Genomic DNA, 72,089 nt, shown 5'->3' with positions numbered 1-72,089 from the left:
AAAGCTACAGTCATCAAGATGGTATGGTACTGGCACAAAAACAGAAAGATAGATCAATGGAACAGGATAGAAAGCCCAGAGATAAACCCATGCACATATGGACACCTTATCTTTGATAAAGGTGGCAGTAATGTACAATGGAGAAAGGACAGCCTCTTCAATAAGTGGTGCTGGGAAAACTGGACAGGTACATGTAAAAGTATGAGATTAGATCACTCCCTAACACCATACACAAAAATAAGCTCAAAATGGATTAAAGACCTAAATGTAAGGCCAGAAACTATCAAACTCTTAGAGGAAAACATAGGCAGAACACTCTATGACATAAATCAAAGCAAGATCCTTTCTGACCCACCTCCTAGCGTAATGGAAATAAAAACAAAAATAAACAAATGGGACCTAATGAAACTTCAAAGCTTTTGCACAGCAAAGGAAACCATAAACAAGACCAAAAGACAACCCTCAGAATGGGAGAAAATATTTGCAAATGAAGCAACCGACAAAGGATTAATCTCCAAAATTTACAAGCAGCTCACGCAGCTCAATAACAAGAAAACAAGCAACCCAATCCAAAAATGGGCAGAAGACCTAAATAGACATTTCTCCAAAGAAGATATACAGACTGCCAACAAACACATGAAAGAATGCTCAACATCATTACTCATTAGAGAAATGCAAATCAAAACTACAATGAGATATCATCTCACACCAGTCAGAATGGCCATCATCAAAAAATCTAGAAACAATAAATGCTGGAGAGGGTGTGGAGAAAAGGGAACACTCTTGCACTGCTGGTGGGAATGTGAATTGGTTCAGCCACTATGGAGAACAGTATGGAGGTTCCTTAAAAAACTACAAATAGAACTACCATATGACCCAGCAATCCCACTACTGGGCATATACCCTGAGAAAACCAAAATTCAAAAAGAGTCATGTACCAAAATGTTCATTGCAGCTCTATTTACAATAGCCCGGAGATGGAAACAACCTAAGTGCCCGTCATCGGATGAATGGATAAAGAAGATGTGGCACATATATACAATAGAATATTACTCAGCCATAAAAAGAAACAAAATTGAGTTATTTGTAATGAGGTGGATAGACCTAGAGTCTGTCATACAGAGTGAAGTAAGTCAGAAAGAAAAAGACAAATACCATATGCTAACACATATATATGGAATTTAAGAAAAAAAATGTCATGAAGAACCTAGGGGTAAAGCAGGAATAAAGACGCAGACCTCCTAGAGAACGGACTTGAGGTTATGGGGAGGGGGAAGGGTGAGCTGTGACAGGGCGAGAGAGAGTCATGGGCATATACACACTAACAAAGGCAGTAAGGTAGATAGCTAGTGGGAAGCAGCCGCATGGCACAGGGATATTGGCTCGGTGCTTTGTGACAGCCTGGAGGGGTGGGATAGGGAGGGTGGGAGGGAGGGAGACGCAAGAGGGAAGACATATGGGAACATATGTTTATGTATGACTGATTCACTTTGTTATAAAGCAGAAACTAATACACCATTGTAAAGCAATTATACCCCAATAAAGATGTTAAAAAAAAAAACAAACTAAGGATGCTGACAATTAAGTTATGATACTCCATCAATTATAAGATACATCTAGATTTCAGAGGTGTAAAAAAATGTATGTCTAAGAATCAAAGCATTATGAAATTTATTTACATATAATAATCATACATATTTATTGTCTGTCTTTTCCACTAGACTTTAAGATTCAGGAGTCCAGGAACCATGTCTATATTTTCATCATTACATACTCAGAGAAATTACTATAATATTTGTATAAAACCAGTGCTAAGTAAAAATTTATTAAAGGAATGAATGACATAGGTGGGCTTTTAAAATACTTCCTATGGCTCAATGCTATACTGAATACTGTGTGAGTTTATTTTGTGTGTGGCAGGGTAGGATGGTGAGCATTTATTTACGACCTGCAGAAAGAGATCTAAGAATTATCAAGAATCACAGCACTGGAAGGCTGACTGAGTATACAATCTAACCCTTGACACTAAAGAAGGATCCAAATAGGGGAGTACACAAGAATTTCCACTCAGTATTGTGTCTGAACATGCTTCCCTGGAAAAGTGCCACCTGACCCTTTGGCATATGGCTATTCTAAGAGGAGAGATAAGGAGCTGTTAAAAGCTGAATGCCCATCAAAGGAATTTTGGTCTGGATTTCTAAAAGACTAATAGCATCAAAGTAAGGATGCATTTGTTTAGGTTAAAAAATGCAGAACAACTATTTATGTACAAGACTTGATCTATTCTTATTTCACCACGTGGAGTAGTTTTTCATGCACATAAATTATGAAAAATTCTCAAACTTTGTTGAGCAATTGCAAAATGTAGGTTCCTTTTTCCTACCTCCAGATATTTTCTGCATTTGGTTTTCTTATTCAAATATAACTTCTGGAAATTCTTCAAAGAAAGCTGGTATAGAACTGATGAATTTTTTTTAATGTGTGCAGAAGATTCTATTTTGAAGCTGTAGCATGATTTATTCACTAGTGCACCTATTGAAAGACATTCACCTATTTTTCATTTTTTGTCATTATGAACAATGCTGTAATACACACACACACATATATATATATTTATACATATACACACACACACGTATATAATCCTTATATATTGGTGTTTTTATTTTTGTGTTTATATTTCCTAAAATTGAGATTTCTAGATTGAAGAGGATATCAACAATGCTTCCAGAAAAGCTTCATCAATTAATGCATAATTTCTCTAGCAACCTATGAGAACAGCTTTTCCCCCATATCTAAATTATAGATATATGTTATTGCTGTCTTTCCATGGCATTACATTTTTTTTATTCAAACAGAAAGTCACAAAAATTATAATCATCCTCATCAGTTCACTCAATCCCATGTAATTAATTTTTTTTTCTTCTTGATCTTTTGTTAGCACTTTTATGAATTCATCAGTTTTCCATTAGAGTTCTGAAAATGCTTATTCATTCAGTTCAGCAGTATAGTCAGTTACCAGAAAGCTGTGCTTGTCAGAGTCTTTTCCATGAATTCCTTGAAGATGAAATCCTTTTATAGGAACATTTTTGCAAAAGCATCAGAGTACACCCAGAACTGTCTGTAAATGACAAAAGACTTAAAACTGACCATGGTTAAATATTTGATGAAAGTTCATAATAATACAATTGACAAGGAAATTTAGTTATTTCTGAGACATACATTTTAAAATAATAACTAGAATTATGACTTATAACATTATACCAGAGCATATAAGACTTTTAGGAATTTCATGTAATGTCTGAAACATTTATATTAATATATTTCTGTACAAATAACCCAAAGAAAGTTTAGTATTAGTTGTTGTTTTGTTTTTAAAATTTTTAAATTTTATTTAATTTATTTTTTTATACAGCAGGTTCTTATTAGTCATCAATTTTATACACATCAGTGTATACTTGTCAATCCCAATCACCCAATTCATCACACCACCTCCCCCCCCCCCGCCGCTTTCCCCCCTTGGTGGCCATACATTTGTTCTCTACATCTGTGTCTAAATTTCTGCTCTGCAAACCGGTTCATCTGTACCATTTTTCTAGGTTCCACATATATGCGTTAATATACGATATTTATTTTTCTCTTTCTGACTTACTTCACTTTATATGACAGTCTCTAGATCCATCCACGTCTCAACAAATGACCCAATTTCGTTCCTTTCTATGGCTGAGTAATATTCCATTGTATATATGTACCACCACTTCTTTATCCATTCGTCCGTCGATGGGCATTTAGGTTGCTTCCATAACCTTGCTACTGTAAATAGTGCTGCAATGAATATTGGGGTGCATGTGTCTTTTAGAATTATGGTTTTCTCTGGTATATTCACAGTAGTGGGATTGCTGGATCATATGGTAATTCTATTTTTAGTTTTTTAAGGAACTTCCATATTGTTCTCCATAGTGGCTGTATCAATTTACATTCCCAACAACAGTGCAAGAGGGTTCCCTTTTCTCCACACCTTCTACAGCATTTGTTGTTTGTAGATTTTCTGATGATGCCCATTCTAACTGGTGTGAGGTGATACCTCATTGTAGTTTTGATTTGCATTTGTCGAATAATTAGTGATGTTGACCAGGTTTTCATGTGCTTCTTGACCATCTGTATGTCTTCTTTGGAGAAATATCTATTTAGGTCTTCTGCCCACTTTTGGATTGGTTTGTTTCCTTAATATGGAACTGCATGAACTGTTTATATATTTTGGAGATTAATCCTTTGTCCATTTATTCATTTGCAAAATTTTTCTCCCATTCTGAGGGTTGTCTTTCAGCCCTGTTTATGGTTTCCATTGCTGTGCCAAAGCTTTGAAGTTTCATTAAGTCCCATTTGTTTATTTTTGTTTTTATATCCATTACTCTAAGAGGTGGATCAAAAAAGATCTTGCTGTGATTTATGTCAAGGAGTGTTCTTCCTTTGTTTTCCTCTAAGAGTTTTATAGTGTCTGGTCTTACATTTAGGTTTCTAATGCATTTTGAGTTTATTTTTGTGTATGATGTTAGGGAGTGTTCTAAATTCATTCTTTTACATGTAACTGTCCAGTTTTCCCAGCACCATTTATTGAAGACATGGTCTTTTCTCCATTGTGTATCCTCGCCTCCTTTGTCATAGATTAGTTGACCATAGGTGCATGGGTTTATCTCTGGGCTTTCTATCTCGTTCCATTGATCTATGTTTCTGTTTTTGTGCCAGTACCATATTGTCTTGATTACCATAGCTTTGTAGAGTAGTCTGAAGTCAGGGAGTCTGATTCCTCCAGCTCTGTTTTTTTCCCTAAAGACTGCTTTGGGTATTCCGGGACTTTTGTGGCTCCATACAAATTTTAAGATTTTTTGTTCTAGTTCTGTAAAAATTGCCATTGGTAATCTGATCGGTATTTCATTGAATCTGTAGATGCTTTGGGTAGAATAGGCATTTTCACAATATTGATTCTTCCAATCCAAGAACATGGTATATCTCGCCATCTGTTGGTATCATCTTTAATTCATTTCATCAGTGTCTTATACTTTTCTGCATACAGGTCTTTTGTCTCCCTAGGTAGCTTTATTCCTAGGTAGTTTATTCTTTTCATTGTAGTGGTAAATGGGAGTGTTTCCTTAACTCCCATTTAAGTGTATAGGAATGCAAGAGATTTCTGTGCAAGAGAATGTAGAGGAATGCAAGAGATTTCTGAGCATTAATTTTGCATCCTGCTACTTTACCAAATTCATTGATTAGCTCTAGTAGTTTTCTGGTTGCATTTTTTAGGATTCTCTACGTATAGTGTCATGTCATCTGCAAACAGTGACAGTTTTACTTCTTCTTTTCCAATTTGTATTCCTTTTATTTCTTTTTCTTCTCTGATTGCCATGGCTAAGACTTCAAAAATTGTGTTGAATAATAGTGGTGAGAGTGGACATCCTTGTCTTGTTCCTGATCTTAGAGGAAATGCTTTCAAGTTTTCACCTTTGAGAATGATGTTTGCTGTGGGTTTGTCATATATTGCCTTCATTATGTTGAGGTAGGTTCCTCTATGCACACTTTCTGGAGAGTTTTTATCATAAATGAGTGTTGAATTTTGTCAAAAGTTTTTCTACATCTATTGAGATGATCACATGGTTTTTATTCTTCAATTTATTAATATGGTGTATCACATTGATTGATTTGTGTATATTCAAGAATGCTTGCATCCCTGGGATAAATCCCACTTGATCATGGTGTATGATCCTTTTAATGTGTTGTTGGATTCTGTTTGCTAGTATTTTGTTGAGGATTTTTGCATCTATATTCCTCAGTGATATTGGTCTGGAATTTTCTTTTTTTGTAGTATCTTTGTCTGGTATTGGTATCAGAGTGATGGTGGCCTTGTAGAATGAGTTTGGGAGTGTTCTTTCTTCTGCAATTTTTTGGAAGAGTTTGAGAATGATGGGTGTTAGCTCTTCTCTAAATGTTTGATAGAATTCACCTGTGAAGCCATCTGGTCCTGGACTTTTGTTTGGTGGAAGCTTTTTAATCACAGTTTCAATTTCATTTCTTGTGATTGCTCTGTTCATATTTTCTGTTTCTTCCTGGTTCAGTCTTGGAAGGTTATACTTTTCTACAAATTTGTCCATTTCTTCCAGTTTGTCCATTTTAATGGCATAGAGTTGCTTGTAGTAGTCTCTTAGGATGCTTTGTATTTCTGTGGTGTCTGTTGTAACTTCTCCTTTTTCATTCTAATTTTATTGATTTGGGTCCTCTCCCTCTTTTTCTTGATGCGTCTAGCTAATGGTTTATCAATTTTGTTTATCTTCTCAAAGAACCAGCTTTTAGTTTTATTGATCTTTGCTATTGTTTTCTTTGTTTCTATTTCATTTATTTCTGCTCTGATCTTTATGATTTCTTTCCTTCTGCTAATTTTGGATTTTGTTTGTTCTTCTTTCTCTATTTCCTTTAGGTGTAAGGTTAGATATTTTATTTGAGGTTTTTCTTGTTTCTTGAGGTAGGCTTGTATAGCTATAAACTTCCCTCTTAGAACTACTTTTGCTGCATCCCATAGGTTTTTGGATCGTCATGTTTTCATTTTCATTTGTCTTTAGGTATTTTCTGATTTCCTCTTTGATTTCTTCAGTGATCTCTTTGTTATTTAGTAACATATTGTTTATCCTCTATGTGTTTGTGTTTTTTACATTTTTTCCCCTGTAATTGATTTCTAATCTCATAGCATTGTGGTCAGAAAAGATGTTTGACATGATTGCAATTTTGTTAAATTTACTGAGGCTTTATTTGTGACCCGAGATGTGATCTGTCCTGGAGAATGTTCTGTGCACACTTGAGAAGAAAGTGTAATCTGCTGTTTTTGGATGGAATGTCCTATAAATATCAATTAAATCTCTCTGGTCTATTGTATCATTTTAAGCTTGTGTTTCCATATTGATTGTCTGTTTGGATGATTTGTCCTTTGGTGTAAGTGAGGTGTTACGTCCCCCACTATTATTGTGTTACTGTCGATTTCCTCATTTTTAGCTGTTAGCATTTGCCTTATGTATTGAGGTGCTCCTATGTTGGGTGCATGTACATTTATAATTGTTATATCTTCTTCTTGGATTGATCTCTTGATCATTATATACTGTCCTTCCTTGTCTCTTGTAACACTCTTTATTTTAAAGTCTATTTTATCTGATATGAGTATTGCTACTCCAGCTTTCTTTTGATTTCCATTTGCATGGAATATTTTTTTCCATCCCCTCACTTTCAGTCTGTATGTGTCTTAGGTCTGAAGTGGGTCTCTTGTAGACAGCATATATATGGGTCTTGTTTTTGTATCCATTCAGCGAGCCTGTGTCTTTTGGTTGGAGCATTTAATCCATTTACGTTTAAGGTAATTATTGATATGTATGTTCCTATGACCATATTCTTAATTGTTTTGGGGGTGTTTTTATAGGTCGTTTTCTTCTCTTGTGATTCCGAATAACTTAGAGAAGTTACTTTAGCATTTGTTGTACAGTTGGTTTAGTGGTGCTGAGTTCTCTTAGCTTTTGGTTGTCTGTAAAGTTTTGATTTCTGCATCGAATCTGCCTGAGATCCTTGCCAGGTAGAGTAATCTTGGTTGTAGGTTCTTCCCTTTCAACACTTTAAGTATATCATGCCACTGCCTTCTGGCTTGTAGGGTGTCTGCTGAGAAATCAGCTGTTAACCTTATGGGAGTTCCCTTGTATGTTGTTTGTCATTTTCCCCTTTCTGCTTTTAATAATTTTTCTTTGTCTTTAATTTTTGTCAGTTTGATTACTCTGTGTCTTTGTGTGTTTCTCCTTGGGTTTATCCTGTAAGGGACTCTCTGCACTTCCTGGACTTGGGTGGCTATTTCCTTTCCCATGTTAGGGAACTTTTAGACTATAATCTCTTCAAATAATTTTTTGGGTCCTTTCTCTCTCTCTTCTCCTTTTGCAACCCCTATAATATGAATGTTGTTATGTTTAATGTTGTCCCACATGTCTCTTAGGCTGTCTTCATTTCTTTTCATTCTTTTTTCTTTATTTTGTTCCACAGCAGTGAATTCCACTATTCTGTCTTCCAGGTCACTTATTCGTTTGTCTGCCTCAGTTATTCTGCTATTGATTCCTTCTAGTGTATTTTTCATCTCAGTTATTATATTGTTCATCTCTGTTTGTTTGTTCTTTAATTCTTCTATATCTTTGTAGAAAAGTTCTTGCATCTTCTCAGTCTTTGCATCCATTATTTTTCTGAGGTCCTGGATCATCTTCACTATCATTATTCTGGATTCTTTTTCTGGAAGGTTGCCTCTCTCCACTTCATTTATTTGTTTTTCTGGGGTTTTATCTTGTTCCTTCATCTGGTACATAGCCTTCTGCCTTTTCATTTTTTCTATCTTTCTGTGAAAGTGGTTTTTGTTCCACAGGCTGCAGGATTGTATTATTTCTTGCTTCTGCTGTCTGCCCTCTGGTGGATGAGGCTATCTAAGAGGCTTGTGTAAGTTTCCTGATGGGAGGGACTGGTGGTGGGTAGAGCTGACTCTTGCTCTGGTGGGCAGAGCTCAGTAAAACTTTAATCTGCTTGACTGCTGATTGGTGGGGCTGGGTTCCCTCCCTGTTGGTTGTTTGGCCTGAGGCAACCCAACACTGGAGCCTACCTGGGCTCTTTGGTGGGGCTAATGACGGACTCTTGGAGGGCTCCTGCCAAGGAGTATTTCCTGAACTTCTGCTACCAGTGTCCTTGTCCCCACAGTGAGCCACAGCCACCCCCAACCTCTGCAGGAGACCCTCCAACACTAGCAGGTAGGTCTGGTTCTGTCTCCCCTGGGGTCACTGCTCCTTCCCCTGGGTCCCGATGTGCACACTACTTTGTGTGTGCCCTCCCAGAGTGAAGTCTCTGTTTCCCCCAGTCCTGTTGAAGTCTGGCAATCAAATCCCAGTAGGCTGCAAAGTCTGATTCTCTAGGAATTCCTCCTCCCGTTGCCGGAACCCCAGGTTGGGAAGCCTGACGTGGGGCTCAGAACCTTCAATCCAGTGGGTGGACTTCTGTGGTACGTGTTCTTCAGTCTGTGAGTCACCCACCCAGCAGTTATGGGATTTGATTTTACTGTGATTGCACCCCTCTTACTGTCTCACTGTGGCTTCTCCTTTGTCTTTGGATGTGGCGTATCTTTCTTGGTGAGTTCCAGTGTCTTCCTGTTGATGATTGTCAGCAGCTAGTTGTGATTTTGGTGTTCTCACAAGAGGGAGTGAGAGCATTTCCTTCTACTCCGCCATCTTGGTTCCTCCTAGCTCAGCATTACAATTTTATATAGTCTAATATGTGTACTTTTTTTTTCATTTAAAACTCCTGAGTTTCCAGTTTGGGTTAAGAAGCTGATCATTTCTCTGGGCCCCAGATTTTATATATAAACTCCTGTGTGTTCTTACATGACTTTTATTGTTTTATCCACATTTAAACCTTGAATCAATCTGAAGCTCATTAATGTTTTTGTTCATGTCTTAACTGAAGGTTTAAGTTCATTTACTTTTAGATTTTTTTATGCCAGTGACATTTATGGAAAAGAATCCAGCCTTTGCTCAAAGGATTAAAATATTACTTTTGTCATATTTACATTCTTGTATATATTGGAATCTATTTCAGTTTTCTCCATTGTGTTTTATTGATCTACTTGCATATGACTATACCAATACCATACTGATTTTATTAAAGAGGATTTACAGTATATTTATAAAGCAAGGATCAACCAACCTATTTTTTCATATTTTTTGACTATACTTTGTCATTTAATCTTCAATATAAATTTTAAGATAGTTTAATGCAATTAGGAAACAACAACATTCTTGGGATTCTAATTGGAATTGTATTGATTTGAGACATTAGTTTTGGGATAACTGATAGTTTTATCATATTCGTTCAGACCTTGTTTTAAATTCTTCTGTTTATCATTTTCTCCATATAGGTTCTTTGACTTTGCTTTTTTTTTAAATTTTTATTTATTTATTTATTTATTTTTGGCTGTGTTGGGTCTTCGTTTCTATGCGAGGGCTTTCTCTAGTTGCGGCGAGCAGGGCCCACCCTTCATTGCGGTGTGCGGGCCTCCCACTGTTGCGGCCTCTCGTTGCGGAGCGCAGGCTCCAGACGTGCAGGCTCAGTAGTTGTGGCTCACGGGCCCAGTTGCCCCGTGGCATGTGGGATCCTCCCGGACCAGGGCTCGAACCCGTGTCCCCTGCATTGGCAGGCGGACTCTCAACCACTGCGCCACCAGGGAAGCCCTGACTTTGCTTTTATTTCCATTTATTTAGTTTTTCACTCTAGTGAGTAAAATATTTTTTCCATTGACTCTTCTACATTCTTACTGCTAGAATCACAAACAGCAGTTAATATTTGTATATTTATGTATTACTCAAGCAACTCATCAAATTCTCTTCTTAGTTTCTTTTTCTATAGAGTATATGTAGTTTTATAGATAAACTATCATGCAATCATTTTATCTATTTTCTGATATTTATACCAGTTATTTGTCTTATCCAAGAATATCCAAAACAATGCTGAAAATAATGATAAAAACTTACTGATTTTAACTGTATTGGTTTTAAGATCTGACTCTTTGAGACAATATTCATTTGAGGGTTTTGATAGTATTTATTATATGTAAATAGTTTTCTTCAATTACTATCTTATTTAGATAACTTACTAGAAATGGCTACTGAACTTTTTTGAATAAGTTTTTAACATTTGTTGATAAAATACTACTGCTTTTCTCCTTTAATTTATTTATTAAATGTATTATGTAGATAGATTTCCTGATTAAAAAAAAACACTTTGCATCTGTGGAACATTAATTGGCTACAGTGTATTATAATATGATATATCAATTATATTTTCTAATATGTTATAATATTTAGAATGTTTTCATCTATATTCATATTGGTTTATAAGGTTTATTTTAATACCATTTTCATAGTCATGGTAATAAACTTATGCTGTCTACATAAAATGAATTGGAAATTTTTTCATTTTTTTCTCTGGAAATAGTTTAAATAAATTTGAAATTATCTGTACATTAAAGATTTGACAAATTCAACTTTGAATCAATCTGCTCCTGCTTTTACAATGATCGTTCTTGAACCACATTTTCAATCACTTTATCATAATTAGGTTATTAAGGTTTCCAATACTTTTGGGTTAATTTTTAGAAATTATGTTTTGTTAGAAGATCATCAATTTTTCTCTAGGTTTGAAAATTTGTTGTCTTGGAACTGTGTGTTGAATTCTCTTCAGAGGATAATTTTAATATATTAATCTCTTCAATATCTGTGGTTAAGTTTCATTTATAATTCTAATATTGTGCATTTGCTCTCTTTCTTCCTTAACTATGTGTTTGAGATAGATAGCTATTTAATTCATTTTTTCTAAAAAAGATTTTATATTTATTTGTTCATATATTTTACTTTCTAACTTATTGATTTCAGCTTGTCTATTAATTCCTACTTCCTACAAGGTTGATCTTGTAGTTCTCTCAAATAATATAATGAGAAAGAAGATCATATATTTTCATATTTCCTTTTTAATATAAAAACATTTAAGTCTGTTTATTTTCTTCTAAGTATAGAGATCTCGGTATCCTATAGGTTTTGATAGAAATGTTTTCTGTTTCAGTTTATTCCATATGGGTTTAATTTCAATTTTGATGGCCTTTGTGAACCAAATATCATTTAGAGTTGATTTTTCTAATTCCTATATATTTAACATTTTTTGTTTTTGGCAATCATTTTATAACTTTTTTTAACATCTTTATTGGAGTATAATTGCTTTACAACAGTGTGTTAGTTTCTGCTTAATAACAAAGTAAAACAGCTATACATCTACAGATATCACCATATCCCCTCCCTCTTGCGTCTCCCTCCCATCCTCCATATCCCACCCTTCTAGGTGGTCACAAAGCACTGAACTGAACTCCCTGTGCTATGCAGCTTCTTCTCACTAGCTATATATTTTACGTTTGGTAGTGTGCATATGTCCATGTCTCTCTCTCACTTCGTCCCAGCTTACCCTTCCCCCTCCCTGTGTCCTCAAGTCCATTCTGTATGTCTATGTCTTTATTTCTGTCCTGCCGATAGGTTCCACAGAACCATTTTTTTTTTTTAGATTCAATATATATGTGTTAGCATATGGTATTTGTTTTCTCATTCTGAGTTTCTTCACTCTGTATGACAGACTCTACGTCCATCCACCTCACTACAAATAACTTAATTTTGTTTCTTTTTATGGCTGAATAATATTCCATTGTATATATGTGACATATCTTCTTTACCCACTCATCTGTCGATGGACACTTATGTTGCTACAATGTCCTGGCTACTGTAAATAGAGCTGCAATGAACATTGTGGTACATGGCTCTTTTTGAATTATGGTTTTCCCAGGGTAAATGCCCAGTAGTGGGATTGCTAGGTCATATGGCAGTTCTGTTTTTAGTTTTTTAAGGAAACTCCTTACTGTTCTCCATAGTGTCTGTATTAATGTACATTTCCACCAACAGTCCAAGAGTGTTCCCTTTTCTCCACACCCTCTCCAGCATTTATTGTTTCTAGATTTTTAGATGATGGCCATTCTGACTGGTGTGATGTGATAGATACCCCATTGTAGTTTTTTTTTTTTTTTGGCGATACACAGGCCTCTCACTGTTGTGGCCTCTCCCACTGCGGAGCACAGGCTCCAGATGCGCAGGCTCAGCAGCCATGACTCATGGGCCTAGCCGCTCCACAGCATGTGGGATCTTCCCGGACTGGGGCATGAACCCGTGTCCCCTGCATCGGCAGGCAGACTCTCAACCACTGCGCCGCCAGGGAAGACCCCATTGTAGTTTTGATTTGCATTTCTCTAATCATTAGTAACGTTGAGCATTCTTTCATGTTTGTTGGCAATCTATATATTTTCTTTGGAGAATGTCTATTTAGGTTTTCTACCGATTTTTGGATTTTTTTTTTTTTTTGATATTGAGCTGCATCAGCTGCTTGTAAATTTTGGAGATTAATCCTTTGTCAGTTGCTTCATTTGCAAATATTTTCTCCCATTCTGAGGGTTGTCTTTTCGTCTTTTTTATGGTTTCATTTGCTGTGCAAAGGCTTTTAAGTTTCATTAGGTCCCATTTGTTTATTTTTGCTTTTATTTCCATTTCTCTAGGGGGTGGGTCAAAAAGGGTCTTGCTGTGATTTATGTCATAGAGTGTTCTGCCTATGTTTTCCTCTAAGAGTTTGATAGTGTCTGGCCTTCCATTTACATCTTTAATCCATTTTGAGTTTATTTTTGTGTATGGTGTTTGGGAGTGTTCTAATTTCATTCTCTTACATGTAGCTGTCCAGTTTTCCCCAAACCACTTATTAAAGAGGCTGTCTTTTCTCCATTGTATATTCTTCCCTCCTTTATAAAAAAATAAGGTGAGCATATTTGCCTGGGTTTATCTCTGGGCTTTCTATCTGGTTCCATTGATCTATATTTCTGTTTTTTGTGCCTGAACAATACTGTCTTGATTACTGTAGATTTTTAGTATAGTCTGAAGTCAGGGAGCCTGATTCTTCCAGCTCTGTTTTTCTTTCTCAAGATTGCTTTGCTATTCAGGGTATTTGTGTTTCCATACAAATTGTGAACTTTTTTGTTCTACTTCTGTGAAACATGCCATTGGTAGTTTGATAGAGATTGCACTGAATCTGTAGATTGCTTTGGTAGTATAGTCATTTTCACAATGTTGAGTCTTCCAATCCAAGAACATGGTATATCTCTCCTTCTGTTTGTATCAACTTTAATTTCTTTCAGCAGTGGCTTATAGTTTTCTGTATACAGGTATTTTTTCTCCTTAGGTAGGTTTATTCCTAGGTATTTTATTCTTTTTGTTGCAATGGTATATGGGAGTGTTTTCTTAATTTCTCTTTCAGATTTTTCATCATTAGTGTATAGGAATGCAAGCGATTTCTGTGCATTAATTTTGTATCCTGCTTCTTTACCAAATTCATTGATTAGCTCTAGTAGTTTTCTGGTAGCATCTTTAGGATTCTCTGTATATAGTATCTTGTCATCTGCAAACAGTGACAGTTTCACTTCTTTTCCAATTTGGATACCTTTTATTTCTTTTACTTCTCTGATTGCTGTGGATAAAAATTCCAAAACTATGTTGAATAATAGTGGTGAGAATGGGCAACCTTGTCTTGTTCCTGATCTTAGAGGAAATTGTTTTATTTTTTCACAATCAAGAATGATGTTGGCCATAGGTTTCTCATGTATGTCCTTTATTATGTTGAGGTAAGTTCCCTCTGTGCCTATTCTCTGGAGAGTTTTATCATAAATTGGCATTGAATTTTGCTGAAAGATTTTCTGCCTCTATTGAGATGATCATATAGTTTTCTCCTTCAATTTATTAATATGGTTTATCACAATGATTGATTTGCACATATTGTAGAATCCTTGCATTCCTGGGATAAACCCCACTTGATCATTGTGTATGATTCTTTTAATGTGCTGTTGGATTCTCTTTGCTAGTAATTTATTGAGGAGGTTTGCATCTATGTTCATCAATAATATTGCCCTGTAGTTTTCTTTCTTTGTGATATCTTTGTCTGGTTTTTGTATCAAGTTGATGGTGGCCTTGTAGAATGAGTTTGGGAGTGTTTCTCCCTCTGCTATATTTTTGAAGAGTTTGAGAAGGGTAGTTGTTAGCGCTTCTCTAAATATTTAGTAAAAGCCACCTGTGAAGCCTTCTGGTCCTGGGCTCTTCTTTGTTGGAAGATTTTTAATCACAGTCTCAATTTCAGTGCTTGTAATTGGTCTGTTTATATTTTCTATTTATTCCTGGTTCAGTCTCAGAATGTTCTGCTTTTCCAAGAATTTGTCCATTTCTTCCAGGTTGTCCAATTTATAGGCATATAGTTGCTTGTAGTAATCTCTCATGATCCTTTGTATTTTTGCAGTGTCAGTTATTACTTCTTTTTCATTTCTAACTGTATTAATTTGATTCTTCTCCCTTTTTTTCTTGATGAATCTGGCTAATGATTTATCAATTTTGTTTATCTTCTCAAAGAAACAGCTTTTAGTTTGTTGATCTTTGCTGTCGTTTCCTGCATTTGTTTTTCATTTACTTCTAATCGGATCGTTATGATTTCTTTCCTTCTGCTAACTTTGGGGATTTTTTGTTCTTCTTTCTCTAATTGCTTTAGGTGCAAGGTTAGGTTGTTTATTTGAGATGTTTCTTGTTTCTTGAGGTAGGATTGTATTGCTATAAAGTTCCCTCTTAGAACTGCTTTTGCTGCATCCCATAGGTTTTCAGTCATCATGTTTTCATTGTCATTTCTTTCTAGATATTTTTTTTTTTATTTCCAGTTTTATTTCTCCAGTGATCTCTTGGTTATATATTAGTTTAGTCTTTACCCTCCATGTATTTGAAATTTTTACAGATTTTTTTCCTGTAATTGATATCTTGTCTCATAGTGTTGTGTTCAGAAAAGATACTTGATGTGATTTCAATTTTCTGAAATTTACCAGGGCTTGATTTGTGACCCAAGATACGATCTATCCTGGAGAATGTTCCATGAGCATTTGAGAAGAATGTTTATTCTGTTGTTTTTGGATGGAATGTCCTATAAATATCAATTAAGTCCATCTTGTTTAATGTGTCATTTAAAGCTTGTGTTTCCTTATTTATTTTCATTTTGGATGACCTGTCCATTGGTGAAAGTGGGGTGTTAAAGTTCCCTACTATGAATGTGTTACTGTTGATTTCCCCTTTTATGGCTGTTAGTGTTTGCCTTATGTATTGTGGTGCTCCTATGTTGGGTGCCTAAATATTTACAATTGTTATATATTCTTGTTGGATTGATCCCTTGATCATTATGTAGTCTTCTTCTTTGTCTGTTTTTATATTCTTTGTTTTAAAGTCTCTTTTTTCTGATATGAGAATTGCTACTCCAGCTTTCTTTTGGTTTCCATTTGCATGGAATAAATTTTTCCATCCCCTCACTATCAGTGTGTATGTGTCCCTAGGTCTGAAGTGGGTGTCTTGTAGACAGCATATATACCGGTCTTGTTTTTGTATCCATTCAGCCAGTCTATGTCTTTTGGTGGGAGAATTTTATACTTTTACATTTAAAGTAGCTATTGATATGTATGTTCCTATTACCATTTTCTTAATTGTTTTGGGTTTGTTACTGTAGTTCTTTTCTTTCTGTTGTGTTTCCTGCCTATATAAGTTCCTTTAACGTTTTTTGTAAAGCTGATTTAGTGGTGCTTAATTCCCTTAGCTTTTGCTTGTCTGTAAGGTTTTTAGTTTCCCCATCGAATGTCAATGAGATCCTTGCTGGGTAGAATAAATTTGGTTGTAGATATTTCCCTTTCATCACTTTAAATATGTCTTGCCACTCTCTTTTGTTTTGCAGAGTTTCTGGTGAAACGTTAGCTGTTAACCTTATGGGGATCCCCTTGTATGTTATTTGTTGTTTTTCCCTCGCTGCTTTTAATATTTTTTCTTTGAATTTAATTTTTGATAGTTTGATTAATATTTGTCTTGGCACGTTTCTCCTTCGATTTATCTTGTATGGGACTCTCTGGGCTTCCTGGACTTGTTTGAGTCTTTCCTTTCCCATGTTAGGAAGTTTTCAACTGTAATCTCTTGAAATATTTTCTCAGTCCTTTCTTTTTCTCTTCTTGTTCTGGGACACCAATAATTTGAATGTTGGTGCATTTAGTGTTGTCCCAGTGGTCTCCGAGACTGTCTTCAATCTTTTCATTCTTTTTTCTTTATTCTTCTCTGCAGTAGTGATTTCCACCATTGTGTTTTCCAGGTCACTTATCCGTTCTTCTGCCTCAGTTATTCTGCTATTGATTCCTTCTATAGAATTTTTAATTTCATATATTTTGTTTTTCCTCATTGTTTGTTTGCTCTTTAGTTCTTCTAGCTTCCTGTTAAACGTTTCTTGTATTTTCTCCATTATATTTCCAAGAATTTGGATCATCTTTGCTATCATTACTCTGAATTCTTTTTCAGGTAGACTGCCTATTTCCTCTTCATTTGTTTGCTCTGGTGGGCTTTTACATTGCTCCTTTCATCTGCTGTGTGTTTCCCTGTCTTCTCATTTTGCTTAACTTACTGTGTTTGTGGTCTCCTTTTCGCACGCTTCAGGTTCGTAGTTCCCATTGTTTTTGGTGTCTGCCCCTAGTGGGTAGTTTGGTTCAGTTGGCTGTGCCCCTCCTGGTGGAGGGGACTGGTGCCTGTGTTCTGTTGGATGAGGCTGGATCTTGTCTTTCTGGTAGGCAGAACCACATTCGGTAGTGTGTTTTTCAGTGTCTGGGACCTTATTATGATTTTAGACAGCCTCTCTGTTAATGGGTGGGTTTATGTTCCAGTCTTTTTTTTTTTTCCTGTGATACGTGGGCCTCCCACTGCTGTGGCCTCTTCCGCTGTGGAGCACAAGCTCTGGAAGTGCAGGTTCAGTGGCCATGGCTCACGGGTCCAGCCGCTCCGTGGCATGTGGGATTTTCCTGGACCGGGGCACGAACCCACGTCCCCTGCATCAGCAGGCAGACTCTCAACCACTGTGCCACCAACGAAGCTCTGTGTTCCAGTCTTGTTAGTTGTTTGGCATAGGGTGTCCAGCACTGTAGTGTACTTGTCTTTGAGTGGAGCTGGGTCTTAGTGTTGAGATGGAGATCTCTTAGGGAGTTTTTGCTGTTTGATATTATGTGGAGCCAGGAGGTCTCTAGTAGACCACTGTCACCAACTCGGTTTTCCCACCTCAGAGGCACAGGTCTGACATCCGGCCAGGGCACGAAGACCCTGTTAGCCACATAGCTCAGAAGAAAAGGGAAAAAGAAAGAAAGAAAGAAAGAAAAAGATAAAATAAAATAAAGTTATTAGACTAAAAATTATTAAAAATAAAAAAATTGAAAAGTATTAAAAAAATCCACCGATGATAACACACAGTAAAACTATACTAAAGAACAAACAAAAGAGAAAATGGACAGACATAACTCTAGGACAAATGGTAAAAGCAAAGCTATACAGACAAAATCCCACAAAGAAGCATACATCTACACACTCACAAAAAGTTAAAAAGGAAAAAAAAATATCTCTCTATATACAAAAAAAAGAAGAGAGCAACCAATTCAATAAAGAAATCTACCAATGATAATAAGCTCTAAATACTAAACTAAGATAAACATAAAACCAGAAACAAATTAGATGCAGAGAGCAAACCCCAAGTGTACAGTTGCTCCCAAAGATCACTGCCTCTATTTTGGGATGATTCATTATCTATTCAGGTATTCCAGATATGCAAGGTATGTCAAGTTTATTGTGGAGATATTTAATCCACTGCCTCTGATGCTGCTGGGAGAAATTTCCCTTTCTCTTCTTTTATCGCACAGCTCCTGGGGTTCAGCTTTGGATTTGGTCCTGCTTCTGTGTATAGGTTGCCTTAGGGCATCTGTTGTTTGCTCAGACAGAATGGGGTTAAATGAGCAGCCAATTAGGGGGGCTATGGCTCACTCAGGCTGGGGGGAGGGAAGGGTATGGAATGCGGGGCGAGCCTGTGGCAGCAGAGGCCGGTGTGATGTTGCAACTGCTTGAGGCACACTGTGTGTTCTCCCAGAGAAGTTGTCCTTGTATCACGGGATCTTGGCAGTGGTGGGCTGCACAGGCCCCTGGGAGGGGAGGTGTGGATAGTGACTTGTGCTTGCACACAGGCTTTTTGGTGGCTGCAGCTGCATCCTTAGTGTTTCATGCCCATCTCTGGTGTCTGCACTGATAGCCGTGGCTTGCACCCATCTCTAGAACTCGTTTAAGTGGTGCTCTTAAATCCCTCTCCTTACACACACCAAAACAACAGTCTCTTGCCTCTTAAGTAGTTCCAGACTTTTTTCCTGGACTCCCTCCCTGCTAGTGGCACACTAGCCCCCTTCAGGCTGTGTTCACGCAGCCAACCCCAGTCCTCTCCCTGGGCTCTGCCCTCCAAAGCCAGAGCCTCAGCTCCCAGGCCTCACCTGCCCTACCGGGTGAGCAGATCAACATCTCAGGCTCGTGAATGCTGGTCGGCACTGATCCTCTGTGTGGGAATCTCTCCACTTAGCCCTCTGCACCCCTGTTGCTATGCTCTCTTCTGTGGCTCTGAAGCTTCTCCCCTGCCACACCCCCCCATCTCCACCAGTGAAGGGGCTTCCTGTAATTTGTTTTAAAATTTGTTTCTAATTTGTTGGATTATGACAGAAAATGTGGCTTGCACATAGTATCTTTTGAAGGACTTACATTTTGTATTTTGGGGAAAATACATGATTTTAAAAAATATTCAATGGACATGTGGAAAGAAGCTCTCTATTTGAGGGAGATGAAGTTCTATATATGCTATATATAGTGAAAGGCATTATAATATTATGATATAGAATTAAATTATTTTTGGCCTTTTAATATGTCTACCTCTGAAAGAGATATATTGATGTCTCTTACTATAGTCATATTTTAAAAATAATTTCTTATTGAATTTATAGCAAGTGTTGTTTAATACATTTATATTTTTCATTGCAAAGAATTATATGACTGATATATCTTTTTTGTAAATTTCACCTTTTATATTAACTATGCTTTTTACTTTACTTGATGATTTTAAAGTTAAATTCTACTTTTAATTTTTTAATAATGTTACTCTTGGTTATTTTAGCATTTTTCTGACATCCTCTTGCCCATTCCTTTATTTTCACCCTTTCATTATTACTTTGTTTTAAGAATGTTTTCTGTAGAAACATCTTAGTGAGATGTGTGTTTTTAATTCATTCCAATCCACCAGTTTGAGTCTTTCAAGGGGAGAAGTCACTCTATTCACACTTAATATAGTGACTGATATACTTGATTCTATTGCAATCATCTTTATTTAAAAAAATATATTTTAGGGCTTCCCTGGTGGTGCAGTGGTTGAGAGTCCGCCTACCAGTGCAGGGGATACAGGTTCGTGTCCTGGTCCGGGAAGATCCCACATGCCACGCAGAAGCTGGGCCTGTGAGCCATGGCTGCTGAACCTGCACGTCCAGAGCCTGTGCTCCACAGTGGGAGAGGCTGCAGCAGTGAGAAGCCCACATACCGCAAACAAATAAAAAAAAATATTTTATATTATTGTTTTATATTTTTTATTTTCCTCATTTTTCCTGGTTAGAGAAAGTTGACAAAATTTGGAGATCTTCAATGTCTAGGTTCTATTAAAGCCATGAGACATGCTGAGACCATCCAGGCAGTGATGGTAGATCAAAAAGATAAGCAATCTGAGGACTGAGCCCTCTGGTCACCCAATATTTAACTGTCATGAAGATTAGAATTAGTAAACCAAGAAGACTGATAAGGAATAACCAGTGATGCAAGTGAATTTTCAAAGAGAAGACTGTTGCTCAAGAGATCAAATAAAGTGTTTCAAGAAGGGGAAAGTGACTAATGATGTCAAATACTGCTTATGGGTCAAGAAAGATTTGGACTGAAAATTGGATTTAGCAATGTGGTGACTATTGGTGACTTAGACAAATTTTGATGGAGTATTGAGGGCAAAATCTAAATAAAGTTGTCAAAGAGAATGTTAGAGGGACATCTGGTTATGGAGGTGTGAAGAAGTTGGTGATTTCTCTCTGCAAAATAAAAGACTGAAAATATAGTAAAAACAAACATTTTAAGGCACTGGAAATTGAGCAATGTCTAACAAGAAATTGAGAAATGTGTATTCTTGAAAAACTGCAAGAGCTTTTAGTAAAAGCAGAGATAAGTTTATGGTCTCCTTGCCTGGGGAAGATCTCCTCCCCACTTCTCCACCAATTTGTTTGGTCAGCAAGAATAATAGTATCTTAACATTCAGGGACTACTCATGAAAACCAGAAAATTTGCTGCCAAAAAGGGGAACTTAATTATGGGGGAGAGGGAGTAAAAACTCAATAGCTTTTCTGGCAAATATAGGTTTCTTAGGTTTGGAAAAATAAAAGGAACCCACAGCTTTGGTCTAAACCCACAGAATTGGGATAATTAATGGGCCAGCCAGAAATTTAATGGGAAGATTCTAGAAATGAGAGATCAAGAGAAGTGAAAATGTGTTTCAATCACATCCCTGGTTGAAAGGAAAATTACACATGTATAAGGAAGTCTCCAGAGAGCCCAGCCGCAAATGAAAGCCAAGGGAGATTTGATAATTGACAGCAAATTTAAATGAACTCATGAACCCACTCACAGATTTGTTGGCATTGGGTGGATGCCTTTCAGGCTCAAAATGTGTAAATGAAACCTTTACCCAAACTAGCTGACCACTAAGCTATGCAGATAAAGGGTTGATGCGTTGAAAGCTAGACTAAATATAAAAGGAAAATAATTGAAAACATCAGTAGCTACAGTGAGGGAGACAGAGTCCACAATTTAAGTCCATGTAGTTACTAAAACAAAAACAGCCCTGAGAAAAATAAAAAAGAATATTAAGTTGCTATATTATTTAAATACCCAATTTTTGCAAAAATATTACTAGATGTGCAAGGAAATAGCAAAGTACAACCCATGCTCAGGAAAAAAAATAGTCAATAGAAACTGACTCTGCGTGGGCCCAGATGTTGTATTTAATAATTGAGGACCTTGAAGCAGCTGCTTTAAATATGTCCAAAAAATTAACTAAAAGAGGGCACAAATGAACTATCTATGAAGCAAAAACAGACTCACAGACATAGAGAACAAACCTGTGGTTGCCAAGGGTGAGGGGGGATGGGGGGAGGGATGGATTAGGAGTTTGGGATTAGCAGATGCAAACTATTATATATAGAATGGATAAACAAAAATGTCCTACTGTATAGCACAGGGAACTATATTCAATATTCTGTGATAATGGAAAAGAATATAAAAAAGTATATATTTGTATAACTGAATCACTTTGCTGTACAGCAGAAATTAACACATTGTAAATCAACAATACTTCAATAAAATAAATTTTAAAAAGTCCAAAACATTAACAAAAATTTTGAAGAAAAATGGTTCAACATAGAAATCTTAACAGAGAAGTAGAAACTATGAAAAAAAATTAAATGTATCTTCTAGAACTCAATATGAAGCATCCATAATGCAAAAGAAATCTGAAACACAGAGTGAAAAATATAGGAAAAACATGGAAGAATTCAGACACCTATAGGACAACGTATCCCAAATTGTGCATAATAAGAATCCTAGGGGCTTCCCTGGTGGCGCAGTGGTTGAGAGTCCGCCTGCCAATGCAGGGGACACGGGTTCGTGCCCCGGTCCAGGAGGATCCCACATGCCGTGGTGCGGCTGGGCCCGTGAGCCATGACCACTGAGCCTGTGCGTCTGGAGCCTGTGCTCCGCAACAGGAGAGGCCACAACAGTGAGAGGCCCACGTACCGCATTAAAAAAAAAAAAAAAGACAAAGAATCCTAGAAGGAGAGATAAGAAGAAAAAGACTAAAAAAAATATTTAATAAAATAATGGCCAAAATTTTGCCATATGATTACAGAAAAACAGGGCAATGAACCTCAAGTAATATAAATATATTATATATATTATATATATAAACACAAAAATAACCACACCTACAAATCACAAACTGCTGACATTCAAAAAACCTTGAAAGCAGTAAGAGCAAACAACTTATCTTGTATAGGGAAACAACAAATTGCAGACTTCTCATCAGAAACAATGGAAGCCAGTAGGCAGTAAATTATTCAAAGAACTGAAAAAAAAATTAAAGCTATCAAACAAGAATTCTATACCCAGAGAAATTATTCTGCAAAATTGAAAGTAAAATAAAGACTTTCTAGATGGAAATATAAATTGAGAGAATTAATTACTAAAAGATCTACCCTATAAGAAATACTGAGGGGAGTCCTGCAGAGTAAAAGAAAATGACACCTGATGCTAATCTGGATCTACAGGAATGAATGAAAAGAGTTAGAGCTATATGGGAGCAAAGTGGCTATATTTTACCAAAATTATGTCAGTATTAACCTAAAGTTAAATCTACCTAAAATAGATTGAGATAAATTAAAGATGTATGTTGTAATCCCTACAGCAACCACTAAAATTTTTAAAAATTTCTTTAAATATATATTTTTTAAAATACATACTACAGAGGACTTAAAATGGCATAGTAAAAAGTATTTCACATAAGGTTTGGCAAGCTATGGCCTGTGGGCCACATATTATAAATAAAATTTTATTAAAACACAGCCATGCTCATTGATTTATGTATTATCTATGGCTGTTTTCATATTACAATGGTAGAGTTGAGTAGTTTCAACAGAGAACATATGATCCTCAAAGCCTAAAACATTTACTATTTGTCCCTTCATAGAAAAATTTGCCCAAGAAAGCAATAAAAAAGAAATAGAGGAACAACAACAAAAGATAAACATGAAACACATAGAAGGCAAATGGCACATGTAAATTTCACCATATCAATCATTATATTAAATGTAAGTGGACTAAACACACCAATCAAAAGAGACTATCTGGCTGGATATAAAAAAAGCAATATTCAATGATATATTGCTTTCAAGAGACACTTTATAATCAAAGAAACAAATAAAATGTGAAAAGATTTACTCTGAAAACAATAACCATCGTGAGCTGGAGTAGTTATATTAACATCAGACTTTAAGACAAGTTAAATTACTAGAGACAAAAAGAGATATTTCATAATAATAAAGGGATCACTACATCAAGAAGATGCAACACAAAAAGAATGGGAAGAGATAAATTGGAGATAAGTATAGATAGCTCTATGAAGAGTTTTGATGTAAGGATGACCTAAAATAAAATGTGAAGTCAATACAGGTTGTTTTTTTAATTGAAAAAATACAGTAGTTTTGTTATTCTGATGGTGGGAAGCCAGAGGTGCAGAAAATAATTTATGATTCAGGAGAGGAATAAAGCCCTTGGGTAAATAAACGAATATTGAGGATGGGGTTGCTGGCCTTATATAAGAGCATGAATAGTTCACCTCAGCCTATGGAGTAAAGGGAGAATATATAGGCACAGATGTAGGATGTAGATGTAGGTGGTATAATATGTGTTTTGATGCATTAGCTGAGACTATTCAGTTCTGCTACAGAGGATGAAAAGAACAAACAGGATCAATAAAACTCATAAAAATTGTTTTGAGGGAGATAATTCTCCATGAGTCTCTTTTGTTTTTGCCTATTTTGAGAATAGATACATTTTTTTCAAGGTTGGTTTTATAGCACACAATCTTGAAATAGAGATAATGCTCTCTGTCCAGAAAAAAAGGACAGATTTATTTCTTCTTCAGTACGATAAAGATAATGTCTTCCTATGGAGCAAAGATAGATCTGCTTGTAGCCCATTATAAAAGATTCTGGTTCTCCAAACTTGAGTTTCCTCTCCTAATACAATCCACTATGTGTGTAGGCTTCACCTGGCTCTTGTTGCATTGCCCTGCTGGAACTGCAGCTCAAGAAACTGGTGTAAGGAAATTATGATATCTGGCTACTGCCATTGTTGTGGAAATAAACTCTCCTTTATCACTGACCAGAAATCTCACATCTTCTGCCACAACAAATTACAGAAAACTAACTGAGTTTGAATATTGTGTGGAATCTCATACTCTTGACAGTTTTGACAGTTTTAATTATGAAATAATAAGGAAGCAATTAACTTACAGGATGCAAACAAATTCCATGAGGTATGGTAAGTATAAGTTATGAGTAAGTAAATAGCTTGTTAAATACAGATAGAATTTCTAAGATGTGTTAAACATAGGCACTATGTTAGTAAGACAAATTAAAGATAAATAGATATGTTAAAGATAGAATAAATGGAATATATGATGGATCAAACAAGAGTGTTACTTTTTGGTAGAAAAGAATGGAAAGATCACATCATAAGGTACCATAATGCACCATCTGGATTAACAGCTATGTCATCCCTAAAGTAGCCATTCACTGATAGTGCTCAGTATAGTTCCTCTCTGACCCCATATGTGCTGTGCCCAAGAAGCAAAGATAAAACCATAGTTGTTCAGCAAGGTAATTGGTGAGCTACAGCTATTGGCCAAGCCAAACACAATTACTTCTGCATCTTTCTTGTAAAGCAAGCCATAGATGCTTTCTGTTCATGCCTCCTCCCTCCCTTTTCTCCAACCTCATCTCTGGTCCTCATAACCATGGGGAAAGTTGATGCAACAGAGGGACAGGACATATGAACATTATGTAACCAAGGATTCAGCTAGTGTGGTTCATCCAATCACTTACATCCTATCCTAGGTGTGCTGACATGCCAGATTTCTTTTCCTGTGCTTCTTGTTTTGTTTTAAATCAATTTAATAGATCATATGATTAAAAAATCTTAATTTTTTTTTCATGTGAGCTGTTCTGTTCTGTGATCTCTTGGAGAGTTTTCCTGGTAGTGTGCTTGGTAGACACCACTGCATCAAGGTAATTATCACATAACAATATAAAGAGCAATTATCTTCTGATTGCTTACATTTTCCTAATTAATGAGGAAGAAGGTGATCAGCTGAGAGTGAAGGAAGGAAGGAAGGTGGTTGGAAGTTTGAAAAAATTGGAAGTGTGAAATAGTCATCTGGGAGAGATGTAAACTAAATTGGAAAAAATGTGGTAGAATTATTGGGAAGCATTAGGGACCCACTCAAGGTTAGTGGTCATGAATTTTAAGTGAAATTTGTCAGCATGGTCTTACTTTTTTTTCCAGCCACATTCAACTGTATGGGTAACTGTAGGAAATTGATGGAGATGTAAATGTCCAGTTTTAGGGCTTTTCCTTGAGGGTGTGACAGAGAAAGAGGAGGACAATGGATTTGAATATATCAAGTCCATGAAGGAAGAACTGTTCTCCAATTCGTGGAGCAGTGACTGACACAGTAGATGTTTAATAAATATTTCTTGAATGAACGGAAACTTGTTAGATTTTTCTCTTTATACTCAAAGTTCAGTAATTTTATATGTGTGTCTTCTATTACCAATTCTGGCTAGAATTTTATGAGCCCTTTTAGTCTGTGAGCTTAGATATTTCTCCAGCTCAGGGAAATTTTCCTCTATGTATTATTGGCTTGATTATTGCCACATTTCCATCTATTCCTGATATCCTTCTGGAACACTTATTATTTGTATATTAAATCACCTTGTATCTACCTTCAGAGGTTCTTACCTTTTTCCCATAATTTCTTTCTCTTTATATATTGGCTTTGAGCTTTAGGTATTTTTTTTTTTTTTAGATATTTGTTCTTTTGATTTCTAGTTTCCTAATTAGGGTCTCAATAGATGTTATCCTCTCCTTAAATGTGTCTACTCAATTGTTTAGTTGGCAAATTACCCAGTGGTTTTCTTTTGATGGGCATGTGTTCTCCTTGTTCTGAGTGACATTCATCTCCCTGGTGCTAGGTCCTTTGGATTTGCTGTTTTCCAATTTTAGCTCATTAGGGTGAGGCACATTTGTTGGTGTTCTCTACATAATGGCAGTCTCATAAGTCTTGAATGGTGAAGTGTTGTTTATTTCTTGAGGCTAGTGATTTTAAAGCAGGTAGGCTGTAAGTACTGCACATTCCTGGCTTCACAGCTGGGGAAGACTCACCTACTATTTCAACTTCTTCCCGGCCTCTTGTAGACCAGAAGATCAGTCACACTCACAACTAGGGATCAGTTTGTCCCACTCTCCCCTTTCCCCAACCACAGGCCTACTGATCTCTGTAGACCAAATTCTGTCTGGGGTCACAGTTGTATGATCCTCTAATTTCTAATGTTATTCTACAGCATGCCTTTTAACCATTCTACCCTCACAAACTTGTTTATGACCTGAACAAAGAATCCTATATTTTAAAAATCTTCTTGGAGTAATCCTACTTCTGACAAGTGTCTTTGTGCCCACTCAGCACTTAGGTTTCGATTTTTAATGTATACTTGTACCTCACTTGAAGCAAGACCAATTTGTGAAAATATGGATTAATGCACAAGACAAATCAAGGAGTAACTTTACTTTATCAAACTTTTCAAAATAGTATTGCTTTAATTAAGTCTCTGGTTTTCTTCTAAAAGTAATTTAATTTGAGGAAATTTAATTTATGTATACATTTTCCAGAATATATCAACTGCTGAAAGTCAGGCATTTCAGTATAATTTTATACCTGTTAATGCATTTATTAATTACTCTCAAGCCACAGAATAAAAATATGTTGTATGTCTAGACCATAAACTATTAAGAGTAGAAACTGTCTCTTCAATCATTTTTAGCCTCTCCATAGTGCCTGATACTGTGTTCTGTACACTGAAGATTTTCAATAAATATTTAATTAATTGGATTGTAGATTAAGCCCAAATTGTGGTAATTATTTAGATAATAGTAATGTTACAATAGTAAAACATATTCTACAGTGAATCATAACATTGTAGTACAATGATCACAAAGTTGCTCCCTTCTTTCAGAATCCCTAGTCTCATTAAGATGTTGGCATTGGAAGTATGGAAAAAGCATGAATAGAAAATTGATGACATCTGGAAATGTTAGCTGCAGCATACATTTCATATCATTCTTACCTATTTAATCTACTTTTCCTGTCTCTCTTTTTTTCAATATATTCTTTAATCTACTGCATATTTTTTTTCTGGGATCTTTGTAATTGTTTTCTGAAAATCCAAATAGTCACATATATTTTCATTATCAAGTGAAAAACAGAGTGATTCTATAAAAACTGTCTATTCTCTTAATTGCCAGATTACTGCACTCATTAAATCCCTATGAGCAAGTATACACTCTGTTGGTCTCTTCATTATTAAAGAGCTTACAAAAGTGTCAATTCACCTTAATCTCTTTAGTGAGGGGTGACTGCTATTTTAACTTTGAATAGAAAATGATAAAATTTAATATCTTGGACAAAAACATGCTTAGTTCTTACAAGTGTTGAATGAGAAGTGCTCAGACTACAAGTAAATTTATTTGCAGAATCTAAATATTTCAGAGGTATTGTGTTTCAGGAGAGTAAAAAAAAAATCCATATTAAAAGAAAGAAATTCTGTCATATGTGACAACATGGATGAATCTTGAGGACAGTATGTTAAGTGAAATAAGCCAGTCACAGAAGGACAAGTACTGTATGATACCACTTATAAGAGGTATCTATAGTAGTCAGTCTCATAGAAATAGAAAGCAAATGGTGTTGCTTGAAGGGAGGGATTTCAGTTAAGCGAGATGAAAAAGTTCTGGAGATCTGTTGTATATCACTGTGCTTATAGCTAACAATACTGTACTATACACTTAACTGTTTGTTTAGAGGGTAAATCTCATGTTATATGTTTTTTAACCATAATTTTAAAAATCCATATTAATTTCAGACCTCCTCTTTTTATGGCCTCTTGTATAAGGACACGTTCATTTTAAAAATAGAAATTTGGCAAATTCTAATGCTACAATCTGTACTAGGGCCTTTTAATATTCCAAAAATTATATTTTTTTCTGTTCAGTTACAGAAGAAGGGAAATAAAATTTGAAAGTAGCTGCTGAGCTTCCCCATAACATTTTGAGATCAAAAGTTCATTGATATCAATGTTTGTGATTCCAGGGCTTTTTACTGTTTCTAAGAGGTGGTTGCAAGCCCCAAGCAGTCAATATGTTTCTAATGGTATTTGCCTCTTTGTAGTATGGTTTGGGGAAGGTTTATTTTCCAAATTCTTCCCAAGTACATTTCTTTGAGATTGGAATGGTTTAAAAATGGGCAACAGCTATTAGGTATCTCACTGTCCTTTACGTTCAAAGATGATATTGCTGACATCATTTCTTCCTGCAATGTGTTGTTGCTCATAAGAACATTACAAAGTCTGTGTTGCCTCCCCTACTGATGATATCTCCTTGTGTCCTTTGCCTAAAACCTACAGTTGCTTTAAAGACTTGTCACTGACAGTCACTATAGTTAGCTCAATTCGAGACATCCCATCTCTAATTGTGTATCTCTGTGTTTTCCATTTGTATTGGCTGCTTTGTTAGAAGTTGATAACCCCCAATATATTATTCATCCAAAGTGTGACTTTTTTATTGTTGGAGGCTGTATCTGGGCGTGGGGCAAAGATTCAATACTCTGAATCAGTGGATGGCTTGCCTTTTACCATACTGAGCTTGCTCCCTCCTGAGTTTTTGTCGTTGTCGTTGGTTGCTTTATTTTGTTTTCTTCTTTAGTGCCTACAGTATTAGGTAAGATGACTGTTCCTCCCCACAGGTCAATCTCTGGTGAGAATCCCTTCAGTGTACTCATTAGTTGTGTCTGTACTCACACTCCCCAGGTGGACAATCTGTTTGTGGAGATACATGTGTGTCAGGCTGCCCAGATGAAAGAGAATGTCATTGGCCCAGAAAGCCTGCTGATTTTCGTTTGTTTTTATAAAGTTAGATGGCATAAGAAGAGTGTTCTTCTCCACTGCACCCCTGCTAGTATCATTATTTAGAGTGTAATTCAACAGCCAAAATATGTAGGTTTATGGAGGTCTTTGAAACCTGACTTATCTGTTCCCTGAAAGCAAAATATACATCTTATTGAATTCCCTTGCATAACAAATATTATTCAAGATATTTGACCTTACCTCCAAGCAATCTTAAAAAAAACAAAACCAAATATTTTTTACCCTGGGAAAATGGTACAATAAGAGGCACACATTACTATGCCTTTGGAGTAAAACCATATATTGGACAAAATCCTTTAAAGTGAAAGTGGGAATGAAGAGAAAATAAAATCTTGAACAACTAGGCAAACACAGCTCAACAAACTGTAAAACACAAAGAGATGCAAATGATCTTGCTTAAATCAACCATTGAGGCCTTGACCTCAATAGTGAGCACCCTCAATATTTGGTACCCTCAATTGCAATTTAAACATACTCATGTGCTGAACAAGCTGGAAGCAACCTCAGACCTTCTTGGTAATCACTTAGGATTGTGATTTATTTTTCTTCTCAGCCAAAACCAAAGAGATTAACCCTGTTGTCGCCAGACTGCATTTTTCGAGCACTTACATATTTCACCTAAATATGCCATTTAATGTTCACAACAGCTTTTTGAGGTAGATGGTATTGTTATCATCATTTTACACATGAAAAAGCTAAGACTGAGTAGATTTGTGTATTTATTTTAAGCCCTGGGTATGAGTACACGTTGAATTTTGTAGCTATATTAACTCAGTGTGAAAGAAATTAACATAGGTACAAGTACCTTCTGTTCCTTAAAGACATTTACTTCTATCTGGATATAAATTATTATAGTACATTGCCCAGCATTCTGGAACCATGTAGAACTTCTTTTCTGGTCATGTGTCCATCTCCTTACTCTTTCACACTGGTCTCATATTCTACCTAATATCATAAAACTAGTAAAGAGAGAACCTATAATTTGAAAGCAGATTGACTCAAGAGTTCCCATGCCTAACTGCTGCCTGGTACTGCTTCACTGCTTCTTCTATCAGCATTATTCTCTTTTTTTAAAGTAAGACAAGAGATGCTCAGATTTGTAGACACCTCTCTGCTCTATCGTGGGCCTATTATTACTTCATACAGAGTAGAAAAGTCAAGCTTTTGTTGGATATCTGATGCAAAATGGAGAAATAGATTCGGGGATAGGCACTGCCATCAGGCTCATGGTCTGTCTGGAACAAGGAGTCTGAAATAGGTCCAGAGAGAGGATTCATTCAAAAAGAGCAGATCTGGGATGAAAACTAGGCAATCAGGTGGTCAAACAAGGCTGGAAAAATCACACAGATATTAAGAAGCACAGTGAATAATAGTAAATTTAGAACTTAGGCAAAGAAATTGGGCATCACAGAGTCAGAAACAGACCAACAGCTTCTGCTACAAAGGGTCAGGATTAAGACCAAGAACTTGAACAGTTTATATAAGGTAACAGCAGCAAGAAGTATCTTGATACGGAACAAACATTTTGCCTCATGTTTGGAGCTTTCAGAGGCTTGTTAAAGTAGCCAATCACTAAGTTTGACTAATCTAGGAATGCAAGTGAAGATATCCATCATTTTGGGAAATAAGAAGGCTGAGATAAAAGCAGTTCTCAAAACTTTCCATCTCCTTTAAAAGTCTGCTTTCAGGGAAAGATCTGATATCAGTCATTTTTACATCAGTGTGAAAAAGGTAAGTTTATGTGTTGTCTCTCTTGAGATATTTTACTTTTTCAGCCTTGGGTCTTAATGTAGAATGAAAATGTTTATCTTGGCTTATAGGCATTTCTAACCCAGGCAACAATATGGAAGTAGATTTAGGGAGAGGAGCAGAAGGTCTTCCCATCATTCTTGATATCAAGCCACTTTGCTTATGTTTTACACTTGCCTTGCCAATCTTGATATTTCATCCAGTGAGAATACCTGAAGGACTTAGATGTTTGGGTGACCCATTTCATTTCCTGTTGGAAGTCTTTTGTGCTTCTTTGTGTGAGAGTCAGTATAGGTATTTAAACAAATTAAAAGATAGCAAAACAAAGTTGACCTTTTTAGTTAATACAGCTTTATATGAGCAGAGCAGTTTCATTGGTAAGTTTCATGTCCTGGCTGGAGTTTACAATTAAGGTATTCAGAATTGTCAGATAACTGCAATTTTCCTATCTGTTGTAATTCTTAGAATTTAGTGAAAGAGAAACAAGGAGAAATTGAAATTTATGTCTCTGTGGTTAAATTACAAGAGCACTGTTCTCAGGTGGTAATTCATTCATTGGACCTGCAAGAGGCTGTACTCAGGGATAAAACAGATGTCCTCTTTCATGTTTGTCTATCCTTAGAAGTGGTAAGGCCAATGTGAAGGAGGAGGGACATAGATACAGCACTAAAAAAGAAGTTCTACGTGGTTCCAGAATACTGAGAAAAGTACTGTAAGGGTCTACATCTAGATAGAGCTAAATGACATTAAGGGACACAAGGTGCTAATAGCTATGTTAATTTCTTTCTACACTGGACTAATATAGTTAAAACAATTTGCTCATACCCAGGGCTTAAAAGAAATATCCAAATATTTTCCTGTGAGTTATGTATTTTTTTGTGGCTCTTCTGCTTTCTCATTGTGTAAGCTTGGGCCAGTTACTTTAACTCCTAAGTTTCACTTTCATTTTTCAAAGTGGTGGTGATAATGGCATATTCTTCATTTGGTTATTGCAAAAAGTAAATGGCATAATATATGTAAATCACTCAACACAGAACCTGGCACACCACAGACAATAAATAATAGAATCTATTATTATTCCTTTACTGTGTTAAAACAACCCTGTGCAGTATGCAGGAAAGACATTAATCCTCATAACAAGCTGAATCTCAGGTGTTAAATTATTATTCAAAGTTGGTAAAGTAAAAGAGCTGGGTCCGTAATTCATTAATATGTATTACATACTTTCACTTTTAGAATCCAAATCTTGATGTGTGTGTGTGTGTGTGTGTGTGTGTGTGTGTGTGTATTTTCTTTACTCAGAAGCAGGGTGAATGGGAAATAGCATAGGATGCCAAAGTGATGACATAGAGTGGTACAAAGAAACATGGGAATCAGATAGTACCTTCAGGGGATGGCAAGGTCCAGAGAAGAGATATTTTGTGTTTTTAGGATATGAAGAATCTGAGAATGTAAACAGAAGCAAAGGAGCCAGTGAAAAGACCTGAAGATGTAAGGCAGGGGTCAGCAGTTCAAATGCCTTTATGGTCTGGTTAGGTGGTTAAATAACTGAAGCTAGTGAATGTAATTCAGTAGGAAAGAGTGGGAGTAGAGACAAAGTCAAGCGTGTGTGCCCTGGATAGCACAGGGAACCATATTCAGTATGCTGGGATAAACCATAATGGAGAAAAATATTAAAAAAAATGTATATATGTGTATAACAGTCACTTTGCTGTACAGCAGAAATTAGCACAACATTGTAAATCAACTACACTTCAATAAAAACAAAATTTTACAAAAAGACTGTGTGTCTTGTCTAAAAGCATTGAAAAACCAAACCAAAACAAAACTCTACGCAGACCAAAAATCAAGTCTGTAGGCTAATATCAAACTTTGAGTTAATGACACCTGGTATAAAGGATGGAGCAAAGTTTTAGGGGAAATGGGTCAAAATGGAATCAAGAACAAAGGTAGGGTGATGAACCAAAGGAGAAGAGGATATCTTTCTTGAGGTTATACAATGGTAGTAAAAATGTGGTGATAGATACTTTGATGTGGAGAGGAGAAAAGACACAGAAGTTGATGCCCCTCAATCTTCTCAGGAAAATATAAAGCGAGATTTCTCATAGGTGTGTTTTGAAGACCAAACATGAACTGTGGTCTTGGGAATAGGGAGAAGGCCTGTGTGATATTGTGATTTATAATAAAAATTATATATGTGGTCTTCATCCCTGTTTCTGGCAGGGAGCTCTTAAAACACTTGGAATTTCCTGAATGATGAGGGCCAAAAAGATGTCTCTCATTATGTTAATGAGATGACATTTGGAAATCACCTAAGGATGGAGGCTGGTTGCCAGGAGAACCACCCAACTGATTAGAGGGTTAGAACTTTCAGTCCCAACCCTTGACCTCCAGGTAGGGGAAAGGGGCTGGAGGACGAATGATTAACCTATAATACCTATCCAATGAAGCCTCCATAAACCCCCAAAAGTATGGGGTTCAGAGAACCTCTGGGTTGGTGAACACATGGAGGTCTGGGGAGAGTGGCACAGCTCAGAGAGGGCATGGAAGCTCTGTGCCCCTTCCTCATGCCTAGCCCTATCCATTTCTTCCACTGGGCTGTTATATCCTTTTATAATAAACTGGTAATAATCTAGTAAGTAAACTGTTTCTCCGAGTTCTGTGAGCCTCTCTAGAGAATTAAACAAACCCAAGGAAGGAGTCATCGAACCTCTGAAGTATAGCCAGTTGGTCAGAAGCACAAGTGAAAACCTGAGCTTGCGATTGGCATCTGAAGGAAGAGGGGGGCAGTCTTGTGTGACTGAACCCTTAACCTCTAGGATGTGTTGATATCTTCATGTAGATAGTGTCAGAATTGAGTCAAGTTGTAGGACACCAAGCTGGTGTTGAGAGTTGCTTGGTGTGGGAAAAACCTGGAGAAATTACTGTAAGAAGCACAATAGGAAATTGGTAAAAAAAAAAAAAAAGGAATGAAACAGTTGCTCACTAGCAGAGAAAGAACAGCTGGATTTGTACTGGACCCTCTTAGCATGGCTTTATGATTGTTTTCTAAGCATACACCGAAACTGTTTCTATTCTGTCTTTTGCCACTCATTTGCAGTGTGTTCAATGAATACAAACCCTTGCATTGTTGAACTATGCCAAATGTGATTCAAGGCAAATGTGCAACCAAAAAATATCAGATTGCCTCAATTTTTCTAAGAATGATTTTTGGTTTCTTTATGTCACTGGTACTTTCTTTTAATGTGGAAGATCAATAATTGATCCAATAGTATTTTTTTCATCATAGAAATAGGTCTGTATGTGAATTCTGCATTCTTTTTTTTTTTTTTCATTTGTGAATGTCCTCTTAACCCAGGGATATCAGAGGAGGGACATGATTCTCAGACAGAGGCTGTGGCACAGGTTACCATGGATGGTACCATTGTCAGTTTGATATACAGAACAATATTTCTGTAGTCTTTTAACATCCCTGCAGTGTTGATCTCATGGATCATATTTTAGGTACCTTAAGATGTGAGTTTGTTTTAACATTTCTCATAGATCAGAAAGTACACTGATAGTTCAGTTTCTTGCTAATATGGCATGACAAAAATGTGGAGCAGAAAGAAGTAGTTCCTGAATAAGAAACTAGTAAAATCTGCACATTTTTCAACTAGCAAAGAGTTTTAAAACATCTAAAATGACCTTAGGGATGTGCTAGGTACTATTGGGGGTTTCAAATGTAATGAGAGTTTTCATGACAATTTATTGCAAGAGAGTAGTCAGGGTAAGGAAAGAACCACACTTGCCAAGGGGAGGGAATAAAGCTGTTGGATTACTAGCCCTTCTAGAGTGGCCTGTGGATGGGGAGAGATCTACTGGAGACAACTTTTGTTCAGAAGGCTAGGCAGTGTGCCACAGGGCAGGGAAGGAGGAAGTGAACAGAGGGAGCATCATGGTAATGAAAGAACTGAGTAGATGAGAGAGAGCAGGGAAGATTTTCAGCAGTTGTTATGCCAAGGAACCGAGGATAGAGGAATATGTACATACAGGTTTCCCCTCCTCTCCAAAAGTACAGTGTTCTTATGAAACTTTTCACAAGCCAAAATGGCATAAAGCAAAGAAGTAATTACCTTAGGACACATCTTGCTAATGGATGCCAAAATAACTGAGATAAAGCACAGATGCTCACAGAAAGAGTTCAAAGCTATGGAGGCTTGATGCTGACATGCTGAGTGTAGTTTCTGGGGAAGGAGCTTGGCAGTGCTGCTCTCGTGAATTTTCAACAACCAGAGGGTATTTGTATCAAGTTTCTGTTAAGCTTTCTGTGCAGAGGGATGTGTAAATTTTCCGGGCCAGCCTGAGCCTTCCAAAATTTATCATTCTTTTAGATGCAACTCCATTCACATTTTGGGTCACGTAGGGCCCTGTGATTTATTCAGGTTACATAGAGACATAAAAGTCACGTCCTTCATCCTGAGGAAACAACCGTAATTGAAGAATGATAAAGTACAAAATTGTACCTGACCGGACAACTTGGGAGAAGTAGAAATTGATAGGAACTCTTTTCTAGGTCCACAGCTTCATCAAAACTTTCTACCCTCTGGCCCTTCAGTTAAAGAACAGAAGCGGAATAACTCAGTGACTTTTCACCAAGCTTTAATCAGATACTAATGCCGATGTTGAAGAGGCAGCTCACATAGAAAGAAATTGCTTGGCCATCCTCTCACAGCTGATGTTCAAATATGTTAATATAAGATACTGGCTGGAATATACACTGTTCTAGTTGCCTTTCTTTCTTTTGTTTTTTTTTTTTGTAGCCACCTAATCACACACCATTTAAAACAATGTTTTTGCAAAGTTACAGATACTTAGTCTTCTTAAATATAGCCAACACTTTTCAGTAAAACCAGTGAAGTAAAATTGTTTACTTTCTTTTAACCATTCCTTTTCTCCTTTGAAAATTACACTTTCAAATGAAAGTATCAGCTTTTGAACTCTGTCAAAATCTAAAGCCCATAGCATTTTTTAATAGTCTTGTAACTTTATCCAGATCTCTGAAGCCTGTGCCTATAGACTGTTTGAACTTCCTGTGATTCGGGTAGAATTCAGAGTTTGCAGAAAAGCTAACCTTTCAGTTAAAAGCTTGCTTGTGAGTGTGTATTTTCTTCCTGATTTGAGCCAAGTGCAAAAGAATGACAATCTTGCTCTGAACAAAAGAAAATGTTTCCTTTCTCACCCCCTGAAATGATGGATTTCCTGTTTTTCTCTAAGCAAAATTCCCCCAGCAGAGGAATAAAGAGCAGATAGTGAGGGGAGACCTGCTAAGGAATTTTATAGCTGTTTAAAAATGAGGAATGGTAATGTGGCTAACCAATTTCTAGTCATGTGGTCTTAAAGATTTATACACGTGGTTTTGAAATACAATTAACCAATCACATCACAGTGCTGATATTGTTCATTTTATAAACATATATGTATATTTTAACTTTCATTCACTTGTTGGCTGATGAAATAATGTGGGTAGCTTGAAACTAGCACAGAGTATACAAAATGACTCTTCTGTGATGTGATCTGATTTGGATTTGGACCACCACTGAGAGAATTATGTAAAGTTTCACAACAGAAATTTGTGCACACCAAGCTTTAGTGCAGTGGTTTCTGACATTTTTGTAACAGCAACATCCTGCCAGTAGTTTAATTTGTGGACCTTACACGCCATTTTAAATGGTATAAACAACATACACTTTAAAACAAAATAAAAAATTATAGTGTGTTGGTAACAACTACTGAGATAATTAGAAATTCAAAATTCATGTTGAAGTGTTATAGGCAGTGACTAAAAACAACTGTTCTTTATGATGGACAATGTAATATGTCAACTAACTGACAAGAGTGCTTTTCTTTCTCCACCCCCTAAATTATAGCATTCCAATTTTAACTGGTTGCTCTAGCAAATTTGTTTACTTCTAGGAAACCAACAAATATGAATTAGATTATAGAAAATAATTACCATTAGTTCTATTTGTAACTTCAGTAATTTCACATTTTCATTAGCAGTCTGAATGTTAATTAACAAATTTCTTTATTTCTCTAAAGCTAGCAATTGTTAGAGTATGCAACAGAAAAATAGCAATTATTATTATAAAGACTAATTAAAAGTTGAAAGCAAAGCTTTAATAAGTATAAATACCATTGTCAAATGTGAAAAACACACATTAATTTTTATTTTACAAAACCTTACCCTTAGACTCATAGATATGCAGATAATAGCATTATGGGGTGGTGATGGGGGTAGGAATCTAAGTTTTAGGTAGATCAGTCCATCTAGAATCAGTCAGCATATTAGAATTTCAAAGGGAAAAAGCTATTTACATAATAGTATGACAAAAGAAAAATAATCGTGCAAAAACATTGGCTTTCCATCTTCTTTGGTGACTCTAGCACTTAGGAAAGGAAAGTAAAAAGAAGACAGCAAAAAGACAACTTGTGAAATGCATTAAATTTGTCATCAAATTACCAGTAGTTGTGAAGGATCAAGGAATAACGGGAGGGAAGATCTAAAGAAATGATGCTGGGAGAAAATGGGGTGCTCTAAATCTAAATGATGTTTTAGCATAAATCACACCTCTAAACACAACTAACAAAATAATTATTCTAACCGATATTTTTTCCTTGGTTTATAATATGGGTTTAGCAAACTGGGTCAAGTGGTGCTATTTAGCAGTGACAGGTAATTGTGAAATCTTTCATGGAGCAGGAAAGGAAATGCTGAAGTATTTGGATTGTTCAAAGTGCAACCAATACCTGGATTTCCAGTCCTGTGTATAATGATACAAAATGGACTCAATACAGACAAATTATAGGAACCAGAGGCCATTAACTCAAATAAAAAAATAAATATGAATAAATAGGGACCATCAAGAAAGGCCAAACTGAGGAGAATACATTAACTCATGGTCATTGGCTGGAAGCTGATCAAATTGTTAAAGTCAATAGTTCAGAGGGGGCCCAAGAGAGTAACAATGGTGTCTTTATGTGACCAGTGGTACAACAAAAAAAAGAGGAATTTATGTGCCAACATTTTCATATTTCTTATAATATAAGGGCTACCATATTGGACCCTGCTATCTCCTCTAGGCATTGCCTTATTATTGCCAAGCTTCCTGAAAATACAAAAGTTATCTCCAATAACTGCTTACACTTTTGCTCCTAACTCTTTCTCACTTCCTTCCATAATACTACACTAAAATGGCTACCAATAGTCTCCTGACTGCTGAATCTATTGGATATTTTTCTTAATTCATCTTTGACATTTGACTTTGTTGACAACTTCCTCCTTCTTTGAGATCTGTCTTCCAGGGTTTCTGCTCAACATTTTTTCCCACTCTAGTTCATCAATGGTATATGTAAAGCACCTAGCAAAGTACTTGTCACAGAGAAGATGCTACATCAGTGTTCTCTCCCCTCACATGTCATTTAAATATTAGTGTCCTGCAGGATCTTGTTGTCAGTCATCTTTTCACTCCACATACTTTCCTTGAGCAATGTCATCCTCTTCTACAATTTTGATTACTGTCTAAACATCCTTGACTTCAAATTCATATAACGATTCAATATCTCTCTCGAGCTTCAAACTTATATAGCCAATAACCTACTAGAAATCTTCATCTGGATTTTCTAGTGTCAAGTTAAACTTAACATGTCTGAATGCCAACTCAGTATGTCCCTATACAAACTTTTCTTTTATTAATCTCTATGTATTATGGAAGTACCCTAATGGCAACTCAAGTTAGAAGCTGGAAGTCTTCATGGACTTCTCCCTCTCTTTCACCACCCACATCTAAGCAGTCATCAAAATGTATTAATTCTTATTTCTAAAATAACTCTTTGGTCTAGTCCCTAATCTATTTTCCATTCCTACTGACACTGCCTTAGATCAGGTCCTTATAAATTTTTACTATACTAGAGCACTTCTCCTCTAGTCATGCCTCTATACATCCTTACTCCTTCAAAATACTACCAAAGTGACCTTTCTGAAATGAATTCAAACATTCTTCTCCCATCTTAAAACTCTCCAGTTATGTTTCATTTAGATGCAATCAAAATTCCACATATACAATGTTGTGTTAGTTTTGGGTGTACAGAAAAGTGATTCAGTTATACATTGTAAATCAACTATACTTCAATTAAAAATTCCATATATAAAACACTTGTGGCCTGATTCCTACTAGTTTCTCTTACCTCATTTTCTACAAGTCACTTCCCTCCTTGCCTCTGCATTTAAGGAATTCAGGGTCTGACTCCCTATTCTGCTACATTTTTAGATGTGTAACTTGGGGAAAATCATTTACCTTCTCTAGGACTTAATTTCTTCATTTTTAAAAAGGGGAAAGCCTACAGATTAAATGTGAGTATTAAATAAACTAACACAGGTAAATGACCTATCATAGTACCCAGTGATTTTGACCTTTTTTTGCAACTTTGTTTTTTTAACATTCATATTTTCTTATTGTCAATTTTGTAGTATTAGATATTTCTAAGTAAAGTTAACTCTTGGACAACAAAGGTTTAAACTGCACAAGTCCAGTTATATAAGAATTTTTTTCATTAAATATATAGGAAGATTTTCTGGAGATTTTTGACAATTTGAAAAAAATTCTCAGACAAACCACAAAGCCTAGAAATATTGAAAAAAATTAAGAAAAAGGTATGTCATGAATGCATAAAATATATGTAGATAAACATATAACATACAAAATATGTGTTAATTGATTGTTTATGTTATAGGTAAGGCTTCCAGTCAACAGTAGGTTATTATTAGTTAAATTTTAAGGGAGTCAAAAATTATATGTGAATTTTTAACTGCATGGGGGTTTGGCACCCCAGACCCCCCTAACCCCACACTGTTCAAGAGTCAATTCTAAGTGCCTTGAGCCTTATATAAAAGTACAATATAATATTTAATAGGAATGGATGGCAAAATCAGTTTCTTTAAACTCAGTTTTTTTCCCTTAGTCTAGTACTTCTGTTACTCTTCTCTGTAGCCTCTCCAATTCTCAACATGTGAAACTCAAGTTTAAATGCAATATTTTTATAAGAACCTCACAAAATAAGAATACAACACAAGCATATCTTTTGTCTTTCTTTTTTCCTATTTCTTATTGTAGAATTGTAAGTTCCCATCTGCCAGTCTTTAACTTATTCACTTACATTCGACTTACGAACCACTAGGATGACTAGATTGAGCTCTGCTGCTTGGAATCTAGTCAATAACCCTTCATTTCTTACCATGCTCATTTCGTTTGGACTCTCAGGGTAAATGTAAATGACAACAAAACCACCGGTTGGATATTTCAGTAAAGTGGAAATCTAGCAAACTGAATCAATTGGTCAAGTTCTTCAGAACGATCAAGTCAGCAGCCACCTGTAGAGATATGGTTTCTATTTTTTTATAAAAAATTAATTGAACTTTATTCTATTTCCTGTATTAAATGACTATTTTTCATTTGAGTTTTGTTCTTGTTTGGAAAGATATTGGCAAACCTACCCAACTTGGTACTTTCCACAACCTACTGAGTATGTTTTCAATTCAATCAGTGAAGTGAGTATTGTGGGTGCATCGTATAGTATGGGATGTGGATTTGAATAAAATTGAGTTGAAACTTCAGTTCCCTCATTTGTAAAATGGTGATAACAATGCTATAAGGATTTATTTAAGGATTGAATTGGATAACTGGATAATAGCTATCTGTTTGCATCATGTCTGCCATGTGGAAGACATACTCTAAAGGTTAACATTCTTGTATTCTTTTACTTATTCCTCTCAAATAGAGGCAAGATCCTGTAGGCTTCTTTTATGTATCATAGAGCCCCAGGTTGTGTTAGGAATGAAATTCTACTACCTAGAACAGGAAAGGAGGGAGGCCACGCCAGTTTATAGGGGTTTATATGACACACTAAAGCCCATGTGGCCTAGGAATGTTCTGCATGCCTCTATAAGCATCTTTGAATCATATCTTAATTTTTTGATAGATTCAGATTTTTGATCCTTTCAAGGATTCAAGACCAAGATCACTGAAGAAGAGCCAAAGTGTTTTCTGTTGTGGTTCATGCATCATCAACCAACTTGTCAGCTAAGTTTGGTTGCAGAATCTTTATTACAAGAAGTGACAAAAGAAGCAGAACGGGCACAGCTTGAATCTCAGATCTCTGGATAAAATTTCAGATCAGACATTGAGAATATTTTTTTACCTTATAAATGAAGCAAATGCAGATATGTCTCTGATTAGTTGAAAATGGAAAACCCTGCAATGTCATAGTTTATTTTTCAGCCTAAAATCCAATTGACTGCTGATGCTAGCTACCTGTTTTCTTATCCTAGTGCCAACTTTCTTAAGGAAAGGAACAACAGAGTCAAACTAGATAACATGATTTGAAATTTAAAAAAACATCTTTGCCAGTAGAAGTAAAGTCTGTTATGCTCATCAAAGATAGACAAAGATTAGACAATGGCTGTAGGACTCAAAGGACCATCACCAACTGAAGGCATTTATTGGTAATTAAGATAAGGGAGCATGGGCTAATTGGAATTTATTATAAACTTGTCAGGGCAGTAGGTTGGGTGTGGACTAACATAATCAATATTAGAGCAATTGCCACCTCTTTATCATAAAGTAGTGAGAGAGAACTCGTAAATTGGGTTATGAAACTATGTCTGCTTAGATTTTTGCATATGGCTTGACTACGTTTTAAAGCAATCAAAGTGATTTTCCACTCTGTTAAAAATGCATCATAGGAAATCTCCTCTTACTGAAAGATCCATTTTCAGTCAGTTTGAGCATTAAAATTCTTCAAAAGATAGAATAAATCTATAGACTGGCTTGGAGTTTCTTACCCTTGTTTCCTCTTCATCATCAACCTACACAGAAACTGAAAGGAGGCAGGTAGACCTCTGTGAACACTATAGTTCCCTTACTATTTTATTATTGTTAAGTGTTTTATATGATCTGGAAGAAATTGTGAGAAATGAAAGAAAATGAAGATGTCTTTTCTATCCCTGAGATTTTTAATGCCAGAAGTTAAGAATGTGGCACAGAAGATAAGAGTTGAAACATTAGCTGAAACAACTTTGATACATGCAATTGGGTTATAATGCACCCATTTTAAGGTAAGAATGTGGATATTATGGTGTGGGACATGCTTCATCCCTGCCCCTCTCCCCATACTTTGGACTAGAGAAAAGGAAGAAGAAAGAGGCCATATATATTGAAAAGACCTTGGCATAAATATTTAGACAATTATTCCTTCTTTGATTTTTCTTTTCTTATTCCATGAAACTTTTTGCTTTTACTGTGGAAATTTCTATCTGTCTCTGTGTTTCAGAGGCAACAGGAAGTACAATTATATAAGAAACATGTGAAAGGAGGTCATTGGGGTTTAAAAAAAAGGGGGGCCTGTCTGAGCATGGAACACCCACTGGAATCAAAGAGAATAATGGGTTATAACTAAATGGCTTCCTAGGGAGATGAAGGAAGAAGTGCAATCCACCCCGAGATATTTCTTCAGGTTTGATTAAAATAGCACCTCTCTGCTTGAAAAAGCGGATGTTATTGGTGCATAGAAAGATGTATATGTGTGTAAACATTCTCATCCACCCCCAGGATGGTCATTGATTTCATCCACAGCTATTTCATTAGCATTCCACCTTTAATATGCTACTTTTCATCTAAGAGATCACATGTGTTTACCTGTGACCAAATCCCATCTCCCAAAACCCCAGACCAACAAATAAATAAAGAAAGAAATAATTCACTAAAACTCAATGATGGAGAATAATATTTCCCAAGGCCTGTAGACTGATTACTTACCTTTTATTTATTCGCTCAATAACAAAACTCTCTATTAGTTGATTATTTAAATACAAACAGAAGAATCACAGGAGGGTATTGCACACAGAAGGAATTCAATCAGTGGTGTGCTGGAGCTAGCTCATAATGTCTGGCAAAAGTTGACTGTTAAATTTTCAGGAATTTTGCAAGCTCATTGACATCATGTTAGTAGCTTGAAATAAGCCATGATGGGATGGAAATTGGCAAATGCTACAAATCAGGACTGTTTTTTTCCTCAGAGAGCAAGTTTTTAAACATTTACCTGTGTACCACCAGATTCAATCAAATCAATGCCATTTTTCTTGCAGATTTCTTCAGCTAGTTTCTTGCTAAGTTAATAGCATGGCATAGAATGATGCTTTTCAAATCTTTTTTTAACACAAGAAAAATTTTCCAGACAAAATCTTATACAAAAATATATATAAAGCAAAAAAAGCAGAGATGCTTTTATTGACTGGGAAGGGTGTGCCATCCCCTGGCCTTCCTCTTTCCCTGGGCCTTGTGAATTGTCAACCTTACCACTCTACCCAACCCCACCACATCCTGGACCATGGAAGACGTATTTGGAAAACAATTGATCAAAAGGAAAGAACAGAGACTGAAAAAGAGAGATGCAAGGAATTATAACTCTAGTTTTGATCTCTGACCAGTCATTCTAGACCTTGCTTTCTTAATCATGAAATGAGGGATTTGAACAAATGACCTTGAGGATTCTCCAAGCTATAAAACTTTATGCTTCTGTGATTATGGATGCATGAATGTTTCATAGAAATCTGACTTTAAATGAAAGATAAATCCTACTACCAGTTAACACTGTCATTTACTTTCATCTAACTTTAGGAAACTACTTTTTGCATTCAAGTTAAGTTGTATGGCCTCATCCCTGCAGCCACACTCACAAAAGCCACCATCTTGCCAATGCCTATTCAAAGCTACTAACATTTTTACCAACATGTGTTCTCATTAAGTTGGTAGCATACATAGCTAAAAGGAACAAATTATCCTTCCTTGAATCCGTATTTGGTCTGTGCACTGATGAAAGTACCAATCTGGATTGTTTACTGTTTTCTCTTTATGTATTCCATCACCTTCAGCTCTCCTAGTTTCACTCTCTGTCCTTGATGGTGTACTTTCCTTTCAGAGCCAATATGAGTCATACTAGTAAAAGAATAGCTAAACAGTTCTGGAGTGGGTCTCCGTGGCTAGAGTGCTTGGAGGTGGTGAGAACAGAGTCCACAAAGTGAGATGATGAGTTTGCCTCAGCAAAAGCAATTGTGAAAGCAGAAACAGGTGTGTTACATGTGGGTGTGTAAATGTGTATAATGTACTCATAGGCCCATCATTGCTCAAAGGAACTAGCTTCAAAAGAAGAGTGGTAAATATCTGCAGCCATCTTTCAATTATCTAGGGATAGATTAACAAGTATGTAGATTAAAATAAAAATATATGTAATAGCTTATGTATGAAAATCATTAAAAGTACTATGAATCAGCTAGAACAGCTACATAAAAGAAGGAACTATTGTTTAGATCTATAAAGTAATTGTTAGGGTTTAGGCAGGGAATGATGGTACACAAAATAAGTAAAGAGATTTTAAATGAAAAGACTATATAAAGGGTGTGGGCAGGATTAAGGCAAACCAACAAAAAATAGTGAAGCATAGAAGGGCTGGTAACAGTGAGGAAGTTTTACTGTCCCTTGGCCTGGCTGACAAGAGGAAGAAAAGATTACCAGATCCTGGAGAGATTAGCCTACTGTAAGAGAAGGCCACCTTCTGGGAGTTGTGATCTTTGAAAGAGGGATGTAGCTAACTGACAGTGAATTCTCTGAGAGGAAGCTATTAGAATAAATACACTGACATCTTTCTCTTCGGCCCCTCTAATCTCCTGTTGGTGCCCCTCAGTGGCCAAAACCAACCAAAAGCTAGAGGAAAAGGAAGCATGTTGATCCAGACCTAAAGGCTAGCTTCTTGGTGGCACAGAATAGGATAAAATGGTAGAGAGAAAATTTAGGTAAGGAAAATTGAAACTATCCATTACAGTAACCAATAGTTACTACATTGGGTCTAGTGGAATGTAAGAACACTCTTTCACCTTTATTCATTCACTCAATCTGCATTTATTTAACACTTACAATGTATCAGGCACTATTCACTGTGTTAATTTCATAACAGTGCACTGTGTTAATTTCATAGCAGTGAATAAAATAGACAGAATTTCTATCCTCATGAAAGAAGTCTGACAATTAAAAAATCAATAAACAGTCAAAATAACTTTAGATAATGTTAAGTAATATTAAGGCAATAAAATAAAGAAGTATAATAGAATGAACAGAGTGGTGGTATGAACCTACTTCAGATAATGTGGCTAAGGAAGGCCTGCTTGAGAAGATAACAACTGAACTGAGACCTTAATGATAAGTTAGCTGTGCCCAAAACTAAGGGAAGAGACTTCTAGGCAAAGGGCACAGTGACTTCAAGGGCCATGAGGAAGGAACAAGGTTTCCACATCAGAAGAAGAAAAAGAGAGTAAGCATGGTTAAAATACAGAGAACTTAGTGTCAGATGCGTCTAGGGAAGTACAGGGGAAAAGCATCATGGGTGATGTTTCTGTTACCTATAACTGTGCATCAAACCACTCTAAACATAATGACGTAATACAACAATTTATTTTTCATCAGGATTTTGTGGGTCAGAAATTTGTTCAGACCTTGGCTCAGTGATTACTCTACTCTGTGTAGTGTCAACTGAAAATACTTGTCAGTGTTCATCTGGTCACTGGACTTGGCTGAGTTGCCTGAGGCTCTCATATCCCTGGTGTACAGGTGCTTCTCCACATGTCTTATATCTAATGACATGCCAAGCTTGGGCTTCCTCAGAGGATGGTAGTCTTAGGGTAGCCAGACTTAATACATGACAACTAGCTTCCACCAGGAAAGAAGCCGAAGCTGCTAGACCTCTTATGATCTGACCTTGAAAGTCCAAGAATGTCACTTCCACTGCCTCTTATTAGTCAGAGCAAGTCACAGGGCTGACTTAATTTCAAGGAGAAAGAAAAGAGTCTACCTCTTGAATGATGGTCATTATCTTTGTAGACCAGCTACCATAAGAGCTTTCATAGGCCATGATATAGTGCTTGGATTATAATCCAAGTACAGTGGGAAGTCATTGAAAGTTTGAAAGGGAGTCATGTGATTTGATTTAGGTTTAAAATATATTCCTCTGGCTGCTGTGGAGAATCGACTTTAGTATTACAAGAACACACGTTGAGAAACCAGTTAGGAAACTACCATAGCAGACTAAGAGAAGAATGATGATGGCCTGTACTAGGACGGAGTTGGTAGATGCAGTGAAGCATGGACTGATTTGCATATATTTAAGAGGTAGAGCTGAGAAAACTTACTAATGGACTTAACTTGTGGAGTGAGGGAAAAGAGGGATTAAAGAAGACTCGGAGGGGCTTCCCTGGTGGCACAGTTGTTAAGAATTTGCCTGCCAGTGCAGGCGACACGGGTTCGAGCCCTGGTCTGGGAAGATCCCACATGGCATGCAGCAACTAAGCCCATGAGGCACAACTACTGAGCCTGTGCTCTAGAGCCCGCAAACCACAACTAATGAGCCCACATGCCACAACTACCGAAGCCCATGCGCCTAGAGCCCATGCTCCGCAACAAGTGAAGCCACCACATTGAGAAGCCCATGCACCACAATGGATTAGCCCCCACTCGCTGCAACTAGAGAAAGCCCACGCACAACAGCAAAGACTCAACACAGTCAAAACTAAATAAATAAATTTACATTAAAAAAATAAAAGAAGACTCTGAGGACTCAAATTTATTTTATCTGGAATGCTAAGGAGATTATGGCATCATCATCAATAAAAATGAGGAAGTTTGAGGGAGAGGTGAATCAAGAAAGAGAAAGAGAGAGAGTAAATTCAAGGTTTTCTTTTGCCAACTGCAAAACTGAGTAGGAGGCATATAAGATAATGAAAAGGTCTTCTACTCTCCCTACTAAAAACACATAAAAATAGTATTAATAACTTATGCTTAATACTTATTATGTCAGGCACTTTTATCAGAGCTGTACATATATTAACTCATTTAAAACTCACACTCACTCTGTGATAAAGTTTTATTATCATTCCCATTTTAAGTATGGGAACACCTGAGGTATGGAAAGGTTAAGTAACTTGCCTGTGGTCACAGTTATTGATAGGTGAAGCAGGATATAAACTCAAGAAGTTTGGATCTGAAGTCCATTGTTGGAACCCCCATTATGCTACCTTTCCAAATAACACATAACACCAAAGTGTTTCTCATACAAGGCAAGCTAAAAAATAAGTATGGGAAATCCCCATGTGCAAGAAGATTCAGATTGATGAATAAGACTTGTAGCTTACTTTTTTTGGTGCATGTTTGAGAATTCCTGGATAGCTTTGGGTGTCAAACATTACAGGCTTTTGCAGGCCAACATGTGATTACTCTGGTGATGATACTACATAGTAAGCTTTCAGTCTCTGACTACACTCACAAACAAAGATGTTGTATTTGTATAAATTTCTAAAAGAAGTTTTATTAAGATATGATTCACATATGATAAACTCATCTAAGGTAGACATCATCAAAATTAAAACTTTTTGTGATACAAACCATACAATCAAGAAGGTGAAAAGAAAACCCTCAGAATGAGTGAAAATACTTACAAATCATAGATCTGATAAGGGGCTTGTATCTACAATATACAAAGAACACTTTCAAGTCAATCAATAATAAAAAGAAGGATCCAATGAAAAATGGGCCGAGGAATTGAACAGACATTTCTCCAAAGAAGATAGTTATAAATTTTTCTTTGTCAATTGTTTTTTTGGTGACCTAAGAAGTCAGGTCTAGAGAGTTCCCTGGAGGTCCAGTGGTTAGGACTTCATGCTTTCACTGCCAAGGGCATGGGTTCAATCCCTTATGATCATCTTAATAGATGCATAAAAAATTTTGACAAAATTGAACACTGATTTATGATAAAAACCCTCCAGAAAGTAGGCACAGAGGGAACTTACCTCAACATAATAAAGGACATATATGACAAACCCACAGCCAACATCATTCTCAATGGTGAAAAACTGAAATCATTTCCACTAAGATCAGGAACAAGACAAGGTCGCCCACTCTTACCACTATTATTCAACATAGTTCTGGAAGTTTTAACCACAGCAATCAGAGAAGAAAAAGAAATAAAAGGAATCCAAATCGGAAAAGAAGAGGTAAAACTGTCACTGTTTGCAGATGACATGATACTATACATAGAGAATCCTAAAGATGCTACCAGAAAACTACTTACTGGAGCTAATCAATGAATTTGGCAAAGTAGCAGGATACAAAATTAATGCACAGAAATCTCTTGCATTCCTATACACTGATGATGTATTGCAGCTCTATTTACAATAGCCAGGACATGGAAGCAACTTAAGTGTCCACTGACAGATGAATGGATAAAGAAGATGTGGCACATATATACAATGGAATATTACTCAGCCATAAAAAGAAATGAAATTGAGTTATTTGTAGTGAGGTGGATGGACCCAGAGTCTGTCATACAGAGTGAAGTAAGTCAGAAAGAGAAAAAATAAATACGGTATGCTAACATATATATATGGAATCTAAAGAAAAAATGGTCCTGAAGAACCTAGGGGCAGGACAGGAATAAACACGCAGATGTAGAGAATGGACTTGAGGACATGGGGAGGGGGAAGGGTAAGCTGGGACAAAGTGAGAGGGTGGTATGGACTAATATATACTACCAAATGTAAAATAGATAGCTAGTGGGAAGCAGCTGCATAGCACAGGGAGATCAGCTCGGTGCTTTGTGACCACCTAGAGGGATGGGATAGGGAGGGTGGGAGGGAGATGCAAAAGGGAGGAAATATGGGGATATATGTATGTGTATAGTGGATTCACTTTGTTATACAGCAGAAAAGAATAGGAAGAGTTTGACCCAGAAATTCCAATTTTAGAAATTTATTTTAAAGCAATAATCAGAGATATATACAAAGGTGCATGCACAATGATATACATATCATCTTAATTTATAAGCAGGAAATATTGGAAACTTCCTATAGCAGAAGACTTATTATGTAAATTATGGCATAGTCATAAACAAGTTCCCCCTGCTACCCTAAAGGGGAGCATTCCTATGAAACCTTTCCTAAGCCCAAATTACATAAAGTGAAGAAGTAATTACCAATAATTTATATGGAAAAATGTTTTGAGCATTCCCAGACTAAGAAAAATAACCTACCAAGTCATACCAAAGAGCACATAAAACCTAAAATAACACTAACATATTTTCCAAAGCAAGAATGATATGATAAATACACAGCCTGTAAAAAGTAGAAATAATGTATGTACAGTGTAATTTCACTTACCAGAATCTGGAAGGCAGAGAGCACAACGGAAGGCCGATAGGTTGTGATGATGGTGTGTTAGGCTAAGTCTTGGAAGGTTGGGGCATTGGGAGGTACAGGGGACTGGGGTGTAGGGGATAGAGGAAGAGGACCCTTTTTTAACATCTAATCTCTATCTGATTCCATTAATGTTTATACCTTCTTCTATGTCTGCCTGTCTCATTGTCGATGGTTGAAGTTCATTGTCTACAGTGGCTGATGTGGAAGGCTTGAAATACAATATTATACATGACTATTTAGCCTTGCACATTTTTCTATCATCATACAATTCTTTGTAGGTACTCAAAACATCCTGCAAACCTATGTGCCCTTTCAAAATTAAAGTCATAATTTTCTGTAATCACTGTAACACTGTCAATTGTAGTAGACATCTCATGTAAGTGATTTGTTCAGTTCCTGGATGACTTCACTTTCAGGCATTTCACTACTGTGCTGTTTGGATTCATATCTTTTCCTTTTGCAGTTGCCTCAGCTCTTCATCTGCCAGTTCTTGGTCATGAGATGCCCAAACCACTTCAACATCATCTTCATCCACGTCCACAAACCCAGGCTCGTTAACCAAAATCACTACTGATGTATTTATTGTTGTTGGTTTGAAAACTTTAAAATTGTTCCTCTAAGCATCACTTCTCATTCAGATTGTTAGCCTATCAAGAACATATCCAAGGGGGAAAGAAGGTGGAGGTTGCCAGACCAGGTCTCAGTTTCGGAGGAGACGTGGCATTAGGGTGAGACGTGATGCTCAGAAGCGAGCTCAAGTAAGAAAACACACCCAAGTTGCAGTCAGATTTGAACAGTGAACACTAAAGAACTCGTGACTTCATAGTAATATAAACTACCCGACATATCTTAGGTGCACATTCAGTCCCTCTAAGTTGCCCCTGTAGGTGCTGACAAGTACTGGAGTCTCTTACAAATGCTGGGATTGGGGAAAGCAGATTCCCAAAGAGCAAGCGTGCAAACACTGAGTCAAGTCAGTCAAGAATAATTACGTAGAACGAGAGGGGGAAGATGGCGGAAGAGTAAGACGCGGAGATCACCATCCTCCCCACACATACATCAGAAATACATCTACACGTGGATCAACTCCTACAGAACACCTACTGAATGCTGGCAGAACACCTCAGACCTCCCAAAAGGCAAGAAAGTCCCCACGTACCCGGATAGGGCAAAAGAAAATAAGAATAAACAGAGACAAAACAATAGGGACAGGACCTGCACCAGTGGGAGAGAGCTGTGAAGAAGGAAAGGTTTCCACATACTAGAAGCCCCTTCGCAGGTGGAGATGGCAGGTGGCGGAGGAGGGGAGCTTTGGAGCCGCAGAGGAGAGGGCAGCAACAGCGGTGCAGAGGGCGAAGCGGAGAGATTTCCACACAAAAGATCGGTGCCAACCAGCACTCACCAGCCCGAGAGGCTTCTCTGCTCACCCGCCAGGGCGGGCGGGTCTGGGAGCTGAGTCTCGGGCTTCGGTTGGAGCACAGGGAGAGGACTGGCAGCGTGAACACAGCCTGAAGGGGTTAGTGCACCACGGCTAGCCGGGAGGGAGTCCGGGAAAACGTCTGGACCTGCCGAAGAGGAAAGAGTCTTTTGCTTCCCTTTTTGTTTCCTGGTGAGTGAGGAGAGGGGATTAAGAGCGCTGCTTAAAGGAGCTCCAGAGACGGGCACGAGCCTCGGCTAACAGTGCAGACCCCAGAGACGGGCATGAGACGCTAAGGCTGCTGCCACCACCAAGAAGCCTGCAGGCGAGAACAGGTCACCCTCCACACCTCCATTCCAGGGAGCCTGTGCAGCCCGCCACTGCCAGGGTCCCGGGATCCAGGGACAACTTCCCCAGGAGAACACACGGTGCGCCTCAGGCTGGTGCAACGTCACGCCAGCCTCTGCCGCTTCAGGCTCGTCCCGCACTCCATAACCCTCCCTCCCCCTGACCTGAGTGAGCCGGAGCCCCTGAATCAGCGGCTCCTTTAACCCCATCCTGTCTGAGCGAAGAACAGACGCCCTCCGTGACCTACACGCAGAGGCGGGGCCAAATCCAAAGCTGAAGCCCTGGGAGCTGTGAGAACAAAAAAGAGAAAGGGAAATCTCTCCCAGCAGCCTCAGGAGCAATGGATTAAATCTCCACAATCAACTTGATGTACCCTGAACCTGTGGAATACCAGAATAGACAATGAACCATCCCAAATTGAGGAGGTGGACTTTGAGAGCAAGATTTATTATTTTTTCTCCTTTTCCTCTTTTTGTGAGTGTGTATGTATATTTTGTCTGTATAGCTTTGCTTTCACAATTTGTCCTGGGGTTCTATCCATCCGTTTTTTTTTACTTAAATTTTTTTTCTTAATAATTATTTTTTTTATTTTAATAACTTTATTTTATTTTAAATTACTTTATTTTCTTTTCTTTTATCCTCTTTCTTTCTACATTTTCTCCCTTTTATTCAGAGCCGTGTGGATGAAAGGCTCTTGATGCTGCAGCCAGGAGACAGTGCTGTGCCTCTGAGATGGGAGAGCCAACTTCAGGACACTGGTCCACAAGAGACCTCCCAGCTCCACGTAATGTCAAATGGCGAAAATCTCCCAGAGATCTCCATCTCAACACCAAGACCCAGCTTCACTCAACGACCAGCAAGCTACAGTGCTGGACACCCTATGCCAAACAACTAGCAAGACAGGAACACAACCCCACCCATTAGCAGAGAGGCTGCCTAAAATCATAAGTCCACAGACACCTCAAAACACACCACCAGACGTGGATCTGCCCACCAGAAAGACAAGATCCAGCCTCATCCACCAGAACACAGGCACTACTCCCCTCCACCAGGAAGCCTACAAAACCCACTGAACCAACTTGAGCCACTGGGGACAGACACCAAAAACAACAGGAACTACAAACCTGCAGGCTCCGAAAAGGAGACCCCCAAAACAGTAAGATAAGCAAAATGAGAAGTCAGAAAAACACACAGCACATTAAGGAGCAAGATAAAAACCCACCAGACCTAGCAAAGGAGGAGGAAATAGGCAGTCTACCTGAAAAAGATTTCAGAATAATGATAGTAAAGATGATCCAAAATCTTGGAAATAGAATAGCAAAAATGCAAGAAACATTTAAGAAGGACCTAGTAGAACTAAAGGTGAAACAAGCAATGATGAACAACACAATAAATGAAATTAAAAATACTCTAGAAGGGATCAACAGCAGAATAACTGAGGCATAAGAATGGATAAGTGACCCGGAAGATAAAAGAGTGGAAATAACTACTGAAAAGCAGAATAAAGAAAAAAGAATGAAAAGTACTGAGGACAGTCTCAGAGACCTCTGGGTCAGCATTAAATGCACCAACATTCGAATTATAGGGGTTCCAGAAGAAGAGAAAAAGAAAGGGAATGAGAAAATGTTTGAAGAGATTATAGTTGAAAACTTCCCTAATATGGGAAAGGAAATAGTTAATCAAGTCCAGGAAGCACAGAGAGTCAATTACAGGATAAATCCAAGGAGAAATACACCAAGACACATATTAATCAAACTGTCAAAAATTAAAAACAAAGAAAATATATTAAAAGCAGAAAGGGAAAGACAACAAATAACAAACAAGGCAATCCTCATAAGGTTAACAGCTGATCTTTCAGCAGAAACTCTGCAAGCCAGGAGGGATAGCAGGACATATTTAAAGTGATGAAGGAGAAAAACCTACAACCAAGTTTACTCTACACAGAAGGATCCATTTAGATTTGGTGGAGAAATTAAAACCTTTATATACAAGCAAAAGCTGAGGGAGTTCAGCACCATAAAACAAGCTTTACAACAAATGCTAAAGGACCTTCTCTAGGCAAGAAACACAAGAGAATGAAAAAGACCTACAATAACAAACCCAAATCAATTAAGAAAATGGGAATAGGAACATACATATCGATAATTACCTTAAATGTAAATGGATTAAATGCTCCCACCAAAAGACACAGACTGGCGGAATGGATAAAAAAAAAATCCAATATATATGCTGTCTATAAAAGACCCACTTCAGACCTAGGGACACATACAGACTGAAAGTGAAGGGATAGAAAAAGATATTCTATGCAAATGGAAACCAAAAGAAAGCTGGGGTAGCAATTCTCATATCAGACTAAATAGACTTTAAAATAAAGCCTATTAGAAGAGACAAAGAAGGACACTACATAATGATCAAGGGATTGATCCAAGAAGAAGATATAACAATTGTAAATATTTATGCACCCAACATAGGAGAACCTCAATACATAAGGCAAATACTAACAGCCATAAAAGGGGAAATCAACAGTAACACATTCATAGTAGGGGATTTTAACACCCCACTTTCACCAATGGACAGATCATCCAAAATGAAAATAAATAAGGAAACACAAGCTTTAAATGATACAATAAACAAAATGGACTTAATTGATATTTATAGGACATTCCATCCAAAAACAACAGAATACACATTTTTCTCAAGTGCTCATGTGGCTATTCGAGGTCTTTTGTATTTCCATACAAATTGTGAAATTTTTGCTTTTACTTCTGTGAAAAATGCCATTGGTAGTTTGATAGGGATTGCACTGAACCTGCAGCTTGCTTTTGGTAGTATAGTCATTTTCACAAAGTTGATTCTTCTACTCCAAGAACATGGTATATCTCTCCACCTGTTTGTGTCATCTTTGATTTCTTTCATTAGTGTCTTATAGTTTTCTGCACACAGGTCTTTTTTCTCCTTAGGTAGGTTTATTCCTTGGTATTTTATTCTTTTTGTTGCAATGATAATTGGGAATGTTTCCTGCATTTCTCTTTCAGATATTTCGTCATTAGTGTATAGGAATGCAAAAGATTTCTCTGCATTAATTTTGTATCCTGCTACTTTACCAAATTCATTGATTAGCTCTAGTAGTTTTCTGGTAGCATCTTTAGGACTCTCTATGTATAACATCATGTCATCTACAAACAGTGACATCTTTACTTCTTTTCTGATTTGGATTCCTTTTATTTCTTTTTCTTCTCTGATTGCTGTGGCTAAAACTTGCAATACTATGTTGAATAATAATGGTGAGAGTGGAAAACCTTGTCTTTATCCTGATCTTAAGAGAAATGGTTTCAGTTTTTCAACATTGAGAACGATGTTGGCTGTGGGTTTGTCATATACGGCCTTTGTTATGTTGAGGTACATTCCCTCTATACCTACTTTCTGGAGGGCTTTTTATCATAAATGGGTGTTGAATTTTGTCAAAAGCGTTTTCTGCATCTATTGAGATGATCATATGGGTTTTTCCCTTCAATTTGTTAATACGGTTTATCACATTAATTGATTTGTGTATATTGAAGAATACTTGCATTCCTGGAATAAACCCCACTTGCACATGCTATATGATCCTTTTAATGTGCTGTTGGATAATGTTTGTTAGTATTTTGTTGAGAATTTTTGCATCTATGTTCATCAGTGAAATTGCCCTGTAGTTTTCTTTCTTTGTGATATCTTTGTCTGGTTTTGGTATCAGGGTGATGGTGGCTTGTAGAATGAGTTTGGGAGTGTTCCTCCCTCTGCTATGTTTTGGAAGAATTTGAGAAGGGTAGGTGTTAACTCTTCTGTAAATGTTTGATAGAATTTGCCTGTGAAGCTATCTGGTCCTGGGCTTTTGTTTGTTGGAAGGTTTTTAATCACAGTCTCAGTTTCAGTGCTTGTGATTGGTCAGTTTATATTTTCCATTTCTTCCTGGTTCTGTCTTGAAGGTTGTGCTTTTCTAAGAATTTGTCCATTTTTTCCAGATTTTCCATTTTATTGGAATATAGTTGCTTGTAGTAATATCTCATGGTCCTTTGTATTTCTGCAGTGTCAGTTGTTACTTCTCCTTTTTCATTTCTATTTCTATTGATTTGAGTCTTCTCCCTCTTTTTCTTGATGAGTCTGGCTAGTGCTTTAGCAATTTTGTTTACCTTCTCAGAGAACGAGCTTTTAGTTTTATTGATCTTTGTTGTCATTTCCTTCATTTGTTTTTCATTTATTTCTGATCTGATTTTTATGATTTCTTTCCTTCTGCTAACTTTGGGGTTTTTTTGTTCCTCTTTCTCTAATTGCTTTAGGTGTAAGGTTAGGTTGCTTATTTGAGCTGTTTCTTGTTTCTTGAGAGAGGATTGTATTGCTATAAACTTCCCTCCTAGAACTGCTTTTGCTGCATCCCATAGGTTTTGGGTCCTCGTGTTTTCATTGTCATTTTTTTCTGGGTATTTTTTGATTTTCTCTTTGACTTCTTCAGTGATCTCTTGGCTATTTAGTAGTGTATTGTTTAACCTCCAAGTGTTTGTATTTTTTACAGAATTTTTCCTGCAATTGATATCTAGTTCTTATTGCTTTGGTCGGAAAGAGTACTCGATATGATTTCAATTTACTTAAATTTACCAAGACTTGATTTGTGATCCAAGATATGATTCATTCTGGAAAATGTTCAATGAGCACTTGAGAAGGAAGTGTATTGTGTTGTTTTTGGATGGAATGTCCTACTAATATCAATTAGTCCATCTTGTTTAATATATCATTTAAAGCTTGTGTTTCCTTATTTATTTTCATTTTGATGATCTGTCCATTGATGAAAGTGGACATTGGAGAAAGTGGGGTGTTAAAGTCCCCTACTATGATTGTGTTTCCTGTCGATTTCCCCTACTATGATTGTGTTCCTGTCGATTTCCCCTTTTATGGCTGTCAATTTCCCCTTTTATGGCTGTCGATTTCCCCTTTTATCGCTGTTAGCATTTGCCTTATGTATTGAGGTGCTCCTATGTTGGGTGCATAGATATTTACAATTGTTATATATCTTCTTCTTGGATTGATCCCTTGATCATTTTGTAGTGTCCTTCCTTGTTTCTTGTAATAGGCTTCATTTTAAAGTTCATTTTGTCTGATATGAGAAATGCTACTCTAGCTTTCTTTTGATTTCCATTTGCATGGAATATGTTTTTCCATCCCCTCACTTTCAGTCTGTATGTGTCCCTAGGTCTGAAGTGGGTCTCTTGTAGACAGCATATATATGGGTCTTGTTTTTATATCCATTAAGCCAGTCTATGTCTTTTGGTGGGAGCATTTAATACATTTACATTTAAGGTAATTATCAATATGTATGTTCCTATTACTCTTTTCTTTATTGTTTTCAGTTTGTTATTGTAGGTATTTTCCTTCTCTTGTGTTTCCTGCCTAGAGAAGTTTCTTTAGCATTTGTTGTAAAGCTGGTTTCATGGTGCTGAATTCTCTTAGCTTTTGCTTGTCTGTAAAGTTTTTAATTTCTCTGTCAAATCTGAAGAAATCCTTGCTGGGTAGAGTAACCTTGGTTGTAGGTTTTTCCCTTTCATTGCCTTAAATATGTCTTGCCACTCCCTTCTGGCTTGCAGAGTTCCTGCTGAAAATTCAGCTGTTAAACTTATGTGGATTCCCTTGTATGTTATTTGTGTCTTTCCTTTGCTGCTTTTAATATTTTTTCTTTGTATTTAATTTTTGATAATTTGATTAATATGTATCTTGGAGTGTTTCTCCTTGGATTTATCCTGTATGGGACTCTCTGTGCTTCCTGGAGTTGATTGACTCTTTTCTTTTCCATCTTAGGGAAGTTTTCAACTATAATCTCTTTGAATATTTTCTCAGTCCCTTTCTTTTCTTTTTCTTCTTCCTGGACCCCTAGAATTCAAATATGTTTGCATTTAATATTGTCCCAGAAGTCTCTTAGACTCCTCATTTCATTCTTTTTTCTTTATTCTGCTCTGTGGTAGTTATTTCCACTATTTTATCTTCCAGGTCACTTATCCATTCTTCTGTGTCAGTTATTCTGTTATTGATTCCTTCTAGGGAATTTTTAATTTCATTTATTGTGTTGTTCCTCATTGTTTGTTTTCTCTTTAGTTCTTCTAGGTCCTTGTTTAAATGTTTATTTTCTCCATTCTATTTCTAAGATTTTGGATCATCTTTACTATCACTACTCTGAATTCTTTTTCAGGTAGACTGCCTATTTCCTCTTCATTTGTTTGGTCTGCTGGGTTTTTACCCCACAACTACTTTAAATTCTACTTTGGCAATAGTTTCAGCACCATTGTCCAACACTTTCTGTTTCAGCTTATTAAAAAGCCTGGCTGGTTTCTCCTTTAGTATAAGATAACTTAACACAACAGCACACTTTGTATACCCATCTACCCACTCAAGCAAGTGTCTTTCCATTGTATTCATTACGGGATGCCAACTACAAAAAAGACCACTGTGCTACTAGTGAAACCAATATTAACTTGGGCAGCTTTCAAGATTCTCTCTCTCTGCCTAAATATCAATAGTATGAATGGCTGATTCAGGCAAGTTCAACACACACACAATATCTTTATCTCATTCACCACTGTCAAAATGCTTAATTATGTCCACTTTTCCATTAAGTGTAAACCCCTTTTGAGCTCTTTTAAGTTTTTTTGATACCTTAGGACATATGTTGCTAATAGATACAAAAAATAAATTGAGACAAAGCACAGATGCTCACAGATACAGTTCAAACCTATGGCAGCGTGATGCTGGGATGCTGAGTGTAGCTCCCAGGAAGGAACTTGGCAGTGCCACTCTTGCTGCATTGGGTGTGTGCTGCCTGTATAACAACTCACTGCAAAAACAAATGCTGAACACAAATTTCCCTTCTTGCATTTTTTCGTAATAGTGAAAATCCTCTTTGGATTTCTTTCGGTTAGTGAAAACAGATACTAATGTTTGTCTTTTGTAAAAGAAAAGTGGCATAATGTGTGTAGAATACCGGTTATTGATCTGTATGCTACACTAAAAATTTATACTATAGAAGGTTATTTATTGACATGGGAAATACTTTATTTTTTAAAATTTATTTATTTTATTTATTTTTGGGTGCATTGGGTCTTCGTTGTTGTGCGCAGGCTTTCTCTAGTTGTGGCAAGCAAGGGCTACTCTTTGTTGCTGTGCACGGGCTTCTCATTGCAATGGCTTCTCTTGTTGCAGATCATGGGTTCCAGGCACGCAGGCTTCAGTAGTTGTGGCATTCGGGCTCAGTAGTTGTGGCTCATGGGCTCTAGAGTGCAGGCTCAGTTGTTGTGGTGCACAGGCTTAGTTGCTCTGTGGCATGTCGGATCTTCCTGGACCAGGGCTCGAACCCATGTCCTCTGCACTTGCAGGTGGATTCTTAACCACTGCACCACCAGGGAATCCCTGACATGGGAAATACTTTAAATATATTGTTAAATGTTTAAAAAATCAGGTTAAAATATAATGTATTTTATATAATCTAAATTTGGGGGAAAAATGTGTGTCTTCATACACAAACACATATACACTTAGAAGAAATACTGTATGGATATGTATCAACCTAACAAAATGTTTAGAAGGTATATCTTTGAGTGGTGGTATTATACATCATTTTAATTTTTATTTTGTGCTTGTGCATTTGATATTATACATTTTTGTGTTTATGTTTTTTCTATATTATACTTTCTCTATTCTACTTATATGATAAGAAAAGAGTTATTTTATGAAATCAGTATATGAAATTAAAATGTACAATTTGCCCACTGAGATTTAATGTGACTTAAGTTTAAATGGATATACAAAGCTATAATCCCACTAAATCTATTAGCAGCTTGCACCTTTTAAATGTGACTTTCACCCTTTTGTACCCCAGATACATTATTAAAAGTCTTTTTGGAGATACTCATTTGGTGCTGATAAGCGAATTGATGATCTGAATCTTTCAGTTCTATTATTGGCCATGCCACAAACCCCTTTGTACCTGAAACAAGTCATTAGCCCTATGTGAGTATTCTTAAGTAATAACAGTTTGCATTTCTTAGTTAGAAGATCTAGATATAAATAGTAGAACTTCAGACCTTTAGAGTATATCAACACAGATTTCAACACCTTTGTTGTTAATAAAACTAACAGCAGTGCCACTGAATCACTTTGCATCCCATGGAATATTTTGTCATTAATTTGTCATCTTTTTACTGAACATAAACTATTTAGCATCTTAGTCAGAGTCCAAATTTAGAAATAAGAAAAGAACAATCTTGGAAATGGAAATAAATCTGAGTTTTAAGATCTGAAACTTCAAGTGAGCAAAAGTCTACAAATCCTTTATATATACTCCCCAAATTGTTCCATGTGCAGGGCTAGGAAAGTTGGGGATGATATTGAATTGCCCAATATTTAGCCTACTGGTGAGAAACTAGGACAAACACACAAAAGAATCTAACACAACAAGAGATCAGGATAACCATTGTAAAATGATATAGGGCAAATAGTCCTTAAGAGAGAAATGAGGAAACAAACATTTATTGAGTGACAACTTTACCACACTCTAGTTGCTGGGTCAGCAAGTACAGAGTCAGATTCTACTGCAGAATTTGGATTCAATTGAGCATTAATAAGAGATAAATAATTTCATACAATATCATCACTCTATTTCAAAGTAATTAGAACTATTATGTTGGTATAAATCCAGGCTTATCCTGTATATGTAAGCAAGCCTCTATTTTGGCAGCTATTCACTTTTTCTGTTTTAATTTAGTTTTTATTTAGTCAAAGTTGTACAGGTACATAATTAAAATAGTCATATAGTTCTATTAGACACATTAAGAACAGTTCCCTGACTCCTTCTATCCCATATTTCCTGCCACCTAGAAACAATTAACCTCATTCTTTTTTTTTTTTTTTTTGTGGTACACGGGTCTCTCACTATTGTGGCCTCTCCCGTTGCAGAGCACAGGCTCCAGATGCGCAGGCTCAGTGGCCATGGCTCATGGGCCCAGCCGCTCTGCGGCATGTGGGATCCTCCTGGACTGGGGCATGAACCCATGTCCCCTGCATCGGCAGGTGAACTCTCAACCACTGCTCCACCAGGGAAACCCTAACCTCATTCTTTTAACTGATCATTTTGGTATTTACTGTCATATTGCCATATAATGTACAGTATTTATATTGCTGCATTTTAACTTTTTCACTAATTTTTCTGCATTATCTATTTCCTTCTTACTGTAGAAAATGAGGAGTAAGCTCTCTTTCACAATCTCTATTATACTTCCTGTGTCCCATGCTATCAATCAGTTAATTTATTACTCAGCATTTACATGATTATGACTAAGAAATGCTTAACTGAGCAGAGTTATATAGTAAACTGTATACTTTACTACCCAACTTTTGGTTTTCCCCTCAATTAGCAATTATTTTGGTTTTGATTATTTTGCTCTCTGTGTATTTATCACTAATTTAGCCCTAAACTCTACCCAGTTTTGTAAATCTTCTTTCATACATTCAAGCACAATTTCACCTTCTTTATGTACTTCCAAGAACCAGTGTTTTGTATGATGGGCTCTCTGTTTTCCTCCTCTTTCTGAGTATTTTCTCTGCTTTCAAAGTTTCATATCCTGTAGTAGCTTACTGGGAAATGGTGCCTGGGTGGCACAGATTTTGAGACCCTGAATATCTGAAAAGTTTTTGTTCTACCCTCAGCTTGATTGATAGTTCATTAGGCATAGAACTCAAGGTGAAAATAATTTTCTACCTATCAGGATCTTGAAATTATTGTTCTATTGTCTTCTAGCTTCCAGTACTGTTGAAAAGTCAGATACCATTCTGAGATCTGAATCTTTGTGTGAAATGAGTTCTTTCTCCCTGAATCTTTTAGAAAATTATTCTCTCCCCCAGAGTTCTAAAATTTTATGATGATGTGTTCCATTGAGGGCTATTTTTATCCACTGTGGTAGATACTTGATGGACCCTTTCAATCTTGAAACTCGTGTCCTTCAGGCCTGGGGCATTTCATTGAATTATACATTTTTTTGATTATTTTTTTCCCTCTGATTTCCATATTCTCTTACTCTGCAACTCCTATTATTTGAATCTTGGATTTCCTAGATAGGTCTCTTATTTTTCTTGTCCTTTGTCTCCTATTTTCTACCTTTTTGCCTTTTCACTCTATTTTCTGTGATATTTCTTGAACTTTACATTTTAACCCTTCTTACTGAGCTTTTCCTATCTGACAAATTTTTAATTTTCAGAAGCTCTTCATTGTTCTTTTAATGTTTCTTTTTTATAGCAAACTGTTCTTGTTTCATGGGTTAATAACATCTCTTGTCTCTCTAAGGACATTAAATTTGTAAAATTATATTTTCATTCATAGTCTCTTTCCTCCAAGTTGCATTGTTGTCTATTTATTTTGATATCTATTTTTATATTGGAGAATATTTTTCAAACATTTAGTGATCATGACTAACACTTCATAGTTAAATTATAGGCACTCAAAAGCAGATTGGAAGCTCTGTGTGCAGCCTGAGTTTTGTTGATGTAGCTCCATAGTAGTGTGATCTGGCTAGATCATTTCCTTAGGGACACGTGGATTTTCTAATCTCTTTACTATAGGCTATGGACCTGGCTGTCAGCATTCTGGAATCTCAGTGGGAGAATTATATGGTTCTTTTTTTTTTTTTTGAGGTACACGGGCCTCTCACTGTTGTGGCCTCTCCCGTTGCGGAGCACAGGCTCTGGACACACAGGCTCAGCGGCCATGGCTCACAGGCCCAGCCACTCCATGGCATGTGGGATCTTCCTGGACCGGGGCACAAACCCATGTCCCCTGCATCGGCAGGCAGACTCTCAACCACTGTGCCACCAGGGAAGCCCAAATTATATGAACTTTCACACAATCCCCTGGTTTAATACAATAGCTAAGTCTTTAGTTATATTTGGTTTCTCCCATTCCAGAGATCCTTTATTTTACCTTCTGCAGGAAACTGACTTCTATTATTTTTCCATGGATGAGAAAAGGACAGTGTGTCAGCTACACGACATAGAGAAGGGGCTTGGGTTCTAACTGCTCAAGAAAATTCAAAGAAATATTTTAAACCAACTTTCCTGTTCTTAGTCCCTTATTCACCTTCCAGAGATTCCTGTCACTACCTTCCCTGAGTTTTTTTTTGGGGGGGGTGTACAATAAAACTGGCTGCTTCTTGGTTTTCTCCACTACAAGCTTGGGATTTAGCTTTCCTGAGTGTAGCAAGTTAGTTTCTACTTATCCTTCTTCTTTCTGTACTGCAAAATTTTGTTTTTTGTTGTCTCCTCCCTTATATTGTTAATCCTATTGATATTATGCCCCCTTCCTGCTCTAAAATTTTGGCTATCATTTTAATGGAGTTTTAGGAGAGTGGCAAGGTATTTAGGCACTGTTTTTTAACTAGAAGTTGGCAGCTGTTTCTTGAAACTTCAAAATAGGACTGAGATGTGATCACAAAGTAAATAGTAGGAATTGTTGCTGTTTTCTGTTCTGTCAAAGTATGAGGTATTTCCTTTTCAACAACTTAAATTAGGTCTTAGCTTAAATGTCACTTCCTCAGAGAAGCCTCCCTGAACTATTTATTTCAGGTCACTCCTTAATCTTCCATGATTTCCTAGGGCAGTGCCTTTTCTTTCTTTTCCCCCATAGTAGAGGCAATTTATATTTGTTTTGTTTTATAATATTAAGGGATTTTTTATCTTTTCCCCAAACTAGACTGTTAGCTCCTTGAGGGAAGGAGGGAGAAATGTCTCTCTGATTGACCAGCACTTAACATAGCACCAGGCACAGAGTAGGCACTAAATAAATATATATTTAATTAAATTGAATTTAGAGCTGTCAACCTAAAGTGACCTTGAAACACTGCCTCAAGCATTTTCAACAGTATCAAACAGAAAATGGAGAAACAAAACAAAATAAAATCGAATAAGTTTCAGTTTTACAGAAGACAGCTATTTATTTCTCAATCCTAATTATAATCCAGTAGTCCCTCCTTGCACTGGTCCCATAAACAGTACTCCTATATATGATGTTTTGTTATCAGTTGAGAAATCAGAGAAAGACACAATCAATAAGAATTGCATCTGGCTTTTGTAACAAAAGTTCACAAAGCCTCAGATTTTTTTCTGGATTTCTGATGTCCAGAATTAGCAGGACTTTTTTTAATTGAATCTGGGCTATGAAGGGGAAAAACATTTTTGGAGCTAGAAAATGTTTAAATTGCTGCAGTATTAGAAATGAAACCAATTTATCGAATGGCACAGCTGTTCACTGTATGATCATTATGATCCTTGTTATTTGGGTGCTGGTTGGTATTTATATCTAATTAGCTGTCTTACACACCATCAAGCAATCTGCATTTAGGGAATAGAGAAAAACTAAAATATATAGAGTTCCAAGCTGCCAAACACATATAACGATGAATTCAGGTTTAATTCACTGCTGACCAATTATTAATCAACCACTGAAATTTGTTAGCTTGCATTTTTACTTGTGTGTTTTTTTTAAGAGGAGATGAAAAGGCAGCAGGAATAAACTTCTTCAGAAATTATTTTAATTTTAAATAGTTGGCATTTTTTTCTTATTTCTCACTGACCTTGAAGAGTTGGACTGCTGTCAAAATGAGATTTTGCAATCTATAACATCATTGATGGCTTTTTATTGGTATAAACATAACATTTTATAATACATTAATAAAAATGTCAGTTTGCAGTTCTTTATTAGCAATTTATGTGTTTCACAGCTAAAGTCATGTTTCTGCTATACTGCTACACATAAAAAAACACTTATGGACAGATTAATGTTTATGAAAACACAAGTAGTCACAACCAAATTTTAAGGATATTGGTTGGTTATTATAAGTAGCAACAAACTAGATTATCATATATTGATGAGGAAAAATCATCATAATGCCTCTATTGAAATGATCACCTTACAGTTTTCCCTCTCTCAATCTCTCTCCTCCCACCCACACACACTGAGGAAAGCCCATGTGAGGACATAATAAGAAGGTGGCCATTTACAAGCCAGGAAGAGAGTTCTCATCAGAAACTGACCATGCTGGCACCATGATCTCTGACTTCCAGCCTACAGAACTGGGAAAAAAGAATAAATTACTCTTCTTTAAGCCACCCAGTCTATGGTATCTTGTTATGGCAGCCCAAGTTGGCTAAGGCAAGAGAGTTCTCCGATACCCCTCACCCAGACTTCCCTAACATTAGCATCTTACATAATATGGTACATTTATTGAAATTAAGAAATTAACATTGGTACAACACCATTAACTAGTCTGTAAAATTTATTTAAATTTACCCTGTTTTTGTATTAATGTCCTTTTGCTGTTCCAAGATCCAAAGCAGGATACTACATTGTGTTTAGTTGTCATGTCTCCTAAATCTCTTTCAGTATGTGACAATATCTCAGGTTTTCCTTGTCTTTCGTGACCTTGATCCTTTGTCTGATGTTTTCTCATGATTGGTGTGAAGTTATGGATTTGAGAGGTGTATATTAAAGAGGTGACATCACCTTCTCATTGTACCATATCAATAATAACAATATAACTTATTACTGGTGATCTTAACTTTGATTACTTGGTTAAGGTGGTGTCTGCTAGGTTTCTACATTGCAAAGTTACCATTTTTCCCTTTCCATACTACGGTATTTTCATTAGAAACAAGTCACTAAATCCAGCCACACTCAAGGGAAGGAGAATTAAGTTTTACCTACTGTAGGGAGCAGTATCAAAGAATTTGTGGGCATGTGTTAGGAAAAAAACACAGTAATTAATATTTTCAGGGAGATATTTTGAGACTACACAAGTTTCCTCTTTTCCCTTAAAGTTGTATCCACTAATTTTAGCATGCATCCATTGATACTGCCTGCAGGAATTATTATTGTGGTATTTTAATGGTGATTTTCCAGCTCCTTCATCTCTTCAACATTTATCAATTGAAATTCTTCTGTTAGGAAGATTTATTCCCTTTTAACCATTATTTATATATTTATTCAACAATTTATTTATATCAGTATGGGCTCACAGATATTTATTTTATTCTTTGGGTTATAATCCAGTATTATTATTCATTTTGCTACTCAAATTGTTCCATTTTTGGGCATTGGGAGTTTTTTGAGGTTGACTACTGTGTTCTTTTTCTTTTTTTCCTTGAACACTTCTTTATTTTCATGGGTCACAAGGTGCTACAGGGGCATCTTGTATTTTCCCTGCTCGAGTTCTAAAATCAGCCATTTCACTGATATCCCTGGTTCCTTTTATTGGAAAATATTATTTAGAAGCCAAGATCTGGTAACTAGGTAATACTCATTGTGACTTTGGTGTCACTGCTTCTAAGCCTCTCACAAGACAGAACTAGGAAATATTTGTAGATATCCTAATCCATGTATTTATACCCATCTATATTTACTCCTTTATCAATTTGTGTATATATATTGAAACAAACATGAGTTCATATTGAGATCTCCAAGTCTAATCCAACACCACAGTGTTCATTCTAGCATTCCTCTTTTGTTTTTTTGTAAACTTCTTTTTCCGACAGTGTGAAACCTCGCTTACATTATCTACAACATATTTATTCATGCTTTCAAAACTAGTATATGTGTAGTTTCAGAATAGTTTACCTGTTTCACTGTGAGAAACAAATTTACCAACTAAAGTTCAGTGATTTTGTAGTGTTTTTTGATTTTTGTTTTGCTTTTATTTTTTGTCTTTAGCCGAATACTATCTAATCAAAACACTGTTTTACAAAGTTACTTAAGTCAGATGCTTTCTTCTCCACCATTTTCAGAAAGGTTCCTGAGCCCTATTCTAAGAGATTTTCTTTCATAGCTGTGGGTATGACTCCAGAATTTAAATTTTTAATGAGCATCCCAGTGATTCTTATGCAGATAATCACTGGACCTCATTTTGTGATTTACTGACCTGGGATATGTTGAGAATAAATTGAACACATCCCCATTTCTCAATCCTGCAGAGTCCAAATGAATTAAAGAAAACAAAGCTAAAAAAATACCTCATTAAACCAATCCAGAAAGGAGAATTATGTGTGTTCTTTGGAGATTTAACTCTTCTTCACATATTTACTTTCTCTGAAGTTCTTCTACACTGAGTTCTACTTTTGTGAATTCTAAGGAAGAGGGATGTCTAATAAAAGGGGCTTCTATCTCCTCCTTCAGTATTATCTAGTAACAGAAACTGGGAAGCCATCCTCAGGAAACTGGGAGATCAGAAAAAATCAGACTTATAGCAGGAACAATCTGAGGTCAACCTCCTTTGTAACCTTCAGTTCATTCTTTATTATGAGTACTCTGGCCCTTCACTGCTTTGGCATTTCATTGCTCCAGCTCAATAAGACATGAGAGCTGCAGTCTTCAGCAGACAATACTCATAATAAAACTATATACCTTTCATTTGTAATTTCCAGAAAATGTTATTCATGCTAATTCCTGCTGCAGACTTAAAATTAGCAGTTTATTATCATTTTAGAATGACAAAAGCGAAACACTTAGTACTTAAATCACTAAATTAATAATCCAGATTAACTCTATCAATTACATAAGATGAAAACAATCTGTTTGTGTGGTCTCTCTATTTTACTGGTCATTTTCAGAGACATTTACTTGCATAGACTTTGAAGAACAATATAACTGTCTGCTCATGGTAACATGGAGAAAGTCAAACTATGACCCAAATATGGTAAAGGTTCTAACTTTTAGTTTTCTTTTCCACTTTTCAAGCTTCTACACCAAGGTAACATTTCTTACCTTGAAGTATGATAACTGGGGACCATTTCATGTGATACCAGCCAGCAGTTAGCTGTATAGAGCTGCTAACATTTCAATAAGAAGAATACCTTTCTAAATCTTAGCAATACAGTGATGTTATTAAATAGAATGAATGGTTTGCAGAGAAAAAAATCCAACCCACTTTGAAGAGCTCCGTTGTTCAACTGGTAATCATCAACAAGGCAGTTCTCTCAGACTTAGCATCTGATATTCCATTAGAATTCATAATTCAGGAGAACTGTGAAGGAAAATCCATTCAGAGGTTAGCTTATTGGATTTGGATGCATTTTTTTTAAAGGAAAAAATTAAAAGCCTATGTTCCTTAGAAATCATGTAATGCATTTTTCATCACTCTTTTGTCTATGTCCCCCTTTTACCTTTTTAAATATAGAGGCTAGGTTACTGTAATCCAGCAGTCACTACCAACCAACATGTCATTATTGTGTGGCTTGCTCTGGCTTTCCTCCCTCCTTCCTCCATAACTCCTGCCACTACCCCATATGCACTTAGCCACTCACTGATAATAAACTGTCATTCTACTCTGAAACCAATTGAGCCACTCCCCACAACTCCTCAGAAATCTATGAAAATAGAGAGGAAATGGGAATTCAGAATGCATTCAATCTTACAGCTGGCACTGCTGTGCTCTAAATCTGGTCAGTGGATATATTTACTTTAGAAGGTTGTGAGTCAGTGGAAAACAGGGATTTTGCAAATATCAAACTGTTATGCCTTCTCATTCCTCTGAAATTTAGTACCTGACAATTGGCCAATTAGCAAAGAATCTGTACGTGTTTTACATGATTCTTTTGGCATAACTCAACATCTTTCCATCTTGGGAGACTACAAATACTGTACATGATTGTATTATATAATTTTGTACTATATTATCTACAGCTAGTAGATAGAGACATTGCTGCATGGAGCTATGTCAGATTTAAATGTTTAAATGGTATCAAAGTGAAAATTCTTTGTTCAGTTGCATATAAATGGAACAAAAGGACATGATTTGTTTAGCCTGGGCAGTGTTCTCAGCATAGTACAGAGATTAAGCATTTAAATCATATATAGAGAGACACTTTGTCCTCAAGGGATCTATAAACAGCATCTATCACATTCAGGGAAAGACTTCTCATTTGAGCTCCTAGAAATATTTCCAAGGTATCTTTTATCCCTGCCAGCTGTTGTCATAGTCTGACAGTGGATGTATCAGCAAGGCAACAATGTCTAATTGACTATAACTTGTCAATTCAATATGGTGTGGCTTTGGTCATCCACACCCTTACTATGATAATAATCAAAAGAAAAGTAAATGTAGGAGAAACAAAAAATATTGAAGTGTCTCGTAAGTAAGTTGTCAAATAGAGAGCTTTTTGTTCAATACTCAACAATCTTTAAAACTGCCACCCAACTTAATTCTAAATATTAAGCTTTCCATTATACTGTAAAACTTTGAAGAATATAGATTTTGAAGGAAAAGGAATGTAGACGTGTATCTAGACCATGGCCTCTGGCAACTTCCATTCAATGACAAGTTCATGCAGTCCTACATTTTCTCTGGCAGAGGATATTGGAGAAAGAGACTGAGGTGTTCTCATTCCCAATTTTGGAAAAAGAGGATCATCATAGCCAACTCAGCAATAAGGTCATAACAATGGAAAAGATATTGTTCATACCCAGGCCTAAGACTTCTGATAACTTCTGATGCAAATAGAAGTGAAGGTAAGAGGGACTACATCAATGAAAGGGAATGAGGGAGGAGGTGGTCTAAATAGCAGCACATGATGAGGAAGAACTAAAGACAGAACCTCACTGCAATATATCAAATAAATCTTGACTACGTGTCAATGAAGATTTCAGAGGATACCTGTGTGTGTCCTAATGAAGCACCATCTGAAATAAGGAAAAAGGAGGTATCACAATTCTGTGTGCCTACTTTATACCAGGCTCCATGCTTGGCGCTTTATATATGTCTGATCTCCCTTCATCTTCAGAGAGATGTGGAAATAAAGGTTCAAAGAGTCTGGCCCAATTCTGTCTTGCCCAATTCTGTCACATTACTTCTGTATGATTAAATTTCTGGCACCATCTGTATCAACTCAGGCACACTTCCTTAGCCACAATTAGAAAAATTACTGAACACTGAAAGTTGAGGATGGCTACAGGGCCCTCCATAGTCACTGAAAGTGGTTCTTCACAATCTTGCCACTCTGATTTTGGAAAATCCTCGTCCAGTACGGGAAAATTATTCTATACTCACAGCTTCTTTGAATGTTTCCTTCCTTTGTTTATCCACTCTGTAACTTGGCAGTTCCCTGAAAATATTTTCCTTTTTTTGCCATTGCCTCACATGGGCACTGTTTGGTTTTCCTTTCATAATCCATAAAACCCGGATGTTGAGATTGGTATCCTCCTTGCTTCCCAATGTTACTTGTGGACTTTTACTCTCCTCAACCTTGTGAAAAAACCTGTTCCTATTAGATCACACAGTCATTAGAGTTCACTTTTTTTAAAATTTATTTATTTATACAGCAGGTTCTTATTGCTCATCCATTTTATACACATCAGTGTATACATGTCAATCCCAATCTCCCAATTCATCACACCACAACCCCCAGTCCCCACTGCTTTCCGACCTTCGTGTCCATATGTTTGTTCTCTACATCTGTGTCTCTATTTCGGCCCTGCAAACCAGTTCATTTGTACCATTTTTCTAGGTTCCACATATATGCGTTAATATACGATATTTGTTTTCCACTTTCTGACTTACTTCACCCTGTATGACAGTCTCTAGATGCATCCACATCTCTACAGATGACCCAATTTCGTTCCTTTTTATGGCTGAGTAATATTCCACTGTATATATATATATGTATCACATCTTCTTTAGCCATTCGTCTGTCAATGGGCATTTAGGTTGATCCATTACTGGGCTATTGTAAATAGTGCAGCAATGAACATTAGGGCGCATGTGTCTTTTTGAATTATGGTTTTATCTGGGTATATGCCCAGTAGTGGGATTGCTGGGTCATACGGTATTCAATTTTTAGTTTATTAAGGAACCTCCATACTGTTCTCCATAGCGGCTGTATCAATTTACATTCCCAACAACAGTGCAAGAGGGTTCCCTTTTCTCCTCACCCTCTCGAGCATTTGTTGTTTTTAGATTTTCTGATGAAGCCCATTCTAACTGGTGTGAGGTGATACCTCATTGTAGTTTTGATTTGCATTTCTCTAATAATTAGTGACGTTGAGCAGCTTTTCATGTGCTTCTCGGCCATCTGTATGTCCTCTTTGGAGAAATGTCTATTTAGGTCTTCTGCCCATTTACTGATTGGGTTGTTTGTGTTTTCAATATTGAGCTGCATGAGCTCTTTATATATTTTGGAGATTAATCCTTAGTCTGTTGATTTGTTTGCAAATATTTATTGCCATTCTGAGGGTTGTCTTTTCATCTTGTTTGTGCTTTCCTTTGCTTTGCAAAAGCTTTTAAATTTAATTAGGTCCCATTTGTTTATTTTTCTTTTTATTTCCATTACTATAGGAGGTGGATCAGAAAACATCTTGCTGTGATTTATAAAAAAAGTGTCCTTCCTATGTTTTCCTCTTAGAAGATGTGTCTGGTCTTACATTTTGGTCTCTAACCCATTTTGAGTTTATTTTTGTGTATGGTGTTAGGGAGTGTTCTAATTTCATTCTTATACATATAGCTGTCCAGTTTTCCCAGCACAACTTATTGAAGAGACTGCCTTTTTTCCATTGTATATTCTTGCCTCCATTGTCATAGATTAGTTGACCATAGGTGCGTGGGTTTATCTCTGGGCTCGCTATACTGTTCCATTGATCTATATTTTTGTTTTGGTGCCAGTACCATATGGTCTTGATTACTGTAGCTTTGTAGTATAGCCTGAAGTCAGGGAGTCTGATTCCTCCAGCTCCGTTTTTTTTCCCTCAAGCCTGCTTTGGTTATTCGGAGTCTTTTGTGACTCGATACAAATTTTAAGATTTTTTGTTCTAGTTCTGTAAAAAAACGCCATTGGTAATTAGATAGGGATTGCATTGAAACTGTACATTGCTTTGGGTCGTATAGTCATTTCACAATATTGATTCTTCCAATCCAAGAACATGGAATATCTCTCCATCTGTTGGTATCATGTTTAATTTCTTTCAACAGTGTCTTATAGTTTTCTGCATACAGATCTTTTGTCTCCCTAGGTAGGTTTATTCCTAGGTATTTTATTCTTTTTGTTGCAATGGTAAATGGGAGTGTTTCCTTAATTTCTCTTGCAAATATTTCATCATTAGTGTATAGGAATGCAAGAGATTTCTGTGCATTAATTTTTTAGACTGCAACTTTACTAAATTCATTGATTAGCTCTAGTAGTTTTCTCGTGGCATTTTTAGGATTCTCTATGTATAGTATCATGTCATCAGCAAACAGTGAAAATTTTACTTCTTCTTTTCCAAATTGTATTCCTTTTATTTCTTTTTCTTCTCTAAGTGCTGTGGCTAGGACATGCAAAACTTTGTTGAATAATAGTGGTGAGAGTGGACATCCTTGTCTTGTTCCTGATCTTAGAGGAAATGCTTTCAATTTTTCACCATTGAGAATGATGTTTGCTGTGGGTTTGTCATATATGGCCTTTACTATGTTGAGGTAGGTTCCCTCTATGCCAACCTTCTGGAGAATTTTTACCATAAATTGGTGTTGAATCTTGTCAAAATATTTTTCTGCATCTATTGAGATGATCATACAGTTTTTATTCTTCAAATTGTTAATATGGTGTATCATATTGATTGATTTGCATATATTCAAGAGTCCTTGCATCCCTGTGATAAATCCCACTTGATCATGGTGTATGATTCTTTTAATGTGTTGTTGGATTCTGTTTGCTAGTATTTTGTTGAGGATTTTGGCATCTATATTCCTCAGTGATATTGGTCTGTAATTTTCTTTTTTTGTAGTGTCTTTGTC

The sequence above is a fragment of the Tursiops truncatus genome, chromosome X, assembly GCF_011762595.2.
Source record: "Tursiops truncatus isolate mTurTru1 chromosome X, mTurTru1.mat.Y, whole genome shotgun sequence".
NCBI classification, from domain to species: Eukaryota; Metazoa; Chordata; class Mammalia; order Artiodactyla; family Delphinidae; genus Tursiops; species Tursiops truncatus.
This window is presented reverse-complemented; position numbering follows the sequence as displayed.